At 34.5% G+C, this 72,089-nt stretch overlaps 1 protein-coding gene and 1 pseudogene across 1 annotated transcript; one reads left to right on the top strand and one right to left on the bottom strand.

Annotated features, from left to right (window-relative positions):
* The first annotated feature begins 52,684 nt into the window (after positions 1 to 52,684).
* Positions 52,685 to 55,716, top strand: LOC127074011 (BTB/POZ and TAZ domain-containing protein 2). The gene is made up of 4 exons (XM_051015265.1): positions 52,685 to 52,945; positions 53,048 to 53,181; positions 53,288 to 53,908; positions 55,247 to 55,716. The coding sequence occupies exons 1-4, from the start codon at positions 52,835 to 52,837 to the stop codon at positions 55,455 to 55,457; spliced, it is 1,077 nt and encodes a 358-aa protein (XP_050871222.1). The 5' UTR covers positions 52,685 to 52,834; the 3' UTR covers positions 55,458 to 55,716.
* Positions 55,717 to 58,240: 2,524 nt separating this feature from the next.
* On the bottom strand, positions 58,241 to 58,886 carry LOC127136349 (uncharacterized; annotated as a pseudogene).
* Positions 58,887 to 72,089: the final 13,203 nt, after the last annotated feature.

Genomic DNA, 72,089 nt, shown 5'->3' with positions numbered 1-72,089 from the left:
TGTGGTGTTGTAAATTATTAATAATTAATAATCTTGAGTGTGTTCTAAAATGACAAAAAAACATACAAGTGAAGGTTAATTTTTGAATTCATAAATAGGCAACACTTGTGAAGCATTGCAGTAGGTTTGAATTCAGAAATAGGCAACACTGAAGTGTTGCCGAATGAAAGTATAAAACTCTTGAAGAGTGTTGTTATGGGCGAAACATTGTAACTTTTGGTAAAAACGTGTAAATTTCAGTGTTGCCGAATGAAAGTATGAAACTCTTGAAGAGTGTTGTTATGGGCGAAACATTGTAACTTTTGATAAAAACATGTAAATTTTGGTAAAAAGTACGTAATTTTTAGTAAAAGCATGTAACTTTTGGTAAAGGGAAGTTGTTCCACCAAGGGCTGCAACCTTGTGAAACAACACCAATATGACCTATAAATACTTCATTCCAGATTCAGAAAAATATAACAAAAAACGTACATCTTCTTCATTAAAATTCCAGATACTCTTCCTTATATTCGAATTTTCATCACTCTTGTGCAAACTCGAGTATATGATGAATTATCATGGGGATTCCTGCATTCCAATTCTAAGAAATTTGAGAGTCCTTGAAATACTTTTAAAAGAAGTGATTGCGTTCACGATTCTAGCATTGATCCATTTGATTTAAATTAATTTTTTCAACAATCTTAAAAGTATTGAAAATAATGACAACCGTGACTTCTGTTTCAAGTATCAAAGTGACAAATCAAAAACACTAGAAGAAAGAGTACAAAAAAAAATCGTCATTATCGATCCGGGTACGTTTTATAATTTCTCATAGAAATCAAAACAATATGAAAATCATAATATAAAGAACCTTCATGAAATTTTCTAATAATTGGAATCAAAGTGTGATTACAAATATTATAACTCGGTAATTATTATTTGATTTAATAGTAATTTAAATCATATATAATCAATTATATATGTTAATATAACATATGAAATGTTGTGTTGTTACTGTATAAAGATCATTTACTTTTCTTACCATTTCAAAAAATTTGTTACATGCATATAATAAACGATTCAAATTATAACATTAACTTAAAGAAAGCAAAATTAATTGAGCGTATTTTCCCATATATTACTGTATTGCCGTATGTATACCATGGTATATTCAATAACATTTTCACAATGAAAAAGTATGTAAATCTTGCATACTCATATTAATATTCTTATTCCTATCTTGCATATATTTCAAGTTTTAAAGTGTAAATTTCTATGTTGCATTTTGGTTTTTTTATTATTGTGATATGCTTGTCCTTTGGACACTGTCATTTGTGTTGCACTGTATTTGTCTTCTATTTATTTAAGGTTTAGAGAGGCATACTGTTTGTTTAATTTAATAATGAGATTTTAGTTATCTATTTGCTTCAAATAATTAATTTGTGATTTTCTATAGCATATCTCCATTATTCTAGGTTCTTTTTAGGAGCATAGAGAAATTGAAATTTAAAATTTAAAATTTTAAAGAATGAATTGGTCGATGACTAAAGTAGTCAAATTTATTAAAGTTCATGATTTCAAATTATGCAATTGAGTTTTGATTTGTATTATATGTGAATAATATGTTTGTGTTCAATGAGACTTACTATTATAAAACATATAAGGATCATCCAATGATTGATCATGACTCATATAGACTTTTGAATTTGGAGTCTAATATAACTATTGAATCTTGAGATGAGAAATTTTGAGAACCTTATCACGAAGGATGTGGAATATGAGATTACCACAAATAAAGAACCTTATGAGGAAGGTTCACCATAGATTGTTGAAAAATAAATCGAACTTTTGTCACTGATTGTTGAAAAACAACCAGAACTTAGAATAAGTAAGAGAGTCTGAAAGGCTAAGAATCTAAGAACGAATAAAATTGATAGTCAATTTATTTCTTTTATCTAATGGAAGGAAATAGTAAGAATTTTGTTTGTAAGATTCCTATTATTCTTCAAGTGGAAAATGATCATAAGACTTATAAGGAAGCAATAGCTTCAAGGGACTCCTCTTGCTTAGAAAAAAGTGTCATAGTGTGATGGTACACTAAACACCTATAAGTCTAGATTAATGATCAATGGTGTTTTAAACAAAAAGAATGTGTTTATCATTAGACATATATGCACTAGTAGAAAACACAACGAAAATTATAGGATCGTTTGCATTAGCTTCTCTACATAACCTTATAGTTCTTGAAATGGATGTCAAAATAACATTCCTAAATAGAGATCTTGACGAGGAGATTTACATGGAACAGCTAGAAGGTTATGTGGAAATAAAGGAAAGGTGTGCAAGTTTGACAAATCATTGTATGGATTAAATCAAGCACCGAAACAATGACATCAACAGTTTGACTTTGTCATTGTAAGATTCGCCCATTAAGGGGAGACACATAATTTATGGGGAGACTTTTAAATCATTATCAAAACACGAATTGAAAGAGTTTGTCATCATCAAAAGGGGGAGATTATGAAGAATATATCTTATATCTAGTTCATTTTTAATGAAGACAAAGATTATCAAAGAGGTAACGACTCAAAAGTGTCATGCACATCAATGATGAAGTTGATCAAGAAGGTTTAACATATAAATTCAAGTTAAAATTTGAGACAGGTGAACATAAATAAGGTGCTCATTGCAATTTATACTATACTATTTTAAATTGCTCATAATTTCATCTCTTACTTCATCTAAAAACCTTCTTACATCGTCATGCATGATTATCTAAAAACCTTTTTTCATCTAATTATTGTTATAAGTGTTTGTTCACAAAGTTGTGTAGGAATATTGTGATATTAATTTACCTTCATGTTGATTATATGATTGATCATTAACAACGAGATGAATTGAATTTTAGAAACAAAGAGGTTTCTAACTTCAACATTCAAGATGAATGATCTTTGACTGGTTAACACACTTTTGGGGATCAAAAGTAAAGCGAAATAGTGGGGGTTATAAACTTAGTCAAACACATTATGTTGAGAAATTACTTGATAAGTTCAAATACTTAAATTTCAAGAAAGTGAGTACTCCATTTGATCCTAATGTCAAACTTTAAAATAATGATGGAAGAGTTGTTACTCAATTGGAATATGCAAGTGCAGTTGGTTGTATAATGTATTTGATGCAATGTATGTGACATAACATTTATAGTTATTAAAATGAGTAGATTTACTAGCAATCCAAGTGGTGAGCATTGGAAGTCAATCACAAAGAATTTTGGTTATCTTTTAAAATAACAACAATTTTGGCCTCCGTTACTATAGGTTTCCTGTCATACTATAAGGATATACTGATGCGGGTTGGATATTGAGTGTTGGAGATTATAAATCTATAACTGGGTGGATATTTACATTAGTTGGAGGTGCAATTTCTTGGAAGAGCAAGAAAGAAACATGCATTACTCTCTCGATCATAGAATCAAAGTTTGTGGCTTTTGCGTCCACTGGACAAGAAGCAAAATGGTCGAGGGACCTTCTATTGGAGATTTCATTAGCTAAGGACAATGTTTCGAAAGTGTTGATATATTGTGATAGTTAAGTCACCCTAGCTAGAGCATTCATTGAAGTATACAATGAAAAGTCTAGACACATAGGTCTTAGACATTCTTTCGTGAGAAAATTGATTAAGGATGAGATCATTTCGTTGACATATATACAAATAAGCTATAATTTAGTTGCTCCGTTTACTAAGACATTGGTCAAGACTTAGTAAAGACTACCTCGAGAGGTATGGGATTGAAACTCCTTGAATAAGGGTTCCGACAATTGTAGCAATCCAATCTGAATTGAACAAACCTTAACTTAAGATTCAATGAGTAATAATAAGTCGTTGATTTAGATGTTTATGCAACATTCTGTAACAATGTTGAATATTACATATTGAGGGGTGAGTTTTTTCAAACTCTTAATGAAGTTCTATATCGAGGATATGTATCTCAAGAAATAGATACAAAATGAACTTCACCAATATGAATTTCGAGATGGTGTCGTCTCAAAGTGAGAGTTGGAGTTTCTCTCATGAAAAATTCACGAAAATAGGAAAAGCACATGACCATAAATAGTGTTAGGCGAGAGATGTAGGCGAAGAACCATTAAAGAATGTGTGTATAGTAACGCCGGTATAATCATAATGGATAACAGTTCAAAGCGTAACTACTTAACATCTCGATTAAACTTTGTGTTATCCTTACTAAGGTTAAGTTCAAATCGAAAGATACTTAACTGTATTAATATTCTTTCTTTTTCTTTTTTTAGAATTAATCTTTTCATTATTAGAACAAGTGGGAGATTGTTGTAAATTATTAACAATTAATAATCTCGAATGTGTTCCAAAATAACAAGAAAATATGCAAGTAAAAGTTAATTTTTTAATTCAGAAATAGGCAACACTTATTAAGTGTTGTAGTAGGTTTGAATTCAAAAATATGCAACATTTTGTGAAGTGTTGTAACTTTTGATATAAAAAAATATGTAAATTTTATTAAAAAATACCTAACTTTTAGTAAAAACATATAACAAAAAACGTGCATTGTGTTCACTAAAATTTCAGATATTCTTCCCTACATTCAAGTATTCATCGTCTAGAACAAACTCGAGTATATGCTAAATTATCTTGAGTATTTCTGTATTATAACTCTAACAATTCTAATATTAATTCATTTGATATAAATTAATTTTTTAAAATATTTATTAGCTTCACAAAGTTCTGACATAAATCTTAAATGGGAATTTCTTAGACTTGGATCCCGCTCCAAGCAACAAGTACAAAGGGCATGTTTTGTATTCAACCGATAAGTAACTGAACGTAGGAATTGGACTCCACATGCCCCTTTTTTGAAATGAATTTCCCACTATGTCCCAGTCTGAAAAAAAAATTCAATCTGCCCCTTTTTCTTATTGGGCTCGTCCAATGGTTGGACGAGGTCCTGAAGGCCCAACGCGTGCTGTATGGGCTCGACCATTGAATGGCCGAGGGCATGAAGAAGCTATTTTTTTTTAATATTTTAAATACTTTATTAAATAGTAATAATAATTAATATAATTGATTTTTAATTATTAATTCTATATTTAATTAATATAATTGATTTCTTTTTAAAATAATAATAATTTTTTAATAAAAATATTTAAAATAAAATGTAAATAATAATAGTTTTTTATGATAATAAATTTTTTTTTATATTATTATTTTTAAAATATTAATAATAAAAATGATTATTTTTTAGAATATTAATAATAGAAATAATAATTTTTTTTAATTCCTAAAAAATATTCCAAATGGTCTTTTTATTATTTCATATCAGATATTTTTATTATTCGAATTCGAATGGTCTTTTCTTTTCTTTCTCTTGTATACTCATTTATGGAAAGTATTATTTTCAAATAATTTTAATAAATGACATTTTTTTGTCCCAAATAATTTAAAAAAATTGATAAATAATATTTTATCCATCTTAAATTATAAAATATTTTAAACTATATTTGGAATATTTTTTACGAATTAAAAAAAAATTATTATTTCTATTATTAATATTCTAAAAAATAATCATTTTTATTATTAATATTTTAAAAATAATAATATCAAAAAAAAATTATTATCATAAAAAACTATTATTATTTACATTTTATTTTAAATATTTTTATAAAAGAATTATTATTATTTTTAAAAAAATCAATTATATTAATTAAATATAAAATTAATAATTAAAAATCAATTATATTAATTATTATTACTATTTAATAAAGTATTTAAAATATTAAAAAAAAAACTTCTTCATGTCCTCGGCCATTCAATGGCCGAACCCATACAGCACGCGTTGGGCCTTCAGGCCCTCGTCCAACCATTGGACGAGCCCAATAAAAAAAAGGACAGATTAGGATTTTTTTTCCAAACGGGAGGATAGATTCATTTCAAAAAAGGAGCATGTGAGGAAAAAGTCTAGAAATTGTTCTACCCTAACGAGTTGGAATAGATTAGAATGAGTTTCTTATTTCTCACACTGATTACTAGATTTGTGTAACTCTTCCATGCTTATGAGCTGTCTTATCCTTTTCCACGTCGGAGTAGAATCCATGTATGTGGCAAGGTGTGCATTCATAATTCTCATTCTCATAAATAAAAGTGTACATTGTTAATTGATTTTTTTGGTTAAAAAGCTCTCCATGCGCCTGCCAAGGAAATTCACTTGGGCGTGTAATTCCAAACATAATTAACAAAATAATAAAACATGTCTTCTATGATGAGAACAATTGTCTTTTTGCCACTGCAAACCATCATTCACACATTTGGATCTAGTTTTCATGTGATGTAAACCGATTAAAGTATTTTCAATTGTCACTACTTTACATTATATAGTATTTATTTCACTTCAAATATCACATATGATATCTTTGTTCAAGGGGAGAGGTTAATAGACAGAGGCCCATTAAGCATAACTTGTCCGGCCACCTCACTCATATATATCACCCCTACAATATATAACTTTTTAGTTCCTATAAATATTTTAAATTTTGATTTTAATCTCTTTAAAAAATTTCTTAAAACAATTTTTTCTTTCATAAATTTGATCTCTTCCATTGATTTCCATTAATGGAGGCTTACGTGATACTGGTTTCATTTGCAAATGTGGATTAATTTTGTTTTTATTCGTCAACATGGATTCTAAAATAACATTGAATAAAACACGAAAGTTCATATCCTTAAACCATTCCATTATTTCACGTAACTCAAACCAAAACCCTAGAAGTTGCATTCTCTTCTTCCACCTTTGTGTGCGTGCTCGTGGTCCAATCTCGTGGTCCATTCCAGTTGAATTTTTGTTGGAACGATGGTCCCTTCCAGATGAAACCAATCTTTGTGGTCCCATTTTGTTGAATCTTCCAACGCGTGGTCCGTTCTAGATTTGTCACTTTGTCACTTTGTTTATTCAGTAATGTTAGGATTTTTTACCCATCATTTTACTTGTACTGTTACTGAATGTCGTATGTTTTGGGTTGTATTGCATTTGTATGTAGGTTCAAGTTTTACTACATACTATATTCATCTGTATGTAGGTTCAAGTTTTACTACATACTATATTCGTGCTATATTTTACCTTAAAGTTCAAAAAGTGCTTGGAACTTGGCCGCAATGCTAGGACTTGCAAGAAAAATAATCAAATTATGCCTTCGTCTGAAAATGTAACACATGAGCTGCCTACACAGGCCAGACAGACTGCCAAAGCCCAAGTGGCATAAAAAAAGGTAGTTGTCTAACTTTATCTTGTGTTTGTGTGCAAATAATTATGTGATTTAACACTGTATTTACTTATATCAGGGTAGACTTGAGGGGTCAGTGAATGGTAGCACAAGTCAGACAACAACAAAGACTAAAAAGGCTCAGAAAAAGAAGAAAAAAGTATATGCCAATGTGGAACAACCATATATAAATATGGAACAACCAAATGCATATATGCCAATGTGGAACATCCAGCATCCAGTGGGGAACGACCATTTATCAATATGGAACAACCAACTGCCAATATGGAACAACCATCTATCAATGTGGAACCAGCAACACAAGATTCAGGTTTGGACAAGTACTGTGATTGGGATACTGAGACATTGGAAGCATTTCTGAGTAATGAATAGTTTTGTACATTCAATATATAAGTATTGACACATCACCTATCAAGCCAAGTGCATCAAAGTCAGCTGGTCTGAAGACTTTATTTGGTAAAAAAAACATGTAACCTTGCCTACAAACCACCATGTGTTGTGAATTTTTTTGCATAAAAGCCAAGTAGCAGTGAGCCAGTAAGCATATAAACATTATGTGCACATTCCTTATGTGATTTAGTCATATGTCATTTACCACTTATGCATATTCCTTCTAGTGCTAGGTTATGAGACCGATACCAAAGAACAAGGTGAAGAAAAATGTTGATTTGGAAGGTGCAAAAAGAAAGAGTGTCCGACTAAGGACAATGAAAAGAAGAGACATAACTAGCTCTGGTAAAGAGCCTGATGATCCATTAGTGATTGCTAAAGAGTAAACCACAGTAGATGTCTTTGGTGGTGCTAAGATATCAAAAATATATGCAGACATTTGCAAGGGCCTCACACAATGAAGATTATGCTGGTAATATGAAAATATTTATGTTTATGCTTTGTATATGTAGTGTCATATGCTTATGTTTTGAAGATATTTGAATGGTGTTGTATCACCACCATGTCATATGTACAATTATTTAGTATATTTTATGTTTTGTTATGCAATGCAATGAAATGTATCTATTACCTTTATATGTAATGTAATAACTATTAGAAGTAATTCATATTTATTAATTACATTATTTTCTTAGCCCCTAAGTTTGTTAGAGGGTATTTTAGTATTTTATCCTATTCTAGTAACCCTAGTTTTAGCTTATAAATAGGGTGACAATCATTGTAACTTTTATTATGTTTTGTAGTCGTCATTCTCTTAATAGAATATTCATCTTTCATTCTACCTTTGCACCAACATTTGGTATCTAGAGCTCCGGTTCAGATTCATTGGGAAACACGGGAAACACGAGTGAACGTGAGGTCTTGTGTGTTTGATTTTGATTCTTAGATTCGTGTTGAATCTTGAACAAAATCTGATCAGAATTTTAATTCTGTGGGTTGGGAAACACTGTGTGAGAAATCTGAGTGTACTGTGCAAGGTAGAAAGATGAACGGAAACGGCAACATGAACACCAAACTTCCAGTATTTGACGGTAAAAACTGGAATCGTTGGATGATCCAAATGCGTGTACTGTTCGGTGCTCAAGATGTTCTAGATCTTGTCACTGATGGTTATGTTCCGGTAGCAGCAGATGCGACGGATGAACAGAAAAACGCGCAGAAGGAAGTAAGGAAGAAGGATCAGAAAGCATTGTTCTTCATTCATCAATGTGTTAATGTAAATGTGTTTGAGAAGATTGCAGATTCAACGACAGCAAAGGTTGCGTGGGACACACTGGTTAGATGTTATGGTGGTGACGCATCAGTGAAGAAGGTGAAGCTTCAGTCCTTGAGAAAGCAATATGAGAATCTCAACATGAAGAATAATGAGAAAGTTTCTGAATACATCTCCAGAGTGATTCTGATCACTAATGAGATGAAAGCGTGTGGAGAAACTCTTTCTGAAGAAACAATCATGGAGAAGGTATTGAGATCCCTTACCTGTCAATTTGATTACATTGTGGTAGCAATAGAACATTCCAAAGATCTGAGCACCATGAGAATTGAAGAGCTGCAGAGCAGTCTAGAAGCGCAAGAGTTGCGTTTAACTGAGAGAACTTCTGAAAGGGAAGTAGAGCAGCAGGCTCTGAAAGCAACTTCTGATAGGAGGTATCAGAAGCAGTCAGAAGCCAGGAGAAGATCTGATGGTGGTCAGAAGTCAGAAAGCTCAACCTCTGATAGACAAAAGAATGCTCAGAAGGGAAAAGAGAAGTATGACAAGAAGAAAATCCAATGTTACTGCTGTAAGAAGTTTGGTCATTTTGCTAGAGACTGTTGGTCAAACAAGGAGAGAAAATCAGAAGAAGCAAATATAGCCAGAAGTTCTGATGACGAATCTGTGCTATTGATGGCCTCTGAATCTGATGATATGGATCTGATAGACTGGTGGTATATGGACACTGACTGTTCAAATCATCTTACTGGAAACAAGAAATGGCTGGTTGACTTTGACTCTGAAAAGAGGACAAAGATCAGATGTGCTGATGACAAATATCTTAATGCAGAAGGTATGGGAAATGTCAGAGTGATTCTGAACAATGGGAAAACAGCATTGATTCAGAACGTGTGGTATGTACCTGGCATCAGAAGCAATCTGATGAGTGTGGGACAATTAATTGAGAAAGGTTTTTCAGTTACCATGAAGGACAATCTTCTGAAGCTGTATGACTGCAATCAGAAGTTGATTATGGAGTCAGAACAGGGAAGGAATAGAACATTCAAGGTGAATGTCAGAACTGCAGACTCAGAATGTCTTAGTGCAACAAGTGCTGAGAAGGAGAGTGAGCTGTGGCACAGAAGATTTGGTCATTTGAATTTCAGAAGCTTAAAACATTTGAATTCAAAGAAGTTGGTACATGGAATTCCTGCAATTAAGAAGCCTGAAAAGTCATGCAAAGTTTGCATGGAAGGAAAACAACCACGATTGCCATTTGCGTCAGAAACTGCTCCAAGAGCAAAACATGCCTTGGGAGTTATACATTCTGATGTGTGTGGTCCATTTCCAGTAGCATCGATTGGAGGGAATAAATACTTTGTGTTATTTGTTGATGAATTCACAAGAATGACATGGGTATCCCTTATTAAGTTTAAACACGAGGTGTTTGATGAATTCAAGAAGTTCAGAATGAAGGCTGAGAATCAGAGTGGTCAGAAGTTGAAGATTCTTAGAACTGACGGTGGAGGTGAGTATAACTCCAAAGAGTTCCAGAAGTTCTGTGAGGAGAATGGAATTGAGCATGAGGTTACTGCTCCTTATACCCCTCAACACAATGGTCTTGCTGAAAGAAGAAACCGCACTTTGCTTGATATGGTGAGAAGCATGCTAAAGGAGAAGAAGCTTCCTCAGAAGCTCTGGGGAGAAGCTGTTGCCACTGCAACGTATGTACTCAACCGATGTCCTACGAAGAAGTTGAAGGAAATAGTTCCAATACAGAAGTGGATTGGAGATAAGCAAAGTGTTAGTCATCTGAAGGTGTTTGGTTCTGTTTGCTATAAACATGTTCCAGAAGCCAGAAGACAAAAGCTGGATGATAGAAGCAAAGTGATGATTCTGATAGGGTACCACAGTACAGGTGCATACAAGCTCTATTGTCCAGAAACCAATAAAATTGAATTCAGCAGAGATGTGATTGTGAAGGAATCAGAAGTTTGGAATTGGGATAAGTCTCAATCTGATTCTGATGTTAGAACTTCTGAAGAAAGGTCAGAGTTAAGAATTTCTGAAGTTGAAGTAGACTCTGACATTGATTCTGATTCTGATAGTGATTCTGACTCTGGAGAAGACTCAGAAGATGAAGGTGACTCTGATGATTCAGACTCTGATGACCCAGACTCTGATGGTAATCCAGATTCTGGTGGCAATTCAGACTCTGGAAATATGCCAGCCCCTGAAGATGGTCAAAGCTCTGGAGGAAGTCAACCATCTGAAGCTAGAAACTCTGAAGCTCAAGACTCTGAACAAGTTCAGAGACCACAAAGAATCAGAAACATCCCCAAAAGATATGCAGAATTTGACATGCTGCAAGACACTGAAGTAGACTCTGAAGGAGAAGTTATTCAGTGTGCCATGTTAGTAGACTCTGAACCCATAAGTACAGAAGAGGCTCTTAAGCAGAAGCTCTGGCTGAAGGCCATGAAAGAAGAACTTGATGCTATAGAGAGAAACAAGACTTGGAAGCTGACAGAACTTCCAAAAGACAAGAAAGCCATCAGCGTCAGATGGGTTTTCAAGCAGAAGTTAAAGCCAGATGGTTCAATTGGCAAACATAAAGCAAGGTTGGTAGCCAGAGGATTTCTACAGAAACCTGGGTTGGATTACTCTGAAGTGTTTGCACCTGTAGCAAGACATGAAACAATCAGAATGGTGATTGCAATAGCTGCTAACAGGAATTGGCCTCTGATGCATTTAGATGTAAAATCTGCATTTCTGAACGGTCCATTAGAAGAAGAAGTTTACGTGTCACAACCTCCTGGATTTGTGAAAAAGAATCAGGAAGGGATGGTGTACAAATTATACAAAGCTCTATATGGATTGAAACAAGCGCCCAGAGCTTGGAATCAGAAGATTGATTCATTTTTCAAGAAGCAAGGCTTTCAGAAATGTGAGATGGAGTACGGTGTCTATGTTCAGCATACTTCTGAAGGAAATATGACTCTGGTATGTTTATATGTTGATGATATACTGCTGACTGGAAGTTCTGAACAGGAGATAGCTAAGTTCAAGAAAGTTCTGATGAATGAATTCGAAATGACTGATCTAGGCAAAATGACATACTTTCTAGGGATGGAATTCAGATACTCTGAGAAAGGTATTATTTTGCATCAGCTCAAGTATGAATTAGAACTTCTGAAAAGATTTGAACTGAAGAATTGTAAGATTGTTGTCACACCTTCTGATACAAATCAGAAACTGAATTCTGACTCTGATGAAAAGGATGTGGATGCTACAACCTTCAAACAGTTGGTTGGTTCTCTGAGGTATTTGTGCAATACCAGACCTGATATTTGCTATTCAGTTGGGATGGTTAGTAGGTTCATGAGTAAACCTAAGTGGTCCCATTACCAAGCTGCTGTCAGGATTCTGAGGTATATCAAGGGAACTCTGAAGTATGGAGTATTATTTCCTTCTGGAAGAAAGGATGAGTCAGAACTTCTGAGTTATTCAAATTCTGATTGGTGTGGAGACAGAGTTGACAGAAGAAGTACGTCTGGGTACTTATTCAAATTTCTGGGAGGTCCCATTTCTTGGTGTTCCAAGAAGCAACCTGTTGTGGCATTGTCAACTTGTGAAGCTGAATACATTGCAGGTGCTGTTACTGCATGCCAAGCTGTGTAGATTCTGAATCTATTACAGGATCTGAAGATTAAAGTAAACAAACCTCTGAAGCTGATGATTGACAACAAGTCTGCAATCAATCTTGCCAGAAACCCAGTGTTGCATGGGAGAAGCAAGCACATTGAGACCAAGTATCATTTTCTGAGACATCAAGTTCAGAGGGGAGTGTTAGAAGTTGTACACTGCAGCACTCAGAAACAGTTGGCAGATGTTCTGACGAAAGCTATCAAGACTGATCAATTCCTCAGATTAAGGGATGGAATTGGTGTTACAAGCTTTGATGGAATATGAATTAAGGGATGGTATTAGAAGTAATTCATATTTATTAATTACATTATTTTCTTAGCCCCTAAGTTTGTTAGAGGGTATTTTAGTATTTTATCCTATTCTAGTAACCCTAGTTTTAGCTTATAAATAGGGTGACAATCATTGTAACTTTTATTATGTTTTGTAGCCGTCATTCTCTTAATAGAATATTCATCTTTCATTCTACCTTTGCACCAACAATAACTGAAGCAAATACTCTTTTGAAATTTGTTGTAATGAATGAAATAACTATTTTTAAATTTTCCATCTGGTTTAAACTATCATAAGCCAAATTGTATCTGGTTTAATTTGAAATTTTCTATCTAGTTTATACTGTAATATTAAGGCATAAGGAAAGGTATGTTATGTAAATACTGCCAAATCGAACTCTAGATTATGGACACAATAGGTTTCAATTTAAGCCAAGCAAAGGCCAAGTATGCCAAATTGAAATTTGCTGTCAAAATTATAGGTCATATTCACTCAAAATTATAGTCTTTTTAACATTTTAACAACATTTCTGCAAATACTCTTTTGAAACAACATTATAACATCATTTGAACATATTTCATAAACAATTGAACAATATTACAGTACTGAATAATATTTGAACAACACTCTAATAACTTTTGAACAACATTACATTCATCACAGCAACATTGAAACAATATTTCAACAACATTACATTTCAATAGAATTACACTTCAATAACAAGTACATATTGAGCATAAACGAAAATATAAGACATATTGACTTCAATTTTCCAGAAAATGCCTTTGACTTCATCTTCATTTGTATTTTATTATTCTTCTTAATTGAATATTCATACAGGTCCTTCAACATTTCAACAACTTGCATCTCTTTCATGTTGCTTTCATCTTTATTCCAATCCTCATCAACAGTTTCATAAACCTCATTTTCTTGTGCTAGGTCTTCATCTCATACGAATAAATGGCAAGTTTACTCACTTTTCCAAAATGGGCATCTCCAGAAAAGTTTTCCTTTGTTAGGCTCATTCTTGAAATGGTATGATATCATTCGAGCATTATACGCACACCTTCTCCCAAGACGGTTACTCACAATTGTGTAATGAGAAGAACCTGTTTTGTTGCGCCTTGAGGAAAATGAAATTTGAGCAGGATTTTGAAACGAATTTCGATGAAGAAGAAGAATGGGACTATTTTAGGCGAAGAAGAAGAACGAACGGTTGCACACAGTTGTAATGAAAAAGGAGAAGAAACATAAATATGTAAAGAAGAAGAAGATGTGAAGAAGAAGTTGAAAAAATTAGGGTTTTCTATAAATGATATTAGGAAGAAAAAAACTATTTAAAAAAGAATCTGACGTCATTATGCAACGTGTCACAAAATATCCCATTTGACCATCCACGTAAGCAACTAAGTCATTTTAACAAGAATGACCAAATTTATAGACGCAAAAGTTTAGAAGGATGATTGTTTGAAGGAAAATTTTTTAGGGAATAAAATCTAAATTTGGAATATTTATGGGGACTTCAAACATATTTAACCCAAAAATAATTTTATATTTTTATTGTAACATTTCAATTTTTTTAAAAAGTTATGCGATTTATCAGAGATTTCGAGCCAACTACCAAATTTATGTTTTATAGCGGAATTTTCATTAAAAATATGCATTTTTACCTGCATTTTTGAAATGTCTACTAAAAATTCATATTTCTCATACATTTTTATCGAATATTTTGAAAAATCCTATTTAACCAAATGTATTTTTATCGATAATTTTGAAAATTCCGGTAAAAATGCATACAAGCATACGAAATATTTCAAAATATCCGGTAGAAGAAAATATTGACATGGTAATCATATTTTTTGAAAAATTCGGGAAAGCCATGTTGAATTTTGGATTTTTAAAAAGTCTGGTAGTTGATATTTCTTTGTTTTTCTTCGTAGTGAGTACTAGAAGAAAGACGACACAATTACTTCTAGATAGATTGATATAGTTGATAGAGCATCTGCAGAAAGCTCTCATGCGAGGGAAGATGAAATTGAGAATTTGAATATCCTGGCAGGTAGAGTAGTCCCGACCAATTCTCATAGAAGAAGGTTGACTAAGCAGTAATGTGCACCTCGTATTATCCGGTGTATATGAGGTATAGTTAATGGACAAACCCGAGATCTTACTGATGAGCCCAATATTGCAGTTGTTGACGATGTCGAGACAATAACTCACAATGTTGGGGGTCAGGATGATAGGCAAGTGGTGGCTATGACAGAGGTGACCAGTCATGCTGACACACGAGTTATAACTAATACGGTGGAGGCGAATGCTCCAACTAATACACATGTGACTGCTTCGGATGATACATAGGTGAATGCTTTGGTTGATATGGAGGTGGCCACTCTGACTGATACAGAGTCGTCTGTACACACTGATAAAGGGTTTCATGGAGGACTCAGTGACCGTACCGTGATCACTAGATATGTCAATCATGTAGCATTGAGATTATGGTGTATATATATATATATATATATATATATATATATATATATATATATATATTATATATATGTGTGGTGTGTGTGTGTGTGTGTGTGTGGTGTGTGTGTGGTGTAATTATAAAGTTGTTTTTATTTATTATTGATATGTTGAAAATAACTGGTGGTTCATAACTTTATTTGTTATAGGACCACCTATCGCTAAAATTTCCCGCCCACGAGGCGAACCTGAGGATGTTCTCAAATGTCCAGATGCCTCAGGAGGTTAGAAAGATTGACGAGTATTGTGGTCTCCTTTCGTTGGTGGACTGTTTATTGGCCATGCTTGATGTTCCACTGATGTTCGCTTTTGTTGAGAGGTGGTATAAGGATACACAGGGTCGGAGCTACATAGGCTATTGACCCCACAAACAATTCAAATGTGTACATATACTAATATATTGTAAGTGGTATTTTGCTTAAATTTTTTCTATTTTCTATTTCATGATGCATGACTTTTAACTAAGACATTGTTTTTTCTTAAATTAAACCAATATATATTCGGCAATTTTCACCTCAATATTAGGCAAAGTTATATATATTTTCTATAATATCTTATTAATTTATCTTTTTCATACTTCTATTTAATGAAGAAAAGTTTTGTAAAAAAAATTATAATTTTTTTATATAACAATGGTTGTATTTTATAATCTGCATGAAAAGTTCAGAAATGATTTATATTAAAAATGAAAGAATATATGTTATAATTAAAATATAATGGATTGTTTATAGTTGTAAGAGTATAATTAAGTTGTATGGCGTACAAATATTATACGTATATCGAAATACATCTTATTATATAGATTGCTCTGTGTAATCGATTGCAATTAGGGTGCAATCAATTGTCACGGAAAGATTTTCCAAAAAAATACAATGTGAAATTCCAACCCTTCAAACCTCATACTAGTCCCAAATTAATCAATAAAAAACTTTCAAAATCATATTCTAACCTCACCCATGGATCAAACATAATTAAATAGACAGAATTACAAATTTTCCTCATGATTTCATCACCCAAAATCATGCCCTAAAACACAATTTTCATAAAAACTCAAGAACACACCAATGTAACAACAAAACACCATTTAAATTCAATTTAGTAGTGTGAAAATAGAATTATTAGCATATAATACATCAAAAATCAGTCAATTATTCAACAACATCCATCAAAGTTAATCAAAATTCATCAAAACATTAATTTAAGAGAAAACCCTATTGGAGGTTAATGAAACCTCTCTACCCTTTCATGATTTAGCACCCATAGATGAATGTTCCTCCTACTTGAATTTTCCAGCAAAAGGTGAGCGATATTTGATTTTCCCCCTTAGGTCTCCTCTTCTCCCTTACCCTAGCCTTCTTTCTCTTTTTTCCAAATTTCTAAGAAGGATGCAAATATGACTCTTTCTCCCAATTCTCTCTTTTTCTAGTAAACATATTCCTCCCATTAGAATTTCCCTATACTACCCTCAACTTAACCTTGTAATTACCACATTTTCCTCAAAATCTCTACACACTCCCCTTTTTCTTATTATTTTATTATTCTAATATTATTAATTAATTAAATAAATTCCTATTATTTAATTACCAAGATAATCATAAATAATTCTAACTTATTCCAACTAACCTCTGCACCCCACATATTATAATAAAATAAAATACACCAATTCACAATTAATTCATGGATAAATATATTAAATGACTAAATTGAAAATGGGGTGTTGCAGATCCTTCCCGAGGGGACGCTAAGTCCCTCAAGCGAAAGCTTAGTTAGCCTAAGTTATTTAGGCATAAAAATGTATAACTCGGCTGATGAGACACTAAGTCCCTCAGGCGATGCACTTTAACTCTAAGGTGGGACTTCTATTGAGCCCTCAAGCAAGAATGGTGATTTAGTCTCCGGGGCCGGATATGGGTTGTGCCTCTTAGGAATGATTTATTGAAAATGATCCCGCCCAAGGGGATACTAAGTCCCTCATGAGAAAGCTTAGTTAGCCTAAGTTCTCTATGCATAATAATTTATAGCCCTAATGACGAGTCACTTGTTAGAACAAGTATTGGTTCTGCATCTGACCTTTAGTTTTGATGATAACAATATATTGTTTCTTAGAGAACAACTTTATATACTAATGGTTTTTATCTAGTGTGTAGCTTTTTCTAACAGGTTCAGACTCCGAAGAAATGACATGTGACATCATCAGATTCTTCAATCAATACACTCTAACTCTTAGGAGATTTAAATGATTTACAAGATGTTGTCAAGTTCTAGAAAGCTCTTAAACAACGGTTCTGATGAACATTCGTGTTAAAGATTCAGACAGTGACTCTGATTGAAGAGCCTCTGAAGGTTTTTCTGCCTTCAGGATTTTATGCTCAAGTTATAAAGATTCTAAAGAACAAGATCTGAAGACTCTGAAGACCAGGTCCTTAGGAATTTTGTCAAGACTCTGAAGACCAAAGGTTCTGAAGATTCTGTCAACTTGTCTCTTGATCCTTATAAGCATACTTCAACATTATTTTATCATAATCCTCTGAAGATTAGAAGATAAAATTAAAAGGTTATGCGTTAGAAAAAATAGTACACAGTACAAGATCACCATTTCCTTAACTACGTTGATTTTGAAGGCTATGGACAATACTATTGCACCATTTTTCCTCCCATATGCAAATTGTTATGAAAGAGATGGTTGCAATTTAATATTACAATTATACCCTCCAGCGGTTCTTTTATATGCCTATATAAAAGAGACTTAAAGATTGGAAGAAGTTGTTAATGCTTTGATAACACTCACGCTACTGAACATACACAAGCTCTTACTAAAGTAAATATTTTCTGTGTATATTTTTGTAAACACACGAGAGTTTTTGCTCTTTACTGTGTGAGAAATATTCATTGTATTAACTTCTGTTAATATGCTTTCTTAGAAGCATTCTTTGTAAACACAACTTGTAAATTTCAAATCTGTTTGAGTGGTTTCCTTGAGTGACTAGGTTTTAGGCAGATAGACTCACGATGACAATGACAGTTTATCTTTGTGGTGTTTGTAATCAGTTTTTAATTATAGTGGATTAAGTCCTTCTTGAGAAGGCAAAATCACATTAGTAGGGTGGACTGGAGGTAGCTTCGTTAACAGCGAGCCGGTATAAAAATAACTTTGTTATTTTTCTTGTTCATTTTTTTGCTTGATTGAGTTGGTTTTGAAAACGCTTTTGTTTTTAGAAACTCAATTCAAACCCCTCTTTCTTCTGTTTCTTGCGACCTTCAATTGGTATCAGAATCTTCTAGACAAATACAAGGATCTGAAGAAGATTCATGTATCTGAATCAAAAGCTTATTGTAAGCTTCAGAAATACTTTTCAAGTTTGAGTGAAGAAAACTTTATTTTGAAAAACAACAACTCTGTGCCTCAAAGCAAGAGTCTCAAACCTGAAAAGAAAATTATTTCTAAAGCCTCTACAGGTTCTGGAGATTTCCAGAAATTTCTTACTAGAAGCATGATGGCTTCCATGATTTATGGCATTAGCATAAACGAGACAAGGGGTATTGGTTATGATTCTGATTTCGAAAAAGATGACAAGCCAAATACTCCTCAGTCATATTTTGTTCCTTATGGGAAACAAAATGGTTTTTGGCCTAAAGGTAGAAATATTTCTAAACCTAGGGCTAAAACAAAGCCTCATGCCCGTTTAAATTATGCATAAATGTATAGTTATCCTGCACAAAAATTCAACTTTGTTAAGAACTCTAAGAAGACTAACTCAAAAGGACCCAGAAAGATATGGGTAGCTAAGGATAAAATAGTATATGTTGCAGATATCCTTAGCAACGGAGTTATGACACCAGACATGGTACCTGGAATCTGGATGCTCGTGGCACATGGCGGGAAGAAGGTATATGTTTCAAATCCTTGAACTTAAGCCTGGAGGCGTTGTCAATTTCAGAGTGATCAGAAAGGGAACAACATTGTCTCTGGAGTTGTAGGTAATGGCAAAGTTCCTTCCATTACTATTTTTCTTTTAGTTAAAGGATTAATGTATAATATGTTGTCTATAAGTCAATTAAGTGATAATGGTTATGAAATTATTTTCAATCAAAAGTCATGTAAGAGTATTAGTCAAAAGGATGGCTCAGTTATTTTCAATGGAAAGAGGAAGACCAACATTTACAAGATAAGACTTTCTGATTTAAAAAATCAAAATGTAAAATATCTTATGTCTGTGAGTGAAGAGAAATGGACGTGGCATAGATGACTGGGCCATGTTAGCATGAGGAGGATTTCTCAACTAAATAAGCTTAATTTAGTCATGGGCTTGTCAAATCCGAAGTTTGCTTCAGATGATCTTTGTGAAGCATGTCAGAAAGGCAAGTTTTCTAAGATGTCTTTCAAGGCTAAAAATTTGTTTTTGACCTCCAAACTGTTAGAGCTTATTCACATTGACTTGTTTAGTCCACTGAAAACTGCCTCTGTCAATGGTAAGAAGTACGGACTGGTCATTATTAATGACTACAACAAATGGACATGGGTGAAATCTCTCAGACACAAGGATGAGTCACATTCTGTGTTTTGTACCTTCTGCTCTCAAGTGCAAAATGAGAAAGATCTCAGAATTGTAAAAGTCAGAAGTGATCATGATGGCGAATTTGAAACAAAAATGAAAAACTCTTTGATGCTAATGGAATTTCCCATGATTTCTCCTACCATAGAACTCCACAACAAAATGGAGTTGTAGAGAGGAAGAATAGGACTCTGCAATATATGGCCAAAACCATGATCATTTTAGACTAATATGGCCAAGCACTTTTGGGAAGAGGCAGTCAACACAACGTGTTATATTCAGAACATGATCTCTATAATACCTATTCTGGGTAAGAGTCTCTATGAACCGTGGAAGAATATAAATCCCAACATTTCATATTTTCATCATTTTGGATGTTCTTGTTTTATCTTAAACACTAAAGAGAATCTGAGCAAGTTTGATTGTTAGGCACAGAAGTGCATCATGTTAGGATACTATGAATGCTCAAAAGGTTGCATGGTGTATAACACTAAGACACAGATTGTTGGAGAAACAATCAATGTCAGATTCGATGATAAGCTTGACTCTAAAAAGTTAAAACTAGTCGAGAAATTTGCAGATCTAGAGATCACTTACTCAGGTTCTGAAGGTAAGAATTTAGAATCCAAAGAAGCTAAAGCTAAAGACTCTGAAGCTCCTCAACCAGAAGTTGTTGAAGCTTAGACTTCTCTAAGAAGGCACAAACAAAGATCTTCACATTCTAAAGAATTAATTATGGGTGATAAGTTTGAACCTGTCAAAACCAGATCCTCTTTCAAGCCCTCTAAAGAAAGTTTTCTGGGTTTGGTGTCTTTGATAGAGCCTACATCAAGTGATGAAACACTTCATGATACATAATGGATTTTGGCTCTGCAAAAGGAACTCAATCAATTCTCCAGAAATGATGCATGGGATCTGATGCTAAGACCTAAAGGAACTCACGTTATTGGAACCATGTGGGTCTTCAGAAATAAGATGAATGGACAAGGAGAGGTAGTCAGAAATAATGCTCGACTGGTTGCACAAGGTTATAGTCAGCAAGAGGAGATTGACTATATAGAAACTTTTGCACTAGTTACCAAGTTAGAGTTTATTCGTCTCTTAATCTCTTTTACAGTTAATCATAATATCATCTTGTATCATATGGATGTTAAAAAATGTATTTCTGAATTATTACATTACTGAAGAAGTGTATGTACACCAACCCCTTGGTTTTTAAAATCCTAAAAATCCATATTTTGTTTTCAAACTGAAGAAATCACTGTATGGTCTGAAACAAGAACCCATAGCATGGTATGAAAGACTAAGAAATTTTCTTTTGGAAAATGATTTCACCAGAGAGAAAGTTGATACAAAATTATTATGCAAGTCATTCAAAAATGACATTCTTGTTGTTTAGATTTATGTTTATGACATCATATTTGGTACTTCTAATGCTACTTTATGCAAATAATTTTCTAAGTCTATGTAGGAAGAGTTTGAGATGAGTTTGATGGGAGAACTCAAGTTCTTTCTCGAGGCTCAGATTAATCAAAGTTCAGAAGGAACTTACATCCATCAAAGAAAGTACACCAAGGAACTTTTGAAGAAGTTTAACATGTTTGAATGCAAGGTGTCAAAGACTCATATGCATCCTTGAGAAGGATGAGGTAAGTTCTAAGGTAGAACAGAAGGTATACAGAGGTATGATTGATTCTCTCTTATACTTGACTAATTTTAGACCTGACATTTTGTGTAGTGTCTATTTGTGTGCTCGTTTTTAATCAGATCTTAGAGATTCCCACTTAATATATGTTATGAGGATCTTCAGATATTTGAAATGCACGATTAACCTTGGCTTGTGATATAAAAAAATCCAAAAACTATAAGCTATTGGGTTACTATGATGTTGATTATGATGTAGACAAACTTGAGAGGAAAAGCACTTCTAGAAGTTGTCAATTTCTGGGAGATAAGTTGATCTCATGGTCCAGCAAAAGGCAATCAACAATATCACTTCCAACTATTGAAGCTGAATACATAGCAACCTTTGGATGCAACACTTAGAGGCTCTGGATGAAAAGTCGGATAGAAGATTTCCAAATATATGAGAGTAACATTCCTATACTTTGTGATAATACTTCTGCTATTTGTTTATCTAAGAATCTCATTCTACATTCTAGAGAAAAACATATAGAGATAAAAACATCACTTTATATGTGACTATATTCAGAAGAGGATTTTAAATCTAAAATTTATTGATACAAACCATCAATGGGCTGATATCTTTAGAAAACCCCTTGTTGAAGATAGGTTTGTTTTCATTATGAAAATTTTAAAAATGGACTTATGTCCAGAATGAAAAAGATGTTTTTCTCAAAAGGTAAATCTCTCAGAATGGAAAAATGAGTGTCTGAGATTCGTTGGTAGTTCTGAACGTGTGAGACTTCTGAAGTGAGAAGGTTTCATAAGTTTAGATGTATCTAGTCAGAGTTTGTTTGGTTAAACAAATATGCTTTATAGATATTGAACAGTTTTTTTCATTAATAGATGTTAATCAGTCTTGATATATGGAACAGTTTTAAGACATATGTCTTAGAAAACTGAATCGTTTATAATCAGATGATGTGACACGTTGGGTGAATAAACCTTGGGATTAGCTAAAATCCTTCACGCTTTACCCCGTTGGTTTCTATTGTGATAATAATGGTGCTATCGCACAAGCTAAGGAGCTTAGATCTCACTAACAACCCAAAAACACATACTTAGGCATTATCACCTCATTCAAGAGATAATAGATAGAGGAGATGTGAAAATATGTAGAGTATCTACACTTGACAATATTGTTGACCCACTAGGGGGCGTTTCCCCCTTGACCCTTGTCCGTTGAACGGTCAGCGGAACCCCCGGCTAACTCTGCGCAGTGTGATCGGTCGCCAAAATTTAATTTGGTTTTAATTAATTAACATAATTTAAATTAATAATAATTATTGTCTTGTGGTGATCGGTTATGGCCTTAGTTTTCCTTTATTTTGTTTTGTGATTTTAAAATACGACTTACGTGTCGTGCCTCTCTTTTAATCTCTTAATGTAACTTCTTTTCTCATCTCACTACCTCGTATGTAAAACGAGTTTATTTTATGTAATATATTGTTATGAAGAAAGATAAAAATACAATATCAAAGGAGGACAACCTTGAAGATATTGCTTGGAGAAGCTTAGATCGTTATTAGGTTAGCTTAGGTTCTCTCATTGGCTTGGGAGAACAATTGCGCTAGGGGCCATAACTGTTTCATTATGTATGTTGATGCATGTGAGAGACGATTTATATGATAAATAAGTCGGTGAGATCAGAATAATTGCAAATTCCCTCAAATTAAATATTAAGTTTATGCTTTCCAAGTTTTAGCACTCATCAAGACTAGTATCGAATAATGTAGGTTTCGCCTACGCGAGGTGCATATTCTATATTAGTAAGGTGCGATGGGATAATTGTAATACCCAATTGCTAAAACAATGGGTCAAACTTAACTAAACAAATTATAATAAGATTATATATGTTTAGAAGTAAGAGTTGGAAATGATCCATGTGATGGAATGTAATAAGGAGTTATTCATCCAACTAAAATATTCGAGAGTTGTATTAGATACAATTGGAAGGAGTTCCTACCTAAATAACCTAGTTTTATGTAATCCGCCTACGCGGACTTAAAACAAAGTGAAATGTGGATCTCGACCCACTAGAAAATCTTCCAACGGGATTTTCCGAATCAAATGGTGAGGGTCATTTGTTTTGAGTAAAATAGTGGGAACATATTTAATTAAAGGCCTAATTAAATATGTTATTGATACTTATATTTTCATTATTTTCATGTATATTACCATGACAACAAACACCTTTAATAATATTTTGCGATCAATCCTTGATAAGAAAAAATTGTCTGGGATAAATTTTCTGGATTGGCACCGAAATTTGAGGATTGTCTTCAAACATGATAGAAAGTTGTATGTCTTGGAGAAACCTATTCCTGAAGAGGAACCTCCTAGTTCTGCACCTAAGGCAGAAAGAGATGCTTATAAGAAGCATGTCGATGATGCCAATGAAACTGCTTGCCTCATGCTAGCTACTATGAACTCAGAGTTTCAAAAGCAACATGAGAACATGGCAGCGTTCGATATGATCGAACACTTGAAGATGCTCTATCAAGAGAAAGCAAGGCATGAAATGTTTGAAGTTTCAAAAGCCCTTTTTCAAGGAAAGTTAGTCGAGGGAGCCCATGTAGGTACCCATGTGCTCAAGATGATTGGGTATATGGAGAACCTTGAGAGGTTAGGTTTTCCCCTCGGAAAGGAACTTGCGACTGATTTGATCTTGCAATTGTTGCCAGATAGATTCAGTCAATTTGTCCTTAATTTCAATATGAATTATATGGACAAATCTCTTCCTTAATTGCTAGCCATGTTAAGAACTGCTGAGCAGAATCTGAAGTCAAAAGGGAAGTCCATTCGGATGATTGGAAATGGAAAGAGACAGAACAAAAGACCCACCAAGCAGGGTAACAAAGGGAAAGGCAAGGAAGTTGTCAAACCCAAACCCACTGCTCCTGCTTTGAAGCCTAGTGGAGGCATAGCAAAGGAAGGCACCTATTTCCATTGCGGTAAGATCGGACACTGGAAGAGAAACTGCCCAAAGTACCTGGAAGATAAGAAGAATGGAGTAGAGACTTCAACTTCAGGTATTTTTGTTATTGAAATTAATTTATCTGCTTCTGCATCATGTGTATTAGATACTGGATGCGGTTCTCACATTTATACCAATGTGTAGGGGCTAAAAAGGAGTAGAGATTTGGCAAAAGGTGAAGTTAACCTACGAGTTGGCAATGGAGAAAAGGTTGTTGCTTTAGCCGTAGGAACTTATGTATTGACTTTACCTAGTGGTTTAATAATTCAGTTAGAGAATTGTTATTATGTACCTACAATTAGCAGGAATATTATTGCCGTTTCTTGTTTAGACAAGTTTGGTTGGTCATTTATAATAAAGAACAATTGTTGCTCCATTCATTTGAATGATATATTTTATGCTACTGCATAAATGAACAATGGACTATATGTCCTTGATCTTGAAATGCCTATTTATAACATTAATACTAAAAGGATGAAACCTAATGAGTTAAATCGAACTTACCTTTGACATTGTCGATTAGGACACATAAATGAGAAACACATTTCCAAACTCCATAAAGACGAACTCTTGGACTCTTTTGATTATGAATCATATGAGACATGCAGATCTTGTTTAATTGGAAAGATGACAAAATCTCCATTCACAGAAAAAGGTGAAAGAGCTAATGATCTTTTGGCCCTCATACATACTGATGTATGTGGACCACTGAACATACCAGCCAAAGGAGGTTTTCAGTACTTCATCATATTTATTGATGATTTCAGTAGATATGGTTATGTGTATTTAATGAAACACAAATCATAGTCCTTTGAAAAGTTCAAGGAATTCAAGAATGAAGTACGAAACCAACTAGGTAAGAATATTAAAACTCTTTGATTAGATCGAGGTGGTGAGTATTTAAGCCTAGAGTTTGATGACCATCTGAAAGAGTGTGGGATCCTATCCCAACTTACTCCTCCTGGAACACCCCAATGGAACGGTGTATTTGAGAGAAGAAATCGAACCTTGTTAGATATGGTCTGATCCATGATGAGTCATGTCGATCTTCCAAACTCCTTTTGGGAACATGCACTATTGACAGCAGCTTACACACTTAATCGTGTTCCATCCAAAAAGGTTGAGAAGACACCATATGAGATATAGAGTGGTAAGAAACCACATATGTCTTACATGAAGATTTGGGGTTGCGAAGTTTATGTGAAACGAAAAATTTCAACTAAGCTTGAGCCCAAATCTGACAAATGCTTATTTGTGGGGTATCCTAAAGAAACAAGAGGGTATTACTTCTACAATCCTTATAAGGGCAAAGTGTTTGTCGCTCGAACTGGAGTTTTCCTAGAAAAGTATTTTATTTCCAAAGGAATCAGTGGGAGGAAATTAGAGTTTGAAGAAATTCAAGAATCACAAAGCATTGATACACCTATGGAGGAATTAGAGCAGGAAACACAAGTAGTTGTGGAAGAGCAACCTGCTCAAGTAGAACAATACCAGCGTAGGTCAAGCAGGATACGTCACCTACCTGAGAGATATTGATATCTCATAACTCATCAAGGTGATGTATTACTCATGGATCAAGATGAGCCTGTGATCTACCAAGAGGCCATAACTGGTCCCAAGTCTGAGAAGTGTCTAGAAGCCATGAAATCTGAAATGGATTCCATGTACACAAACCAAGTTTGGACCTTGGTAGAGCCTCCTGTAAGATTTAACCCTATAGGATGCAAATGGGTATTCAAAAAGAAGACTGACATGGATGGTAAGGTACATACCTATAAGGCAAGACTAGTTGCAAAAGGATATAAACAAATTCATGGGGTTGACTATGATGAAACCTTTTCACCAGTTGCAATGCTTAAATCTATTCGGATTTTACTTGCTATCGATGTATATCATGATTATCAAATATGGCAGATGGATGTCAAAACTGCTTTCCTTAATGGGAATCTTCTTGAGGATGTGTACATGACGCAGCCTGAAGGATTTGACATACCAGAAGAAGCCCAAAAGATATGTAAGTTACAAAGATCAATTTATAGATTGAAGCAAGCTTCCAGAAGCTGGAATCTTCGTTTTGATGAAACAGTAAAGCAATATGGATTCATCAAGAGCGAAGATAAGTCTTGTGTCTACAAGAAGGTTAATGGGAGCATGATCATTTTCCTGGTATTATATGTAGATGACATATTACTCATTGGAAACGATGTCCCTACCCTCCAACAAGTAAAGTCTTGGTTGGGGAAATGCTTTTCTATAAAGGACCTAGGTGAAGCAACCTATATATTAGGAATCAGGATCTATAGAGATAGATCATAAAAACTGCTTGGCCTAAGTCATAATACATACATAGACAAAGTGCTGAGACGCTTTAATATGCATGATTCCAAGAAAGGGTTCATACCTATGCAACATAGCTTGTGTCAATCAAAAACACAATCTCGTTCAACTAAGGAAGAAAGGGATCACATGAATAAGATTCCATATGCATCTGCAATAGGATCTATCATGTATGTCATGTTATGTACTCGACCAAATGTCTTGTATGCTTTAAGTGCAACGAGTAGGTACCAATCTGATCCCGATGACGCTCATTGGGTAGCTGTCAAGAATATCCTTAAGTATTTGAGAAGGACTAAGGAATCATTCTTGATATATGGAGGTCAGGAAGAGCTTGTTATAATTGGAGACATCGATGCTAGCTTACAGATAGATAAGGATGACTTTAGATCGCAATCTGGTTATGTGTTTTGCTTAAACGGTGGCGCTGTGAGCTGGAAAAGTTCAAAGCAAGACACAGTTGTTGATTCTACAACTGAGGCCGAGTATATTGTTTCCTCAAGTGCAGCAAAGAAAGTTGTTTGGATCAAAAAGTTCATTAGTGAACTTGGCATAGTTCCTAGCATTGTGGATCCCATTGGTCTCTATTGTGATAACAATGGTGCTATCGCACAAGCTAAGGAGCCTAGATCTCACCAACGATCCAAACACATACTTAGGCGTTATCACCTCATTCGAGAGCTAATAGATAGAGGAGATGTGAAATTGTGCAGAGTACCCACACTTGATAATATTGTTGACCCACTCACAAAGCCTCTTGCGCAGCAGAAGCATGATGGCCATACTAGATCTATGGGCATTAGGGGTATGCCTGATTGGCTCTAGTGCTAGTGGGAGATTGTTGGTGTAAGCCCTAGAGGTCAATACTTTTGGTACTTGTATAGAACTATTTATTAATAATAAAAGGCTTTTTTCTTTATTATGTTTGTTTAATAAAGTCTCTGGAATATCTAGTCCGTTTAATGTATCAAGTGTGACTTAATCATGAGATCCCATTAAACAAAAGGACACTATTCTTGAAGTATCCGTAGTCGAGCTTTGTTGTGAAGTAGGATAACATTAAAGCATTAAGACTATTATGTATATAGACTGATGATCGCATCTCATGGATCATGGATAAGGAGTTATCAAGTCTTAAATATAAGTATGAATATTGAGAGTAATATTTATACTGGATTGACCCGCTATGAGAATACTATATAGAATGTTATGCTAAGTGTCATAAGTTATTCTCATGGTGATAATGGTGTATACCACCCTTTGACCTGAAACCACTATGTACCTTAGATGTAGAGTCGACTGCCTTATTGTTGATCAAACATTGTTCGTAACAGGATAAATGTCTACGGGCCCAATATTGAGGGACATGAGTGACCTAGATGGAATTTGCCCATCCTGCGTAACATGATAAATGTCTACGGGCCCAATATTGAACTGGACAAGGATGACACGGTTTATGCCTTGTGTTCAATATAGACATAAGGGCAAGAGGGTAATTGTACACATAAGTATTATCACAAAAGGATTGGTCAGATCACATGACATTTTCGTGTCTTGGGTAGCAGTGATGTGTTGCTAGATATCACTCACTATTTATTATGTTAAATACGTGATTTAATATAATTGCCAATGTCGTGAAAACCTACAGGGTCACACACAAAAGGACAGATTGATGAGAGATAAAGTAACTAAGGAACACCGTAAGGTACGATGCACTTAAGTGAATTGTAGAACATCGTAAGGTACGATGTACTTAAGTAGAATACGAAATATGGTAATGTACCACACGCTTAAGTGATTTTGGCATATTATAAGATACGGGCCACATACACTTAAGTGGGCTTTTTAGCTTGCAGCCCACACAAGTGGTTCTATAAATAGAACCCTTGTGCAGAAGCATTTGTGCAGTTGTAATTTTGTTTCTCTCTCTCTCTCTCTCTCTCTCACTCACTCAAAGTCTTCATTCGTAGCAGCTAGCACTGAGATTGAAGGAATCCGTTCGTGTGGACTAAGTAAAGGCGTTATCACCATTCAAAATTCGTGATCGCTCCATAGATCTGCATCAAAAGTTTCAATCGCCACAAGAGGTAAGGATTCTATCAATGATCATGCCCATTCGTAAGGATCACTAAAGGAGAAATTTTTTAATTCCGTTGCATTTTGGATCGCTCTTCTCCTTCACTTTAGGTATCTAAAATGCATGATTAACCTTGGCTTGTGATATACAAAATCCAAAAACTACAAGCTATTGGGTTATTGTGATGTCGACTATGATGTACACAAACTTGAGAGGAAAAGCACTTCTAGAAGTTGTCAGCTTCTGGGAGTTAATTTGATCTCATGGTCCAACAAAAGGAAATCAACAATATCACTTTCAACTGCTGAAGCTGAATACATAACAGCCTCTGGATGCAACACTCATATGCTCTGGATGAAAAGTCGGCTAGAAGATTTCCAAATATATGAGAGTAACATTCCTATACTCTGTGATAATACTTCTGTTATTTGTTTATCTAAGAATCTCATTCTACATTCTAGAGAAAAACATATACAGATAAAACATCACTTTATATGTGACTATATTCAGAAAGGTATTTTACATCTAAAATTTATTGATACAGACCATCAATGGGATGATATCTTTAGGAAACCCCTTGTCGAAGATAAGTTTGTTTTCATTCTGATAATTTTAAAAATGGACTTATGTCCAGAATGAAAAAGATGTTTTTCTCAAAAGGTTTATCTCTCGGAATGGAAAAACGAGACTCTGAGATTTGTTGGTAGTTCTGAACGTGTGAGACTTCTGAAGTGAGAAGGTTTCATAAGTTCAGATGTATCCAGTCAGAGTTTGTTTGGTCAAACAAATCTGCTTTATAGATATTGAACAGTTTTTTTCATTAATAGATGTTAATCAGTCTTGATAAATGGAACATTTTTAAGACACATGTCTTAGAAAACTGACATTTATGATTAGATGATGTGACACGTTGGGTGAATAAACCTTGGGATTAGGTAAAATCCTTTACGGTTTACCCCATTGTCAGAATTTTTGCTGTTTGTTTTATGTTTGTCTTGATTACAAAAACTTTTATTTAAACTCGTTTCACACACTTTCGCTACTCTCACATCCTACACTTTAACTCTTTGAGCCAATATTCTCTGTAAACCCTAAAACCCTTTTTGATCTTTAACAATGGCTTCTACTCAACAATCTTCTCAACAGACTCAATAACAACACCAAGAACAAGTTCTCGAAGGAATTTAAGAACTGACTATGTAGACTCCAATTTAAGATTCAAGAGTTCTATGCAAATTAATGGTGGATTCTACAACCTCAAATCCAATGGATGTTATCTTTTTGGAACTCTGAAATTTCAAGGATGGGAAGGTTTCTTTGAACGTCTCAAAGGACCAGTTAGTCAAGCTATTATGGGTTTTCCATGAAGCTTCAAATTTCCAAGTGACGTCATATGTGTTGGGTGACAAGATATACATTTCTGAAAAGTCAAATTGCTACTCTTCTGGGACATGATGGTTCTGGAAAGAGATGTTTTGGTATGATCACGAAGAAGGATAAGATTGCAGAGATTGCAAAAGTCATCTTTAAGAATGGAAATCCATCTTCTAATGCTAAGGAACTTCATGACGAGCTTAGAATAGGGTTCAAAATCATTCTTGGATGTATTTATCCCCAACCCTCTTCAAATTCTCAATATCACGTCAACACTGATCAGAAGTACATGTTGTAGTATATGGAAATTGGTGACAAGATGAATTTGCCCTTAATTCTTTTTAAGTATCTGAGGGAAATAATCAAGGAAACTAGAAATTGAGGTTCCAATATGGGAGATTGGATACCTATTGGTAGGTTAATTTCTTACATCTTATTCGAGAGTAAACTGGTAAAGAATCTTATTGATGTTGGAATGACGAAGGAAGTTGATTTTGTTATTGGGAAGCACTTTAGTGGACATACTCTGAAGAAAATGTGTCTAATTAAGCATGTTGTTAATCCCTCAACACTTCTAGACAGAACATTTGTTGGTTCTACAAGTATGTCAGTGGATAATTGTAATGTTGAATGTTTGGCAAAAGGTCATCCTCAGGAGGTGTTAGTTGTCGCACCTCAAAAAATGATGATAATGCGATCCCTCGCGATAGGACGCGGAAAAAATGTTGTTCGAAACAGAGTCGCCACCGAACTTTATTCATTCCAATGAAGGAATAGGAAAATATCGAGAAAACCTTTGAAAAACAGAATAATGGTCGTCGCAACCATATTCGGGTTCGGGAGTCGATTACGCAAGGGGAAGGTATTAGCACCCCTCACGTCCGTTGTACTCAACGGGAACCTTTTAGTCTGATTTTGCTATTTGACTGTTACTTGCCTTTTTATCTGCTTGCTTCGAGTGATTAGAATTGATGATAGATGTGGATGAAGACCTCAGGAGGGGGAAATGGGAGGTTTTTTATTAGTGTGCTCGCGAAGATACAGCAATCTCCTGCCAACGTATCCTTATGGTGCAATAAGGAAATCAGAGCATTCGTAGTTCAGGCCACTACGAATATTTGGGTGTGTTTTGTTTTGATGAACGACTGTGTAGGTCGGCGTTCTAACGGCTAAACGCTGGCTTGTCTACTCTCGGTGGAGGCTCTAGCATTGGTTTGTTGTGCGCATTAGAAAGGATTGACAGTGTTCTTTTTGAAAGGGTTTTGGTCACGCGGGGGTGACAAGTTGAATTAATGTGTTTGATGTTTGATTAGTTTCGATCGCTCGGGGGCGAGAAGTTCGATTTGATTTGTTTGAGATGTTTTTGGAGAACGACGAAAGGTTGGGCAATGTGGTGTTCACCAATCGTCCAATTCTTTCTAGGAGTAATAAGGCGTCCGCCTTTTAGTCCCTTTTCATTCGAATTATTTTGAAAGTTTGTTTGTGGATGTTGAATATGCACAGTAGTGAGGCGTACGCCCCCTACTTGCTTATCCAAAGAATAATGAGGCGTACGCCACTTATTCCCTTATCCAAGTTTATTTAGCGTATTTTAATCGGAAGTCGATAATTTGTGCAATATGGCATTCGCAAATTATTCAAATAATCGAAAGATGGCGAGGCGTACGCCTCTCATCTTTTATCATCCGAAGTTTAAATTGTAAAAAAATATGTCTTGAGATGTTTGCGTGTGGTTTGCGAAAATGGTTTGTATTTTGGATTGTGTTTTAATTTGATGACGAAGATTCGAGTAATGTGGCGTACGCCAATTATTCGAATAATCGAGAGATAATGAAGCGGATGCTCACTATTCTCCTTTTCATCTAAAATATGGAATTAAAAGGATTTGGAATTTGTAGAAATGATTTGAAATATTATGATTATTAGGGTTTTGTTTGAATGACGAAAATCCGAGCAATATGGCGTACGCCAATTATTCGAATAGTCGAGAGATAGTGAAGCGGATGCTCACTATTCTCCTTTTCATTCAAAGATTAATGTTAAAAGGTTTTGAGGAGTGTATTGATTGAAAGGGTTTGATTTGAATGACGAAAATCCGAGCAATATGGCGTACGCCAATTATTCGAATAGTCGAGAGATAGTGAAGCGGAAGCTTACTATTCTCCTTTTCATCCCAATGTTTATGTTAAAAGAGAAAATCCTTTTGAAATTGAATGGTTTGAAAAAATGGTTTGAATTTGTATTGATTGAATAAATGAATTTTATTTAGTGTATTATTTCATCTACTCGATTAATGAATAACCAAGTAGGTTTCATTGTAAGGAAGCCCAAGAGTAAGCTATGTGAGGTTGATGGCGATGCTAAGAGCAATCGACTTACAAGGGTGTTTTAAAAAAGGCTCGATATTGAATCGAGAATTATATGATTTGTGCTTTTTGGAAATTGGTTTGAATGATTTTGAAGTGGAATAGAAAGTGATTATGAAATAATGATGACATGAAATAGTTCTTTTTGTTTGAAATGTGAAGTTTGTGAGAGTGAGAAATTAAACAATTTCTTTTTAACAAAATTAATTTATTAAAATTTGTTTAAATTGATTAATTAAATTAATTAAAATTAATTATCAAAATTATTTAATTAAATTAAATAATTAAGTTAATTACAATTAATTAATAGAAATTAAACTAATTAAATATTTTAATCAATTAATTAAATCAAAAGAGAAAGAAAATGGATATTAACATTGATTTAATCAGTATGTGGCGATGAATATGTGCTCGGAACCGGTTTGAGCGTAATAACAATGATTGATATTATTCGCAAATTCGAAACTCGGTGAAATTGGTCCATCAATGTATCGGAAATTTGGCGGTAAATCGACATGAGATTATCGAATCCACAGTTTTTAATTCAATTATTTATCCTTAATGAAATCCAAACGAACATTGTCCATCTACCATGACTTTTATAAAAATAGAACAAAAAGAAATTATATTCAAAAGAAACTCAACGTTCCAACTAGAAAAAAAAATGCCATCAGATACAACCAATTTCATCTCTATTTACAACACCATAATCTAAACAGTAAATGAACTTTAACTCAACAAAAGGGCTCCTACAAAGCCATGTATATCTGACAGCAAAATGAAGACTATTTCTCATTCAAAACTCTCTCACGTCTTTTACCCACCTACATAATTTGATATCAAAACAAATCACAGTTTTAATTAAACCAGAACCCAAAATTTAATAGCAAATCACAACTCAATATGTACAGATGAATGTAGCGAAAGAAAGGGAAGCAAATCGAAGTTCAAGAAGTGAAATAAATCAGATTGAAATAGGAAATTTCAATACAACACAAATTAACTCCATAATCAGCACCCTATCCTCAAACATAAGTTCAGAATCGAAAAGAAAAAAAAAATTACCAAATCGTAATCGTTAACGCAGTTGCTGGGTTGTGACCTCAAAGACGAATCGCTCCTTCTTGCTTGATGTTTCCATCAGTTTCATCTAAAAAATGGCCAAATCGGGAATCGATTCTGGCACTGACTGTACTGCTCTCGTCGGGAACACGACCGCGAGTGGTTGACTCCTCACTTTGGTGGAGCGAAGCCGGCGGCGACTGAGGTAAGCCTCATTTGAGCAGATCGGTGATTACGGTGATTTGGGTGGCGGTTTGTACGTTGAAGAGATTGAAGGTGGGTCACGAGGTTTTTGAACAACGTCTCTGAAACCTTTTTGTTGATGTTGTAAACAGGTGGTTGATTTGGAGTTTTTGTTCGAAAGAAGAGGGTTCTTTGTTGTTTGGTGGTGGTGACCGCGGCTTGACGGTGGTTGGATGAGGGTTTCCGGTTGGTGAGTGGAAGATGGTGGTTTGAGGGTTGTTTAGGGTGTTTCGTGACTTTGACGGCGGCGACGGAAGAAGAAGGTTTACGGTGGGTTTCGTAGGGGTTTTGGGTGGTGGTGAGCGGATGTTGGCGGTAGACGGTAGTTTGAGGGTTGTGGATGAGTTGAGAGATGAGGAAGACGAAAGGATTGTGAGGATTGAAGGTTATTGAGTCCGGGTTTTGAGAGTGAGTGAAGGCTTGGATGAAGGTGAAGAGCGACGGCGTCGCGGTTGGGGTAGGACGACGGTGATGGTGGTGCGAAGCGGTTTGGGGCGAAAGATGAAGGATTTGTTGGGGATGAATGCAAGAAGGTTTGTGAGTGAGAGTGGAGGCGGAGTCAATAGTGAAAATGAGGGAGTAGTCAGAGTGAGAGAGGTATTTGTTGAGAGTTGAGAGAGAGGGTGAGGAGTGTGTGTGTCAAATATTGAGTGGAGAGTGAGGTGCCAGATGGAAGAGAGGATCTTTTTGAGATCTTTTTTGATTTCTTTCCTTGTAGTCGTTAGAGGAGAGAGATATTTGGAAAGGTGTATGCTGGCTGACATTTTCAAAAGAATCCAAGGCATAATCTTTATTTTTTCATAATTATTAAATAGCAAATCATAAAAACAAAGTTAGCTAATATTTAATTTAAACACATCCTATTACTTTAATTAAATATCTAACCAAAATATTACTAATAGAAAATGAGTATAAGTTTTATTCGAAAAATTAAACCGGTCATACTAAAATTGTCAGCACAAAACATACTTATTAAAAAATACAGTCTTTTCCTCAAATTCTGAAATAATTTTGTATCGATTAAAAAGACTCAGGCGGTTCAAGATAATAGTCGAAACAGTCACTGCTGACTTTGCCTGTCTTTGAGAAATGATTCGATTGATTGGTCTGTATTTTCAATAAATTCATTTTGACTGACATCTTAGGTATTATTCATGATGCAAATGTATGTCATGTTATGCATATGATGCTAAATTAAAAAATGAAATTAATTCTACGAAAAATTAAAAATGCCCGGACAAAATTTGGGTATGACATTAGTCTATAAGGAACTTCCAAAAACCCATGAGGATGTATACTCTCTAAAAAGTAAAAGAAAACCTATATCTTCTGGTGAAGGACCTTCTAAATCTGTCAAAACTACCACCAAAGTTGCTAGGACTTCTGAACTCAGCATTCTGAAGGACACAATGAGACCATAAGCAGAACCTGACAGTTTTGAGACTGTTAGGTTTTCTGAAGTGACTCCTTTTGGGAATCATGGAAAGACACTTATGACCGAGACTCCCTTTTCACTATGTAAGTTATGTTATATCTACTTCATCTATTCCTCCTTAACCTTCTCCATCGTCACACATTCCTTTTGGAACTATAACCACCCCTCCAAAATCCTCTAGTGCCTCTAAAACAATCAACACTTTCATGCCATCTATTTATGTTAGAATCCATATACCCACTCCAACCTTTGTTAATCAGCCACCATAACAACCATTGCACAACCAACCTTAAATTCATGTACCACCTCTATAACCACTCCCATTACCAAACCTTATGATATAGATAGCCATCCCTCTGATTCTGATTTCCCACACCTATTTCTTTCCCCTTAACCATGTCTGAAGCTCGTGCCTTTCCAGAAAACACATCCACACCACCAACTCCACCTCACCAATCCATTGGTGTACTTGTCTTTGATACATTCATAGAAAGACTTCGAAACAACAAACCTACTACCCCTAATTCTTCTGACCTAAACATTACCATTTTCTCTGACACCAAAATTCAATATGAACCTAATTCGAACCTTGAGGAACATGTTGATTTAGTCAGACAGAATGAGTCAGATGTTAAAGTCACCGCAGTTACTTATACGAACTCTTGTCTCTACTCTGATCTGACTTCAGATCAACCAACATTTGTCTTACTCCTTTAGATGATTTATTGACTCAGTTTAAATGTGAGGATGTTGGCAAACTCCACACTCTCTTTGAGGCTTGTTCTTCTAACACAAACCTTTCTGAGGTGTGTGCACTGACCAACAAATACAGAAGCTGGATTGAAGTTAGTTCTGAAGTGCTGGAGATTCCTAGCCTGAAGGAAGTAAAGAGGAACTTCCATGCCGTACTCTATGGTATTGTTGAACCCCTACTTTAGAAGGTTCCTCTAATGCTTCTACTTCCTGCTCCTGTTGTGACTCCACCTCCTTCTTTAGTTCAAACTCCTTTGGTTATTTTTTAGCCTACTCTAGAAGTTGGAAGTGTCTCCGGTGCACAGAAGACTTTGAATTCTGAGGAATTCATTTTGAAGGCTTTGGAGCGTCTATCTACTGAGAATTCTGAAGTGAAGAAAAGTACATCAAAGCTAGAAGGGATGTTTGGAGAGATCTTATCAAGACTGTCACCCCCTCTTAAACCCTAGTTTTAAAAACTTTGTGTTGTCTTCGCTTTATTTTTCATTTATGTACTTTGTATTATGTTATATTGAATAAAATGATATTTTTTGGAGTAAGAATGATTGTGTTTACTTTGTCTTTATATTCTTTTTGAATGATGATAAAAGGGGAGAAAGAGTTATTGATTTTGATATATCTAATTATAGTTATGAAACCTAAACATGTTTTATATGTTTATGACATTGGTAACCTTTATGAGAACTTTGAATAAGTTCATCATGTTAACCAAGTGTTTTAGGTTCTTATTGAACTAAGTGCTTAAGTTGAACCAAGCGTATACAAGCTCTGAACCAGACTAAATTTTGTATCAGGTGTATACAAGTTTTGAACCTGATGAGTACAACCAGGATATGAAACCTGACATCAGTCTCATGAACAACTCAACCAGGCTATGAAAGCTCTGACAAATCATGCTCTGTATAATGCTGATAACCAGACTTTATGACACTCAAGCAGTACTCTGAATGAATTACTTATGTACCCAAGCTGATGTATTTTTGGAAGCTACTTCATTTATTACAACCAGGCTTCTGCCTTATGGGAAGATAGCAATCAGATAGTAACCAGGTGTCTGCCTTTCTGAAAGAGAGTAACAACCAGGCTTTATCCTTATGGTAAGTTATTTCTTTTATGCTGGTTGAAATATTTAGATGTGTTAAGATTATTTTTAGTCTTGAATTCAGGGGGAGCTTGCAAACCTAACTCTGTCATTCTAAGTTGAAATATAATTTTTAACAATATAAAATTCAGTGGGAGCTTACAAACCTCACTCTGATATTTTTATGTGATTAAACCAAGTAAAAATTGTTCATCAAAATACATGGTTTTGTCATCATAAAAAAGGGAGAGATTGTTGGAACAAGATTTAATTATGCATCTGACCTTTAGTTTTGATGATAACGATGCATTGTTTCTTAGAGAACAATTTTGTACAAAAATGATTTTTATCTAATGTATAGCTTTTTCTAATAGGTTCTGACTCTAAAGCAGTGACATGTGACGTCATCAGATTTTGGAATCAACACACTATGACTCTGAGGAGATTCAAGTGCTTTATAAGATATTGTCAAGTTCTAGAAAGCTCTTAAACAACGTTTCTGATGAACGTTCGAGTTAAAGCTTCTGACTGTGACTCTAATTGAAGAGCCTCTAAAGGTTTGTCTACCTTCAAGATTCTGCGCTCAAGTTCTGAAGATTCTGAAAAACAAGATCTGAAGACTCTGAAGACCAGGTTCTGAGGAACTGTATCAAGACAAAATCACATTGGTAAGATGGACTGGAGGTAGCTTTGTTAACAACGAACCAATATAAAAATAACTTTGTTATTTTTCTTGTTCGTATTTTTGTTTGATTGAGTTGATTTTGAAAAAACTTTTGTTTTTAGAAATCCAATTCAAACCCAATTTCTTGTGTTTCTTGCCACCTTCAATACTAAGCTCCTCAAGCGAGGCACTTAACTTCTAAGACGGGACTTCCATCGAGTCCTCAAGCAAGACTGGTGATCCAATCTCTAGTGCTGGATATGGATCGCGTCTCTTAGATGTGATTTATTAAAAATGATCCCACCCTAGGCGGAGCCTTATTTAGCCTAAGTACTCTAGACATAATAATATATAACCCGACTGATGCGACACTAAGTTCCTCATACAAGGCGTTTACTTTTAAGGTTGAAGTCTTATCGAGCCCTCGAACAGACGTAATTTATCATATGACTTAACTTATTTGCAAATCCTCAAAGAATGACAAGGACAAGATTCAACGTCTCAATAGGCAACAGGTCTTTGTCAAGAATTCTTAAATGCAACTGTCCTGACCACTAAACAACAATTTACAAATAAACAAAGTAATATAATAAGCACAAAATATAACATTTGTGAACAATGGATAACTCATGAATAAGTGTCCTTGCCACTAAACAAGAGGCAATAAACTAAGTAACTCTAAAAGCAAAAAGTATATATATTTTGTGAATAACGGATAACTTAAAGAGTAAAGTATCCTTAGAATGTTGTACCCAAAAAAGAGAGTAAAGTGCTCTTTTTAATTTGGTGACATAAGAGTAAAGTGTCACTTTTTAAAACTTATTTTGGTGACATAAGAGTATATTGTCCTGGATTAGTGATTTCTTTTTTTATCATGATGAGTATCCACTCTTAAAAGTACTCACCAATTTACAATATAGGTTAATTTAATAAAAAAATATTTTGTTCAAATATGTAATGTGAAATTCTAATTATTATTTTACAAAAATATAAATTATATTTCTCTTTTTTAATATTAATAAATATATAAAATAAATAAGTAAAAATAACAATAAAAATAATTTATTTTTTAACAATTTTATCATTAAAACTATTTTTTTATTACTTGAGAATTATGTTAAAGGGTCTTATAATGAGTGATAATATAGTAATATTACTCATACTAACACAAACATATTATATTTAGCTTTGTATTTACGATGATAAAAAAAATAATAATAATGATTACAAATTAATAGTTATGCATTCAAACAATAAAACTATTTTGTACTAGTATATGTATCTAATTAAATACATTATATATATATATATATATATATATATATATATATATATATATATATATATATATTATATATATATATATATATATATATATATATATTAATTTATAAAATAATATTTTATGTAGTTTTATTTGAAATTCATGTTAAAAAATTTATATAACTAATTATAATTACTAATAAATTAATAAAGTTAACTGTTATGCGGTTAAAATAGAAAAAGTTTTATATTTTCAATTCCATCATAATTGTTTATAATCAATTAATCTCAATTATTTGTTTGTGTGTAGGGAAGTACACGAGTTTGATTTGAACCGGATTTAGTCCAATCCGTTATCCAACTCGTTTATATATAATTTTAAATTAATTTAATAAAAAAGTTAAAAAATTTAGCATTTATAATTATAACTTTTAAACAATATGCAAAAAAAAAAAAAAATTTTAAAATAGGGAAGAATGATGTAACTTTTTTCCTCTACAGCAACCAACATGTGGCAGGCAGAATGAGCGGCGCACCACCGTAGTACTTATTACGTTCACAAAGTTCCGACACAGATCTTATTTCCTAGAGGTGGATCCCGCTCCACGCAATAAGCACCAGTCAAAAAGGACATGTTTTGTATTAAACGAATAAGAAACTGCAACGTAGGAATTGTTCTACCTGATGAGTTGGAATGGATTAGAATGAGTTTCTTATTTCTCACACTGATAACTAGATTTGTGTAACTCTTCCATGCTTCAAGGGCCGTATTGAAGGGGTGACTCATTGCCTAAGTGGCTTCAACCCTTAAGCATTGCTTATGAGCTGTCTTATCCTTTTCCACGTCGGAGTAGAATCCATGTATGTGGCAAGTGTGCATTCATAATTCTCGTTCTCATAAAAAAAGTGTACATTGTTAATTGATTAGCACTCCACGCGCCTGCCAGGAAATTCACTTGGGCGTGTAACTCCAAACATAATCAATAAAAGAATAAAACATGTCTTCTATATCGACAACAATTGTGTTCTTTTGTGCCACTGTAAGACATCATTCACGAATTTAGATCTAGTTTTCATGTGGTGTTAACGGATTAAAGTATTTTCAATTCTCACTAATTTGCATTATATTTATTTCACTTCAAATATCACATATAATATCTCTGTTCAATGGGAGATGTTAATAGACACAGGCCCACTCATCAATGGATGAAAGAATGGGCTCAATCAATTAACAAGCCTAATGAGTGAGGTGTCACTCTTAATTAAATTTGACATACTTATATATTTTTATAAAATTTGAGTAAAAAATATGAATGAATTTTTTTTATAGTGGATTCAAAATTTCCGGTAACAAATTAAATTTTCGATAGTTTATTTTTAAATTATTGATAATAATTTTTTTATCGAATTTTTTATAAAAAGAAATTAGCATAACAATTTTTTTAATAAATTTAGTATCTGTCTTATTTTTCCGTTTTTTTTTTATTTTGGTAATGCATATTCAATAAGTAAAAAAATAGAAAATTTAATACTATCGAAAATTTCAAAAAGTGCGGTAGTTTATCGAAAATTTCAAAAAATGTGATAGTTTATCGAAATTTTTGAAAATCTAGAACTAAGACGTCCTAATTAGGGATGAGAATATATCAGATCAATTAATAAAGGCTTACGATCTAGCTTACACACGATTAAGTTAGGTCAATTTTTTTAAATAGAAAATGATTAAGCATTTCTTAAGTCTATTTAGCTAAAAAAGTTTGGTCACAGAAAAGAAAAAAAGTCTTTTAAATATATCAGATCAATCTATTTAAATCAACATGAATAACTTTATTATTATGATATTATACTTTATACATTGAATTAAAATACGTAAGTAAATCCTAGTTATCTTGAAGAATTTATGAAAAGAAGGTGAAAAAACCTTATGAACAATGTCATTAGTTGTTGTTATAAGTTATTTCAATAACTTCTTTCAAACAAATAGCATCACAAAACTTATGCAAATAGGTAAACTCGACTGAGTCAATGAAAATAAACATTTATCTCATTGATCTTTTAATCTGTTAGTCTATTTAACATTAGTTGAATTGTTTATTTATAAATATTCAAATGAAGTAGGCTTTTAAGTAGGCTAGTAGGTAAATCAAGCATTTGAAATGGCTAGGAGCAGGTCTAAAAATAAGTCTATGATAGACTACATGCCAAACTTAGGCTTTGAATTTTTTAGAATGTCAGACTCAAGTTTGGCAAAGCCTAACTCGGTTCAGTCTATTCCCACCTTTAATCGCAACAATCTTACGTAAACACATGAAAGCTCGATTGGCCGTGTCCGTTTGAGTGACTAGTGTCTTGTAAAGACACACAAGCATTTCTTATGACTAAATACACACATACACATGCGCGCACGCACGCAAACGTACACACACACACACACATGCACACACACGCACACACACACACACAGAACATTGAGAAGCATCTCAATATTTAATTAAAATCACCCAAAAAAATGTTTTTAGGACCTAGCTTGTTGATTAGGGGACTGTTTTGTTAATTATGAATACATTTTTAAATTCCCTAATAAATTAGATTATATGCCTAATCGATTAGATGATGCCATCTCGAGTTTTTAATTGATTATGACAGTTTCTTAATGATCGGTAACAACTCTATATCAAAACCTTCCATTTTGAGCCACGACAACCAATTATTTTAAGCGCCTAATCAATTAGCCTAATTGATTAGAGTATTCATTTAACCCGTGGATTGTGAAAAAATTTATACCATTCCTTAGCCTTTAAATATAGAGCTTCTCTGCCATTTTTTCACATCTATAAAACGTGGAAAACCTCACTTTTCATTTCTTTCATCACCTCTATAAATTTTTTATACTTTTCTCACATATTTTATCCATAGTGATTTGAGAAGGCTCTTGAGTCTAGTGAGGAATATTGTTCCGGGTAAGGGAAAATTATAAATTTACCAAGAGTATATTACTCAACTGAGTAAATAATTCTTCCTTAGGGAGTTGTTATTTTTATTGGGAGCTTAACCATTGAAAAATATCTTGTTTATATTTGGGGGATTTATCTAAGTCTCTCTTTGGTTCGTGAGCTCCACCATGGAAAAAGGTTCTCTTTTGGTTGATGAAGGTCGACGAATAAAAATTTCAATAACAACTCTTGAGCTTATCCTGATTAAAAACTTTATTGGTTCAAGATCAACCTGGTGTAAAATCTCTCTTGGTTTCTAAGTTCAACCTAGTGTGAAATTTCAGTAAGTTCAAGATCATCTCAGTATAAATCTCGGTTTGGTTTGTGGTTAGCTTGTATAAAATTACAATTTGGTTTGAAGGATAGCCAACTCATAACTCCATCTTGGTTCTAGATTAGATGACCAAAATCTTTGTTTGGTGTGAAGATCAACCGCTTCATCCCTTAATGTACGTAAGTGTGAATCTGCCAAGGTAATGTGGGACACTCTTCAAATGAGCTATGGAGTATACCCAAGTATTGAAGAAGAGGGAACGAACACACAAGGTGAAGAATATGAATGTGAATGTTTCTTTCACAAATGTTTTTTAACACTTAGAAACTTTGAAAGTCGTGTTATAAATTTCGTTGCTAACAAATATCTATGAATTAAGAATTGGAATCAGAATCCTTATCTAATGCTTAAATTGAGAGATGAGAATGTTTATAAGTTTCAGGAAAAATCCAAGAATGAAGAAGTCAATGAGAAATTAAATAAGTTGACTCAATTGTTAAAAGATGAAAGGATGAGCTCAAATCTAGAAGAATCTCTAGCAACTTCATAAAATAAATCATTTGAAGAAGAATAAGAAGAAAAATTAACTCCACTAGTCTCCTTTGAAAAAATAATCTCGGTGATTGAACAATCCTTGGGAGATTCAACAGCCAATGAAGAAAATTCATCAAGAAGAAGATATGAAGGAAAGTTCATCTAGTGGAATCTTCAAAAGAAGAAATAAGGAAGAAGTCTCAACGAGCAATACATCCAGAGATTCAACATCAATGAGAAATATCGAAGAATCAACCTCTGGTAAAATCTTTGAAGACTCTTTTTCCAACAAAGAATATGAACAAGTTTTCTTGAAATCTTCTCACAAAGAAGATGACTGTGATGTAACAAATTTTTCATACAAGCAATTGTTTGAATTAAATGCTAATTTAATTGAAGAACATGATAAGATTGAAAAGTGTAACGTGAATCTTAAAGAATTCATTGAGTTTCTAGAAAATAGTAATTAAACGATTAGATACGAAATGACTAATATTAGAAATCAAGCTAGTAAATGTGAGATTTGTGTCTCGATGAAAAATAAAGTGAAAGATTTGTATGAAACCATAATTAAATTTACTAAGGGAAAAGAAAATCTAGATTTAATTCTATCAAATCAAATGCCTTCCTTGAATAGAATTGGATTAGGATTTAAATTTGGTAGATCACAAGTAAATGGTTTAATAAGGAGAAATTGAACCACCTTATTTATAAATGTTGATTTTGTAATAAGTTTGACCACCTTAAGCCATTTTATTTTGATAAATTAAGAATGTCTAAAGGTAATAACCCTAGACCACTGATGTTTATTTAAAATAATCTAACAATACAACATGAGGCTCAATTCAGAGAAATGCATGTTCGAGGTGAGAGTCATAAATTTTTTAGGATTCTACCTTACGAAGAAGAAAATTGAGGCACACCATCGAAGAAAGAAGTCTGAAAGCTAAATGAGATGCTCACCACCTTAACAAAATTCATTTCAAAATCCACTCAACATGTGTTGTCTTTCTATGGGCTATTGAGAAATGAAGCAAATTTTGAATAGACACCATAATGGAAAATAGCATTAGAGTCACTAAAAAGACACTGGCCATACCACCGATGCTTACTCGACTGCTCCCTCGGGAAGTCCCCTACCTATACCTGGTCGTTTCTGAGGAACTCGTAAGCGTTGTTCTTATCATGGAGCTAGATTCTAACTAGAGCCCATTGTACTTCATATTGAAGGCTCTAGCTGGACCGAAAACGCGCTACCAAAAGATAGAGAAAGCGACTCTACCGTTGGTAACCACATTTAGAGAGCTCCGAAGTTATTTCCTCGCACACTCCATAGTAGTTCGGAACTACTTACCCTTGAAACATGTTCTTCACTGACTAGATTTGGTCAGACAATTAACGAAATGGTACATTGAATTGTCAAAATTCGAATAATATTTCGAAGCAAGGAAGGCGTTGAAAGCATATCTCTTCACCGACTTCTTGGCATAAATAACTCCCAACCCAACGGAGTCGGCACACACTTGAACAATATTCATGGATGGGTCATCCAACAGCCTGGGAAGTGGTGTCAACTTGATTATAGAAATGGAATCGGCCTCGCAATTGAAGTTTCTTTGCGGTTTGAGTTTTTTTGCCACCAACAACCAAGACAAGTATGAGGCAGTGATTGTCGGGGTAACTTTGGCCAGTGAGATGGAGGCGGAAAAAATCAAGCTAAGGACAGATTCCCAATTGGTCGTCTCTCAAATTTGAGGGGAAACACAAGCTAAAGACTATTACTATAAAGATACCTGAAGTTATTTAGAGAAAAGTTGGCAAGATTTAATACGTCTGAGGTTGCACGTGTTCCACAAGAAGAAAATACTCGAGAAAATATACTCTTTAGACTAACAAGTACAATACTATTTATTCCAAGAAACTATGAAGGCTCCAAGTATCAAAACCCCAGGAGACATAGTGATTACCATAGACAACGACAGACAACCCTCCTAGATATCTCCAATATTGGTGTATAGAACAATGGGTTCTCCTATCTGATCCATCCTAAGATTCTACGGTAAAAATAAGAGTGAATTTGTATACCGTGATCGAGGGAAACTTGTACAAAAGTGGCATATCTCCCCCTTTTCTAAGGCGCTTAGAGAAGAAAGAAACTACCTACACAATCTTGGAAGTACACAAAAGGATCATCGGGCAACACCTAGGTGCCCAAGCATTAGCCAAAAAGGTTTTGAGAGCAGGGTATTAGTGGTTGTCCATGGTTCAAGACTCAAAGTACTAAATTAATAAATGCGACCAATGTCAGCGACAGGAAGACATCCTTAATTCCGCATCCACTGAGCTACACGTTTTAATATCACCACAACCCTTCTTGCAGTGTGGTTTAGACATTCTTGATTTGTTAGCACCCGTTCTAGGCCAACTCAAATATCTGGTCATAGTGGGGGACTACTTCACCTTGTAACACCCTAAGCCCACGATAAAAAAAATCTTTCTTTATAAAATATATTGCAAAATATAAGAATATAAGACAAAGGTGTCACACCAACATAATACTCAACTTTTTACTTCGAAATAGAAATAGAAATTCAAAACATAATAAGTTATGATTATTCAGTTTAAGATAAAGTAGAGAACATAGCAAAACAGTCCCAACCCAACGTTACAATATCATAACTATTATTCCAAAATAAACTAATAGCCAACTTAATGTTGGACGAAATATAAAATCAAAGCAAGCAGTCGAAGTGCCCATATGCACCATCTTCCATAAACAACGACAATAATCACTCATAAATCTCATTTTGAGAACCATCTGCACAGAGGTTCATATAGAGGAATGTTGAGAATATTTATATATAAAATAGTCTCACATCGACTATAGCATGTAATTATTGTAATCTTTCTATATTTAATACAGTACTCGTAGTGTCTTTTACACACAATTTATTTAAATGTCTTTCACTCTCATAAACTTCAAGATGGTAACAGAGCCTCGTTTAAGATTCATTGGGCCACCCATCATTTAGTTCCACGCCCATACGCAAATCCTGGCTGTGAGAGGGGGGTGTTAAGAGTCCCACACCGGAAAATCTATGGTATGAACATGTGTTTATAGAAGGAACATAGAAACAAAAGAGGTGAGAATACATTATATAAAATTGTGTGGTATAACAACAACGATGATAACATTTAACATACAAGAACATCAATCACAATCATACAATACCACGAGATATATACAAGAATAAATATGCAATATTCATCTCCTCTAATCTCATACATGTGGTACCATTACCAGATTCAGAGTTATTTTAATGAAATCCTAAAACACCAACCAAATTCCTAAAACAACGGACCATAGTCCCATCACTGAACCGAAATCCCAACCTAACTCCGAAATATATGATGCATGATGCTTAATACAAACACAATCTTCCATCCGAACCTCTAAAACCAAAATTTAACACCGTCGGTTAAGGCTAACATCGATTCTTGCGAACCTAATAACACCGCCAATTAGGCTAAAACACCAACTCTTTTGAACCTAAATATAATCAAACATTGGTTCTTGTCAAACCTATAAAATAATAGAACGCTGGTTCTTATTGAATCTTTAACATAATCAAACACTAGTTCTTATCGAACCTTCAACATAATCAACACTGGTTCTTATTGAATCTAAGGGTATTCACCCGGTCATTCATAGTTCATAAATTGTATCTCATCAACATTGGACTTGTGTCCTAAAATATTGACAAATTGATTCACATATACATTTCATCAAGACATTGGACTCGTCTCCTAAAACATTTACAATTTTGTTCATAACCTCATTCACGCATATAAACATCACTAAACCATTACCATATTCACAAATATAAACATAATGAATTCCATAGAAATACCACGCCAAAATCATGTAATCTCACTAACAAGACATTATATGGATAGAATCAGTCATGCATCATGAATTCAAGATTAACAAAAAATTTAGATAACATACATTTGGTCTTTCATCTTGTGCATTAACATTCTTATCAAAACAACCCCAAAATCATGTTTTCTACTAGTCATACCTCAAATTTGAATAATTATTTAAAACATCAAACAAAGTCGGAATCAAGTGAATGAACATGTTTTGGGAAACTTAGAATTTTTATTTTAAGACTATGATTTTTATTTTAGGACTTAAGGTTCCAATTGGTATAGTTTAATTAAACAATATGAACGGGTGCAGACACCGAACATAATGTTTTGTCCGACTTGTAACTAGTATTTCTCCTATTTTTCTTAATGAAATGGGATACTTATTAAGTATAATACGTAGTAAATTTTATCTATTTTCTTATGATATAAGGTTTACTATTAAAGTACTTGTGTAGAGTGAGTTGCACCAAAAACACTAACAATATGTCAAATGATTGTGATGCAGAATTTCAAAATAATAGATGAACATCCGTTCAATTTTCTCGGATTTGCCACAACTAAAATGATCCAAATAGAAGTTTATATCGTTATAAATATTTTCTAGTTTATTACAATTTTAGTTTCACTCCTAAAAGATCTATGTAACTAAAGTTATAGTCAAATGACTATTAGGGTATACTAATCGCAAGTTGCCGAATTTTATTCTTAACTATTTTGTCACTAATTCCATATAATTACTATTTTACAAAATATTCATTATTTGAAACATTTTCAGACCTATAATTATCATGAAATTCTTACCATAAGACATGTCTTTTCATTAGCTTTCTAATGCATCTGACCGCCTCTCAATCTGAGTTTCTAAATTCAAGTTATACTATTCTCAATTCTGCCATAAAATTTTCAACACTGGTATTTAAATACCAAATTGTGGTATTCGATTATTACTCACACCATAACAAAAAAGGATTTTTTTTATAAATAATTTTGTATCCAAATGTCACATATAGTTCCCTCAAACTCAAGTATGAAAACAAACACTACAAACATGAAAATTCTAGATTGTAACATATAAAAGTATCAATTGGATACAGTTGATCCATCATAACACATCATCATCAAATGATATTTACATACATACACATGGTTTAGAGAAACACCTCAATTTATCCACATAATCTAACCATTGATGGTATGAGAGAGATTCATAACCTAAGGTTTATGATTTGTCATCTCGTAGGAAAATTAACATATAATCATTATGAATTCGGGGTTCAAGGAAAATCCCACTACCCTAAACGCCAAAATACCAATATTATAGAATGGGTAAGCAGAAGCAACTAATCAGGTGTTACTAAAGGGATTAAAGCAGAGACTCGAAGAAGCCAAAGGAAATTGAGTCGATGAACTACCACACGTTATGGGCGTACATGACGATCCCCAATCAACAATCGATTAAACTCCTTTCTATCTCACCTACAATACTAAAGCTGTTACTCCGATAGAGGTTGAAGATGTGAGTTGGAGAATGGCTCATCCTTTGCTAGAAGAAGAAAACAATCATGCAATTAGGTAAGAAAATGATATATTGTAAGAAAAAAGAACATATGTTGCCTTCACTAGTGCCATCATGGAGTAGACCACGACCTCCAGATACAACAAGCATGTGCAACCGAGAGAATTCCAAACAAGAGATTTGGTGCTACAAATGGCCGATATCAGGGAGGGGGGATGCCCGATACAAAAAGTTAGCAGTAAAATGGGAAGGTCCATATATAGTCCACATCATCACGAGAAAAGAGGATTATGTCCTAGAAACCCTAGTAGAGGAGCGGATACCAAGAAGCTAGAACCACCAAGCTAAAGCAACACTTCAGCTGAAAAGGGGGGAGGATCGAACTGTTACCTTTATTTAATGTAATCCATTGGTACATAAATACATAATGATTTTTTCTCCATTATCATGTCAATCACACTCATTATGACGCAGCTGGTGCAAACACCCCCGCCCCACCCCCCTTTTAGAAGCTAGCCACTGTAATAGATTATGAGGTGGAGCCCAGGAGACGTCCACCTCTATCCGGGCCAAAAACCCGGGGACAAGGAAGAGGGCCTAACCCTTGCTTCAACCGGTGAAACTCCACCCTCTTTTATAGGCACACTGGCATCTCCATTGGTGCATCAACCGAAGAAGGAATACGTTCAGACGGAAACTGGGAACCTTCCTCTCCATCGTTCTTGATATCATATGAAAATAAAACAAAGAGATTAAGGAAGTAAGTGTAACATAATTTAACATCGATCAAACATAATAGAGTCAAATAAGGTACCAAAACGTTTCTTCTTATCCTTAATGAAACTCTCATCCGTAAAAGTCCGGACAACTTGCCAAATCGTTAAAAAAATAAAGTAAAGTAACCTTCATAGCCTTTTCATTGGTAGTAATAGATTTGTATGAGTTTGAGTAAGAACTATATTTCTCCTTAAAATGGTCTGGTGAATAGAACCTCCAGACTGTATATGTGAATGCATTAGGCCCCGAAGTAGAAGTTGAGAAGTTACAGAATTCTGAGTCAGTTATATGAGAAATGGGAGTCTCCAAGAGTAATGAGACTTGAATTTATTACATCTCTCAGTATAAACAAGAAAAACCTTGTCATCACCATTATGATTGAGGGAAACTAGCCTATGGCCATGCCCTTTCTTCGTTGAATGAGGGTTGACTGAAAAGAGATGAAAAAAGAGATTTTTCAAGGCAAAACCCATTTGCCCCTTATATTAATACCAATTTTGGTACACTCTTATGAAAGCCCAAGCAAATGAGTGGAGTTGATAGGGGGCAATATGAAGATGATCCAACACCACTTTTTTTGAAAGCGGTCACAGGCAGTCGGAAACCTAACTTCTGAAAGATGCAATAATAAAAAGAAATAGAACACCCGTCAAACTTGCTACAAATCCTTTTATTAGGGATGGTGGATATAGACCAATTAGAAATGATCCCACCTCAAAGGTAACCTTCATTACGAAGACCTCCTAGATATATGAGGAAAAGATTCCCAGGTACGTAGGATCCATTCAAGGATATTGATACGCATAAGTCAGATTCATCAAGTCCTTAGGTTGAACCATACATGTCTCTAGGGGTGGAAAAACGGGTTGGCCCCGCTCGTTTAACCCATCATTTTTGGCGGCCCGGGGAGAGGTTTTCCAGCTCAGTGTCTTAAGTTGACTCGCCCCACCTAACCCACTTTTAAAATGGGCCGAAGGCGGGGGTTTCCCCACGGGCTTTTTGTTAAACAAATTATTTTTTACTTAGAGTTAAAACAATATTAATGTGGTCTGTAGCATAACTACTTTTAAAACAACCATCATTTCTTCAAACCCTAATACACATTTTTCACATAACTACAAACACCTCATTTTGAAGACATTAACTGGTCTCGACTTCATTCTTCAACTTTACTCATAGTAGGAAAAATCTTTATTGCAAAACATAGAGAATACATCGATAAAGCTATTGATGTTGATGGTGTTGATCTTGATAATTATTAAATAATGGATGATGAGGAGGAGAGAGATGGTGGAAGGTTTCATCCAATGGCTACAATATCAAATGAAGCTTCATATGTTCACGACATAGACGATGATTGATGAAGTGTTTGTCATGGAGTCTTTAAGATTGTTTTTTTGTTATTGGTTCTTAGTTGTCTTTATTTAACTTGTGCTAGTTTGTTTTATTGATTTATGTCCCTAGATGTCCTTAACTAGGTTGTGCTTGTTAATTTTTTGAACCAAATGGATTATTTGGGGGGGTTTGGTGTGTTTGTTTTTAATTTTTGGTATTATAGTTACATTGTTTTGTTTATGTTGAAGAATGTGACAATTTTTACATTAAGACTTGTTAAATTTTTATTATGTGCTGCTAAAATTTCCCGGCCTCTTTGGTAATGGATTACAATTTTGTAAATTATATAGTAAATCAAATTGTAAAAAAAAAAAGGGTGGGCTGGTCCGCCAAATTGTTAGTAAACGGGGACGAGATTGACTTTTTAGCTCAAACGTCTAAGTTGGTCCACCCCGCTTTTGGACGGGCCTAAACGTGGCAGACCACCCACTTTCCCACCCCTACCTGTCTCTGCATCATAAAATGAACCATTATGATAAGCAATAATAGAACAATTCTGAAAGGAAGTACAAACCCTTGAATACCTTTGAGGAGGATTTTTCTCGAGAGACTGGATAAAGGAGCTAGTCTCACGCTCTACCATCTTAGATAAAGTAATACCCAAATTAAAATTGGCACGGGCGAGAGAGGCAACCCAGACGACAACTTCCTTCATCGATGAATCATGCTCATCACCCGAAGAGTCCAACCCTGGCCCAGAGCTACCAGTAGCCGCATTTTTGGCATAAATGAGAAAATCCACTCCGTATAAAATGTCCACGAGTTCTGGGTTCTTAACTCTAGCAGATGATGAAGACTCATCACTATCAAGTCCAAGGGTCACATCTATAGGTACATTATACAGGTTGACCATAATGGTACCCAGAAGGAAGATGAAGACGTACCTTGAGAATATAAGACACGATGAAAATAATGACCTACCGTGAAGAGACGTCGAATGACTAAAGTTACCAAAAGGTAAATGAAGCAAAAAGAGACATTTGGAAATAAGGCCAACCTTTTATAATGAAATAAACATCAAACCAACGATCGAGATCAGAAATATAGAGAAAATATAAGGATAATAGATCAACCGCTCATTGGGAATATAAATAATTCATATGCACTTGAGTGCTATAGGTCGGGAAACCACGCCCGAACCTGCAGGTTTAGAGCCACACGTATAAGGGAGTGGTGAAACATCTCAATTATGAGAAACCATTTAATGTACTTGTTCCCCACTTCTTTTGTAACTGCCCAATGACCTTCCACTTCTTACTATGGTCGAACACGATAGCCAGATGTCAGGCAAGACTTTGAAAGACTTTTCAGCTAGTAAACACTCGACAAGCTTTGAGACAACTATTATGGACCGACCAAAGAACTGATACGAAAGTCCAACCATACATAACCCAATTGAAATTATCCAATGTATATAATTTGTGCATGTGAGATTCAAGTTACACTCTCTAATCTTCATTCTTTTACTACACTCATGTTAGATTCTATAACTGATGTTAACCTTACGGATCTATCCCGCACCACCATATAAGAGATCATCATCGTATATAGGATTGAACATTAAATTATAATACATATTTCTTTAAATTTAAATTAAAAATAAAAATTACCTATTAGATTCTAAAAATAAATATATTGAATTTGATTTATCCATACTTTTAAATTGATAAATTTAATAATCAATTAACTTCTTTTTCATATGGAATTATCTAATTTTCATATTTATACAACATTGGATGGAAGATAGCTTAATCAAAACATAAAGTATGTTTTCTCGTGCTTCAATATTTTTAGTGAGGTAAATAAAAAGTCAGTTTAATCAAATTAAATAGGTTTTTCTCGTGCCACATTACTTTTAGTGAGGTAAAAAGTCTTTTGTCTTTGTTGACTAAAGTGGATATGTATGACACATTGACAGCGCGTGTTAATAAAGAACGCAAATGCTTCATTCATGAACATGAACTTTCCGCGTCTAGTCCAAACCTCCCTCCTATCTTTCCTTTAAATACTAACATCACCGCTTACATCTCAGAATCCTATCTTTTCTTCTTTTCTCACCCAAAACCATCTTAAACTCTCTCCCAATTCTCTTCTTTCAATCAACAAAAAAAAATGCAACAAATCACACCAATTCACTTCCAAACCACTAGAGTCTTACCCGAATACGATATCTTTATTCATACATCCGATGGCACTCGCATTCCCGCACACACTTGCATTCTGGTTTGTCTCCAATTTCAATTCAATTCTTATAGTTTTTTTCTCCATTATTACATATTATTAATATTATTAAATTCTCTCTGCTGTGAAATCAATAATGAATAGGCATCCGTGTCGCCGGTTCTCGAGAACATTATAGATCAGCCGCGTCAACACCGAAGCTCCGAAAGAATAATCCAAATCCACGGCGTTCCTTCCACCGCCGCAACCGCTTTCGTCGGCTTCCTCTACTCCTCCAGGTTTGTACTTTTACAATACTAATATACTATCACTTCATCTTCAACCAACGCCATAACCACGCTGTGAATAATACTAAATGACAAGAATGCCCCTGGTTTGTTACAGATGTACTGAGGATGAGATGGACAAATACGGAATCCACCTACTAGCACTATCTCATGTCTACAACGTGCCGCAACTGAAGCAGATGTGCATCAAAGGCCTATCTCAACGGTTAACCGTAGAGAACGTAGTGGATGTACTCCAGCTCGCGAGGCTCTGCGACGCACCGGATCTGCGTCTCCGCTGTATGAAGGTTCTCACTAATCACTTCAACACCGTTCAAAAAACCGAAGGGTGGAAGTTTCTGATAAAACACGATCCGTGGCTTGAACTCGATATCCTTCAGTTTATGGACGAGAGCGAAACGAGGAAAGAGAAATTGAGGAGGCATAGGGAGGAGTTTGGGTTATATGCGGAACTGAGTGAGGCGATGGAGTGTTTGGAGCATATATGTACGGAGGGGTGTATTGATGTTGGGCCTTATCATGTGGAGGTTGACAGAGAGAAGAAACCGTGCAAGAGATTCTCGACGTGTCAGGGTCTTCAGCTTCTGATTCGTCATTTTGCTACGTGCAAAAGGAGGGTGAAAGGAGGGTGCTGGAGATGCAAGCGGATGTGGCAGCTGTTCAGATTGCACTCATATGTTTGTCAACAAAACGATTCCTGCAATGTTCCTCTTTGCAGGTCAGTTTTTTACGTTTTTCTATTAAATAATATAGTAAAATTAGAATTAATTTATCGTTTTAAGTTTTGATAAAATAAGACAATCTTGTGTTAAAATAGAGTTATTATTGGAATATTAGAGGGTGTTTGTAGTGAGGTGGTAAGAAGATTCTCGTGATCTCTTAGGATGTGATGTGTTATAAAACGTGGGAAAAATAGAGCCAATGGCGGTGGTTAATTTGAGGTGGTCGGTGAGAGGTTTTGTTTTTCAAAAGCAAAAGTTATGTGGGTGATCACGATGGTTAGATGTTATTGTTAAGATTTTATATACTTTTAAAGACAAAATTAAAATATTTAAGACTTTCACTTTTGCTAAAATAAATAATATTGTTAAGATTTTGTACCGATTTTTAGTGTTAATGTAGATATTAGATGGATTTACTGAGTCAACTTTTTTCGATAAAGTGAATGGTTCAATTTTGAATTCAGAAGTTGAATTTCATCAAAGAAAAGAAGTTCAATTGCATTTTTACTTTTAGATAGAAAAATGGTCAGACAAAGTCACAAACACACTCACGGCACCCTTTTTCCAATTTTGAAGGGTCAAAAGATTTTCAATGCTAGCAATAGTTATTTGTTTAATAAACAAAAAGAAAATATGAACCTGCGACTGAGATTGAAAGTGGCCAGGGACAAAACATTTATTTTTGTTTAATAAAAATGGTTTTATATTATGAGCTGTGCTCGTTTCATCGCATAAATTCCCACCGTTGATTAGGTATGAGTATGGTGTCCAATCATATATTTTTTGTGGTTTGCAAATTGCATTGCTTGTTTCGTTGCCTATCTCATATAGTTCTATGATATTTTTATGATATTTTTATTGGTTTGGCCAGCTTGCATCTTTATGCAGTTGGTTCATCGGTCGTAGTCATGACTATGCTCACAACCATCCATTAGATTTTAATTAGAAATTTTGATTAGAAATTTTGGGTTCAATCTTAGTCTTTTCAGTGTTAAATGTTTTGGACGAGAGTTTTCTTGTCTATTGGTTTTATGTATATAAAACTATTCATTAGACCAATATTAGTGGTAAAAATTAAAATACAACAATAAAATAAATAATTATAAAAAAAATATACAATATTCATTTAATAAAGATGATTCAAAACTTAGTTATAATTAAAAAACCTAAACATAGTGTTAGTAGTCCTCCAAGTTGTTATGGTTGCCTAAATATCTATGTATTTATTTTTGGTTATAATCGAATGATAAGGATGTTCTTGTCCTATTTTCTTGCTATTAATATACTTGGAAATTTTGTCACTAACAATTAAGCTGATTTTGGGAATGTGACAGGCAATTTCAATTGAGAATGGAGCAAGAAAAGAGGAAAGATGATCCCAAGTGGAAACTACTTGCAAAAAAGGTGGTCTCAGCCAAAGTCATGTTTTCTTTGTCTCTACCTAAGAGGAAAAGAGATGAAGAAGTGAGAGTAACCATTGACAATAGAGGAATCAGACATTTTGGTTACAATGAATATTGTAACAATAGATGTGTTTCTTGTTGATGGTGCCCTCTCTTTATTGGGAGAGATTCCTTTATTTTGAAAAGGGGTTTCTAGATAGTTTAAGCTTATTTTTAGTGGCTCTTTAAGTAAGGAATTGGTAAATTGAGGGTTTGCTTGAAATTGTAAATTTTGGTTGTTCTAGTTGTGTGAGTAAATTGAACCTCATTTTGCTCTGAAGTGAGATTTTAAGGAGGTTCTAAGCTAGTGTTATATTTGATTGATTAAATAAGAAAAAAAATCGTATGATCATTCATATTCATATATGTTTTTGTTAAACATTAATTGGAGAAATTCCGCTGAAGCCGATCAGGTGGGATTATAATCGTCCTATTTGATAAAGGTAAGTTATGATGGATTAATGACCTTCATTGTTGGTGGTCCAAGGTTTCTCGTATGTTTTCTTCTTTTTTGTGTTATTCATCAGTTGCCCCCTTTTTGTGTTGGTTGTGAGGTCTTTTATATTGTCAGCCTTCTCCCCTTTGTTCCATATGAATAACCATGATTTAATAATAAGTTTTATGGTCATAATAAATGTAACCGGCCATTTAACCATTTGTAACGATTTTGGTAATTATCTGTAACGGTTTCATGACTATTTGACCGATCCTTTGTAACAGACACGTATTTATCCAGCTTTTCCTAATCCAAGAAATAATTCGGAGTATACACAAGCTATGACCGTTCATAGGCTGCCGATGTGCAAGATCGGCCTTATCTAGGTTTTAATAAAATTTGAGATGTACATAAGCCCACAAAACATGTGTCTGTAAGGGAGCGAGGTCTTTAAGGACGAAGTGTTTTGAATTTATCCCAGATCATGCAAACTTTTCTTAAATTTGTGGTTTCAATGATGGACCAATTTCTGAGGGATTTTCTCTGACATATAATGGGAATTTTTACGTTTTTAATGAAGTTAGGAAGACGACTATAATTTTAACAAAGAAATCAAAGAGTCTGAGTGTATTCTCGACCTCTGATCATCGTAGAACTCGGTAAATTCTAGATTTTTCAACCTCTGATCGTCGCAGAACTCGGTAAATTCTAGATTTAGAGAAGTCGGAGGGCCCTAGTGAGATCCCGATCCATTGGCATCGTAAAACTTAATAGGTTTTAAGCATAGAGAAGTCGGAGGACCCTGGGAAGGTCTCGACCCTTTATCGTCGTAGAACTCGATAGGTTTTAGGGATGGAGAAGTCGGAGAGCCCCAGTGGCGTCTCAACCCTTTAAAGCTCTCTTTTAACCACTCCAATGCTTGGTTTTTTTCTTAGATTTCTAATATCCAATGTAGGTTCTGAGTATTATGGTAATCTGGATTCTATTGTCGGGATCCTTCACAGTACTTTGATTAAATAAGATCTGACCGGTCACATACTATTGAAGTCGGGTTCATACACCTTGCCCGAAATATATGTAGGATAATAATTTTTAACAGATCATCGATTTGTTCTAATCGAACCGTGATGACTTTGATTGAACGTATGTATCATAAGGCATCCTTGAAGATCCTATGTATGTGGATTTTGTATTTTTAAAAGGTCAAGAGTTTTATTAACATATCTGTCGTTCAAAGTGTCAATAGACGTCAACATGGTACTTATCAGAGGCTCTAGGACATGACCGATGTTCAGAGCTCCATGGGAGTTGACGTCAAATGGAGGTCAGAGGCTTTTATTTGCATGATCGACGTTCAGAGCCCCATGGAAGTTAACGTCAAATGGGGGTCAGAGGCTTTCATTTGCATGACCGGCGTTCAGAGTCCTATGGGGGGTTGACGTCAAATAGGGGCCAAAGACTTTCATTTGCACGACCGACGTTCAGAGCCCCATGGGGGTTGGCGTCAAATAGGGTTCAGGGGCTTTCATTTGCACGACCGACGTCCAGAGCCCCATGGGGGTTGACGTCCAATGAAGGTTAGATCTTTTATGTTTACATAGCCAATTTCATTAGGTCAGAGGTTTTATTAAACATAACTCAGCTAGAGGTTTATCGTTTACATAATCAATTTCATAGGCTAGAAGTTTTATTGAACTTGACCCGACCATAGGTTTACTGTTTACATAGTCGATTTCATAAGTCACATGTTTTATTGAACTTGATTCGGACAAAGGTTTATTGTTTACATAGTCAATTTCATTAGGTCAGAGGTTTTATTAAACCCAACTCAGCCAGAGATTTACTATTTACATAGTCGATTTCATAGGTCAGAGGTTTTTATTGAACTTGACCCGACTAGAGATTTATTGTTTATATAGCCGATTTCATAAGTCAGAGATTTTATTGAACATAACCTGACCAGAGGTTTACTGTTTACATAGTCTATTTGCCCATTGTGGAGGTCTTCGTCGTTCTCGGTCCCCTAATTTTATTGGAGGGTAAGTCTTTGTCCGGTCTTTGTTTCGACAACTATTCTGTATAATTCTAAAAGAAGGTGCCTTCTGCCCTTGCAGGGGAAATGAACGACACCCGTTTGCCTAATGTAAGTTCTAAATGATTTATTAGTTACAAAACGACATACAAATTAGCTCGTTTTATCCAACAATAAAAATATTTATTTAGCATAATCTTTAACCTATTCTACTTCTTGGTATTATCAGTGCTCTCGATTGAGGAAGTACATGCTTTCAAATCTTGTCAGCTTGCATGTTGTTACTCTTGATATAGTTTTGCCATACCTCGCCTATTCGTAGGCGATTTGTTATCCTTCGGTCTTTGTCATGAATTATAAATGTGGTTATCCCTTCATCATATTTTGTATATTTGAACACTCACCAAAGCTCCTATTCTCACATACGGCGCCATGACATCAAACTAGCGTGGACCAAGATCTTGTGACCAGAAAGATCACTTATTGTACTAACATGTTCTACCGATTCAAGCACTTGAGATGCACCAAGGGAGGTTCCCCCAAGCATAACAACCTTCGATGTAAGGCCTTCAAGGGTGGTCCCAATTCCTAGTGTTATCACTAGTGTGATGCAGTTTTGCAGTGGAAACACTTCCTTCCAAAATCTAACACATTGAAAGAACAAAACCACACCAAGCTACATGTACACAAAAGACGTGAACTGGAAGAAAATTTTCATTGGTGCCATTCTCCCAGGAAGATAACCAGACGGATTCTTCCCTACATTTTTACCTTCCATAACCAAATCCTTAAGCTTTAGATCACAATGGAGAAATACAAATTGTACATCCCGAATTTGTGATCTGTATAGATTTCAATGGCAGCTCTGTCACTTCATTGTCTATCTCGAACAAAACACCATAAACTTAAGGCTAGTCTGAATTCACAGTAGAAGAACGGTGAATGACTTGTCCTTCATCGCACACACCGAGTTTAGACGGACCACCGGTGCGGCAAACGGCCCGTTGACCCCCATAGGCTGAACCACCAATCATCTCCCTATCTTCAACTTCAAAAACAAGCATGTGACATCAACACACAAAAACTTGACATTTTTATAGTGTCCATTGATGCTTTAACTATGTTAGAATACTGTAAGTGTTCCAGGTTACTTTACAGTGAGTGTCTTATGTGGTGTCTATAAAACTGGACAATCTATACTGTTTATTTTCTAATCACATCACAATATAGTATAGATGTTAATAGGATTTGACGATAAGCATTAAGCACAAGCATGCTGAAACCTCCCAGACCAGTACTATAGTTTAGAACTTGCTTACCATAAAGAAATCCTTGTTCTATCATAGCATGAAAGGACATATTCAACAACAATGGAATTAATCAAACTCATGAAGTGTCACATTTGAGCACACAAATCATCATGCAGACACATGATTATTTTTAATACCAAGAGAAATGTCAGCAACATCAGGTGCATAAATTATATTTAGCATTAAAATATATGTAAAAATACTCTAGATATCATATTTAGGGTGGCAAAATTGATGTATTTGATTTATAATGGATGGACCACCACAATCTATTTTCCATTAACAATCAATTAAAAGTTTCTTAAAAATATCAAATCTAATCCATATATTAAGGAAAAAATCCATTAAATTCATCAATAATCATATTTTCAGTGGATGATCCATCCAACCAATTTTTTTTTTTTGAATTTTTTTTTTATTTTAAAAAATCTATTTGTTTTTCAAAAAAATGATTTTTTAAATTTCAGAAAAAATTGATTTCTTATATTTTCATTTTTTTCCCAAAAAAATACTCTCTTTTTTTTTCTTCGAAAAACATCAATTTTTTTTTTATATTTATAGAAAAAAAATCAAATTTTGTATTTTTTTAGAAAAAAAATCATTTTTTGTATTTTCGGAAATATATATATATAATATATATATATATATATATATATATATATATATATTATATATATATATATATATATATATATATATAATATATATATTATATATATATATATATCAGTTTTTTTTGTGTATTTTTGATTTTTTTATTTGCGTAATTAATTGACTTTTTAGAAAATAAGATCGATTTTTTGTATTTTCCAAAAAAGTGATTTTTTAATTTTTGAGAAAAATCGATTTTCTTTGTATTTTTCGAAAAAATTCTACTTTTGGTATTTTCCAAAAAAGTGATTTTTTAATTTTCGAAAATAATTGGTTTTTCTATTAAAAAAATCAATGATTTTTTTTTTTGAAAAAAACATTCTTTATTAATTATTTTAAAATAGATCTAATATAGATAAAAAAAACAATTCATTTAATCATTAAAATATGTTGGATGAATTGGATCAATCCATGTATATAAATGGATGGATTTAATTCAATTTATTAACTTAATTTTTATGTGATCGATGAATTTGATGGATTTTATTATGGATGGATTGAATATATTTTATTTTAATAGATCCAATTGTCATCCCTAATCATATGCGATCTAAGAACCAATTTTCGACATTACGTTTTTAAAGTAATAAAAAGTATTATAACCAAATAGAATGAAATTAAGAAGCTTATATGATAGAAACTACTGTCACTCACTGACAGTTTTATCGGGTAAAACTTCGAGTTCTAATGAATTGGACTACTTCATTTAGTGTCATGACACGTTTCGCCTTTTTGTGGATGGTTTGTTATCTTTCCACCTTTAAGCTTGTCCAAAAGGTTGAATAAATATTGTATCACTTCAATGGAATGGTTCAAGTTGTCACTAGTCCATAATCAACATTAGGAGTGCAGAAAAGTATCACCAGTATTGTAATCAACCAGATGATGACAATTAGAAACTTCAATCGGTTTCTCTGAGAGAGCCTTTACGATGGTGATCGTGTGTGACTTCCATCCTCTAGCAACACATTGCATTTGAGATCTTGTAGGACATACTCAATTACCTCATCCCTAAGCTTCTTATACCATGGATCAACGTTATCGAAAGTGAGGATCTCACCAGAAATGAGCTTAACACCTTCAAACTCACACACGTCAAAGCAACTATCGAAAATATTTCCCGTTGTGTCAGCGAGCTTTTCAGGATGAAACAAAATTATAAAGGAAGCTTCTTCCAACAATAAAATCTGGATAAACAAGATTAATAATTTGAATCAGTTGAAGCCTAACTGTTAAACTTAAAACACTTATTTCTTTCTTGAAATCGAAACAGTTTAAAATGCCTAATAATTTGAAGTTTTAAACACACGTCAACGAATATCATAGATCCACATCTAACACATACTTAGTAAATAATCACAAAAAGTTAGGACCAACTATATTGAAAATACGAAACTTATTTGGGTAAAAATCAATGTTTTCAACGGTTTTGTCAGAGAGAACTTTCACAACATAATGCTGTTGAGTTACACCAAAAGAATCGGTATATGGCCGACATCAAAATAATTGACGGCTGAATCATCTACTTCTCTGTCATTGCCGGAAAAGCTCCGTCATTTCCGCTTTTTCTGCCGTGAGGTGAATTTAATTGCGACGACATTCAGTGCATCTCAAGAAATCCTTTCCCCTCTAAATTTCCTCTTCAAACATAAATACTTTGTTACTGGTATCAAGACACATATCTATGAACTAAACATTTTTCAAGGTTAGGGATATACCATATGTTATACCCCAAAATTTACCTTACCCTTCACAATGTTCATCTAGTCCATAATACTAATTCATACGCATACATTCATATTCAATCATTTCACTTGCATTGGCATTGTTCAAGACAATATTGGATTCAAGGTATAGTTGTGTGTACCTAGAGAAAGCCAGGGTTTCCAAGCATCTTGTATCTCCATGGCCAAGGTAAACCCTAGTGTGTTTGCATCTTTGATTCTTTATGTGTGCATCTTGCTTTGAATATTCACTTGCATCTTCATGGCCAAGCTAAACCCTAATTGTGGCTATCATTCATTGTGTGTGCATCTAACCCTAATTCCATCTGATTCACTATCATCCATTGTGCATGTTCATTTGTTTGGTCAAGCTCCATTCAAGGCCCACTTGTTCTTGGTCCATTATTAGGTTTCATTGGTTGGATTGAGTTTCATTTCAATGTTCTACATGTTCATCTTTGGTTTGTTTGCTTTCATTGGTCCAAGCCTATTAGTATGGCATCACAACTTCCATTTGTTCCATTCATGGTCATTTCACCTGGTCATTTCTTTACTCATGGTTTATTCTTGGTGTGTCCATTGGCTCATACAAGTCTCATTTTCCATTGGTTCATGCTACGGTCCTTGATTCATTGGTCATTTGTGTCATAGTGGATTGGTCATTCAAGTCCATTTCCATTCATTTCATTTCAATGCCATGGTGGATTATCCATTTCAAGATCTATTCATTAGGTCATTCACTTCGTCATCCATTCAAGTTGTTGATTTCAAAGGGTTTTAGTTTTGAGTACATGTATCATTGGAATTCCAATAGTTCATTCCCATTTCCAATCATTTCAATATTAATACCATCAATTTCATTTTAAACCAAGTATAATTCCATTTCATTTTAAACCAAGTATCATTCCATTTATACAATCACATTCAAGTGTCCATACATAGAAAAAATTATAAATTTGACCATTTTTACAACAATTGACTTTTGGTCAACAATTGATTTTTTGGTCAACCAGTTGACTAAAGTCAACGGACCCTCCCTTGACTATCCTAAAGTCTAAACTAATTCCACTTGCCCATTTTTCACCAAGGTCCATGATCACTTGCTTTCATCCTTTTTCTCCAAGCCTTGGCCAAGTCATGTCCATCATGCCATGTTGATCCTACAAAAAACTAAACACATTCATGGCCCATTACAATACACATAACAAGACCAAACAATCATGACCATAAAACAAACCATGGAATATGCAAACATGATCAATGCCTTACCATCATCCATCAACCTAACATGACCATGAACAAAAACAATATAACAAAGCAACATAACAATCTTACCTCCATAACTATACAAACTCAGGCTAGCAATGTAACAAACTTTGCTCAACAACCATTACAAACCGGCCATCAAAAGGAACTCACCCTGCAAAACATCTGCACCAACTCACCAAAACAACCATTATACATCCAACAGACCTAACAATATCATCAAACTGACAACATGTAGCTACCATGCACAAACCTGAAACATCATCAACAAAACAGTCACCAAATAGGGCCATCACATAGAAGTTAAACATTCATGGCAACAAGGCAATGCATCAGCTCATGCAGTCAGCAACAAGCAATGTCATAGCAGTCAATCCAACACACCAGTCATAACAAATCTAATACAATAACATACAAGCACAACAAAGTGAACATAACAACAACCTACAACCACTTCCTACATCATTCAAGCATCATACAAGCCATTTCATATAACTAACCAATGCAACAATGAACATCCAAGAAAATCGAGTAAAACAATTCAAAGCAAACTCCTGCAGACCAAATAGAACTCAAGAAAAATAATTCATAGTAATTTGCATCACTAACCACATCAATGAACCTAACTAATCAGTCAGTTAAAACACCTCAAATCAGTTACAACAGAAATCATAACCAACTTTTTTCCTCGAAAACACAAATTCAGTTACACATTCTCTAACTGACTTTGCCAATCCCAATTCACCCTAACAACCTGTATAATAGCTCTCAATCATTTCATCAAACTCTTTAAATTGTTTCCACCTAAAAGCCTCTGATTCATCTTCAACCTCTGAACCAATTTCAGCACCTCAAAATCATACATCAGAACCTTAACAACTGAACCTTCATCACAACCTCCGAATCTCTCAATTTTCATCATTCACTACTCAATTTCATCACCAAGAAAAATCATTTCCTGAACCTTCATCACCTTGAACCAATCATTCATCACCTCCAAATCATCTTCAACCTCGAAACTCAGAACCTCTAAGCTCACTGACATCACCACTTATTCACACGAACTCAGAAGAATTTCAAGAAGAAGAGAAGAAGAGGAATTCGAGGACAACAAAGTAGAGAGAGTCAGAAATCTTAAATGAGATTGTTGATATCGTCTTCTCCGACAAGGTAATTTTTCCAATATTTGTTTTTTCCATGCTTTCTTGATATTGGGATGTAGAGGGAGATGAGAGGAATCAAATCCCCAACCTCTTGGGCATTGATTCCTCGTGGTTATTATTTAATTTATCTTGAGATAATTAGGGTTCTTGAGCTTCATCCTTTGGTTTGAGCATTTGGTTGAGAATCTTGTGAAATTGATGACATATTTGGACTCAGTTTGGCAACAAGATTCTTGTGATGGTCTTCCTTTTCATTTTGGTGCACCACCGCTACCGGAGGCAACCTTCGGCGCAACAGGTGACTATGGCTAGCTGATCTAAGGTGTTTGAATTTTTTTTTGCTTGCGCGCGCTTATTTGAACTTTTATCCCAATTCCATTTGAATTTTCATCATCTGATTCACCTTGCCCTCATGTCACGCATTGGGCCTCCATTCAGTGGGCCCTTGGTATTTTTGTTGAATGACACAACACCTTGCCATGCACCCCCTGTTCGTAACAGGCAATTGTAATGAGCCTCTTCACCCTTGGGCCCTACGCAGATTGGCTAAGTGCACCCTGTCTTCCATGTGACCCCCCTGTTTTAAAGTCATTTTCGCTATGTTTTTGGTATTTCCTTTTTTTAGCATTTTTTCCATTTACTTTCTTGCATATTATTTGTAAAATTTTTTTTATAAAAAAATGATTAATATTGACCATGTTTAGTTGATTAATTCTTTAATTTTAAATGATTTTTAATCCACTTTTACATGATGACTTTAATCCATTTTAATCACTTTTACATGTTGATCTTTAATTGTCATTTTGATCCATTTTAACTACCATGATTAATATGTTTAGCCTAGGTCATATTAGGTTAGAATATGATGATCTTGATATTGATCCATGGACCTTGATAGTTTAATTCATGTTAGTATACCATGTGTAGATGTCAAACTTTCATTGTGATCATTTGGTTAAATTTCCATTAAAATGTTCATTAGATTGTTAATTCTCTTAATTGAAAATGCCATTTTAATTTACCATGATGTATGCCATGTGTATGTAATTTCTCATATTATTCATATGGTTAATCTTCATTAATGGTCCATTTTGGATCCATTTCCTTTTTATTGAATAATGATATTGGATGTGTTTAATTTTGATGCATGTTTCTATTCTCTTTGATATATTTTAATTCCATTTGTCTTGTGTGTTCACTTTGATCATGTGACTTTTAAATTGATTCCTAATGTGTTTCCATTATCATCATTGGTTGCATTTTTCATTTCCCTTGTATTGTGTATTTTTACTTAAGGTATACCATGACCACTTGAATGTTTTAGGCATGATATTGGCTTGTAACTTGTATAATTCCATTTCCCATTTCTTGTATTATTTGGTATCATTTCCCCATTGTGGGTAATATGTCTCCCATTCCCATAAACATGTAATAGTTTAGGTTTATCGTTTTCTTTAAAAACTATATTTTTCAACTTGAAAATCATTTTGGGATGGAGTTTACAGTTAGGTAGCTGAAACAGAGGGATATATCTTTGTTTCCGGGGTAAAATATTTTTGGTGATAATTTCATGGCCGTTTTTGGAGTCGGAGAAGATGAAAATCGTGCTGGAAATTTCAAAAAACAACAACTTTTTGATAACGCCTTCGTGCACAGTTTTGATGATAACTTTCAACTCGTGAATCATTTTGGGATGGGGTTCAAAGCATTGGGTAGATGAAATAGAGGGCTATAACTTTGTTTCAGGGATAAAATATTTTTAATGATTTTATAAGAGGTTGGTAGTGGGTGAGAAAGAAGTGTATGATGTGACGAATATGGACGACATCCGTATTGACAAATTAATTGATGTGTTATAAATGATTGAGATGATGTGTTTGATTATATTGGTGGTAGTCCAGAAGTGTGAATTACATTACGCATGGTTGCAATTGTGTGATAGATTGTGGATCATAAAATATTATTATAATTGTTATGTTAATTTCATTATTACCATACCATACATTCATTGTTGATATGTTGAAGGAGATAAGTCATAAGTCCGGAGGGGGGAGAGGACGAAAGACTTATCCGAAACTCATAAGGGGGAGTTCGGGATTTCGAAGGGGGAATCAGGTTCGTAAGAAGAACCAAATGTTGAATTATTACCACATGCATATGAGTCGTTATCCTTGTCATGAGTCGCATAACATTAGTGAATTATATGCGTGAAATATGACTATGTGTGATGATGGTGTTGTTGTATATGATGCTGATAAAAATTTGGGTGTGAGAGTGTGATATGTTATTATGCATGATTGTGTATATGTTGTACTCTATTTTATATTCTATGTTATTATTATTGAAATGAATTCTCACCTCTTCTGTTTGAATGTTGTCTTTACATGGGCATCATGCAGATACTCAAGAGTAGAGACACTGATGTAAGTGGAAGTTAGATCCTGTAGCTATTTCTTTTAGTTTATTCATGTTAGCTTTGGGTATACTCTGATATGTAACACCAGGGAACAAATTATTTATGTTATGTTGAAATTTTCTGAGAGACAATGCATGCCCTCGTATTTGTTTTATGTTTTGGTGTGATAGCACTTGGATAAGACTCACGAGTCGGTGCTTTTAATTTTGTTATGAAAACTATTATGAGATTTTAAATTGGTATATTTATTTATTATGATTCTGCTGCGAAGATATTCATATGAGTTGAATGTCGTGTAAACATCCTAAGTGCAAATGTATGCAGTAAAATGCTTTGTTGTAACCCGTGTTACGGAGCAGGCTATGATTGTTGTGAGTGACACCCTAAGTGATTGTATTTAGTTAGTTAAATTCTTTGGTAATTACATGCAAGTATTTACGGTGTTACATAGTGATATTATAGTAGGTCGGTCGGTCCAACTAGGTTGTTTAATTATGTTTGTTCCCTTGTACGCGACATATGTGTAAAAATACTGTCGATGCTTGTTTTGTTTTCCATTTTCATGTTGGTAATGAAACAAGTGGGGGATAAGCATATGCTTCTCCCAAATTTTCCAATTGTAGAGAGCTTAGACATCATGTTGTTGCATTTGAGAGTGTTGTGTTGGCTAGTTCAACTGTTTTGATAATGTTGTGATTTCCTTGAACCTGAAGAGAGGTCGGATTCGAGGATGGTGCCAGTTAGAAAAAATGGTGCGATCCTTGAGGGAAGACGACTAGGTGTTCTCATTGTTCGCTTCCTTGTGAGGGGGAAGGCGATGTTTTGGATAGAAGTGAGCTAGTGGTGTCTTGAATATCTTGACGTATTTCCTAAGGATTTATATAGTTTTTATTTTGTTGGAGCAAGTTGATGTTATTCTTGGAATGAATTGGTTGGACTTAAAACAAATGTTTATCAATTGTTTTGATAAGTTGGTGCAGTTTCTTGAATCCAAAAAGGATGTAGATTCGAGATTCCTTTCCGCTTGTACAGTTGGAATGTCTTTGAGGGAGAACAATCAGGTATTGTTGAGATTTGCTTCTCGGAGAGTGAGGAGAAATGTGACGACTAGTGATATGCAAGTGGTGTATGATTCCTAATGTTTTCTTGAAGATATTTGTTACTTGCCTTTAGAGCATGAATATGAGTTCGATAGAGTGAAGAGTTGATGTTTGTATCATCCAAGTAAGTGGGAGAGACGGTGAAGGATGAGGCACAATTGTTTGTGATGTTAGTTTCGTTAGAAGCCAAAGGCAATGAAGTAGTTCATGATCTTCCTGTAGTGTGTGAATTTCCTAGAGTGTTTCCTGAAGACATCATAAATTTTCCACCAGAGCGAGATATTGAGTTTACTATTGACTTAGTACCCAATACTAGTCCTGTTTCTATGGCTCTGTATGAAATGTTTGCTTCTGAGTTGAGCGACCTGAAGAAATAATTGGAAGAGTTACTTGAGAAGAGATTTGTTCGACCAAGTGTTTCTCTTTGGAGTGTGACAATATTGTTAGTAAAGAAGAAAGATGGTAGCATGAGGTTGAGTGTTGACTATCGACAACTTAACAAGATGACGATTAAGAATAAATATCCCCTTCCGAGAATCGATGATTTGATGGATCAATTATTCGGTGCTCGTGTTTTCAGTAAAATTGATTTGCGGTCGGGTTACCATCAGATTCGAGTGAAACCAAAAGATATTCCGAAGACTGCGTTCAGAATGAGATATGGTCACTACAAGTATTCTGTGATGTCGTTTGGTGTGACCAATGTGCCATGTGTGTTTATAGAGTATATGAATAAGACTTTTCATCAGTATTTAGATAAGTTCGTGGTGGTATTCGTTGATGACATTCTAATTTATTCGAAGACTGATGAAGAGCATGCTGAGCATCTGAGAATTATGTTGGAGTTGTTGAAAGAGAAGAAGTTATATGCTAAGTTATCTAAGTGTGAGTTTTGGTTAAGAGAAGTGAGTTTTCTTGGCCATGTAATTTTTAGTGGTGGTATTGCGGTTGATCCTTCGAAGGTTAATGATGTGTCGCATTAGGAGACTCTGAAGTCTATTACGGAGATTATAAGTTTCCTTGGGTTAGTTGGTTATTATCGCAGATTCATAGAAGGTTTTTTGAAGTGGGTAGTTTCTTTAACTCAGTTGACTCGAAAGGGTCGAGCGTATGTGTGGGATGTTGCATGGGAAGGGAGTTTTGTAGAACTCAAGAAAAAGTTGACAACTGCTCCAGTTTTGATTCTTTCGAGTACAAAGCTTGAAGTACCTATTCGATAAGAATGAGTTAAATATGAGGTAGAAGAGGTGACTTGAATTGTTAAAGGATTATGATTATGGTTTGAATTATCATCTTGGTAAAGCCAATGTAATGGTTGACGCACTAAGTCGGAAGCCGTTGCATATGTCGATATTGATGGCTAAAGAGTTAGAGCTAATCGAAGAATTTAGAGATTTGAGTTTTGTTTGTGAAGTCACGTTGTAGAGTGTGAAACTATGTATATTAAAGCTTACCAATGGTGTTTTAGAAGGGGTTAGAGAAACTCAAAGGTTTGGATTGGAATTGGTAGATCGTTTGGCTTTAATCAATCAAGGCTGAGGTGGTGATTTCAAGATTGATGATAATGGTGTTATAAACTTCTATAATAAAATATGTGTTCCTGATGTGCCTAAACTCAAGAAGAGTATTCTTGAAGAACGACGCCAAAGTGGTATGAATATTCATCTGGGTGTGTAGCGGTGTATTCGTCGCTATATGATTTATTGATTAAACCATAAGCAAAGCATACAATGAATCGAGTCGCCACCGCACTTTTATTTATCCTAAGGACTGGTTAAAAAGCGAACAAAAACCTAAGAAGTTTTACACGTAGAAAACTAATGAAAAAGATCAGAGAGTCTGGGTAAGGGGTAAATTACGCAATGGGAAGGTGTTAGGCACCCATCACGTCCTAGGTACTCCTAGGGAGCCCTTTTCACACTTGTTGTATAAGAAATGTTTATTTGTTTTGACATATTGTGCAAACATGAAGGGGAAGATGAGAAAAGAATGTACAAGTTAGTTATTTTTGTGTTCGAACGGATGAACCCGTTGCCTACGTACCTTCCATCAAAGGTAAGGATCAAAACGCCGTAGTTCGGCTAAAAGATTTCCAAAAATTAGTGAGTTCAATTTTAAAACACAAGCACTAAGGCTTTTCATTACCAATGGGAGAAAACTCAACCTGAATCAACAATCCACCATGCGAGGACGGCTTCAACATACTAGTGAGGGGTTAACCCTATAATAAGTATGGAAGAGTTACAATCAACTCACTAAGGATAAGGTAAGATTTACATCAACCACTATGGTAATTAAAACCTAAGGCTAATGTCTGAAGACATATTAACAATGGACAAAGCCAAAACAATTGAATGGGTGAAGTTAATTGATTATGATTATTCACAAAATATGGTCAAGGTATGATTAAGATTGATTCAAAGAAGTGTTATGAAATGGAGTTTGAAAAATCAAGGACTTAGGGTCCAAGTTTCTAATTTGAAAGGAGGATGAGAATGTTTGTACAACAAGTCAAAGTTTTTTGAAATCAAAGTGTGAACAAGTTTAGGACAAAGATAGTATGGATGATGGAATGTAAAACTTCTTATAAAGGTTCACTTCTTGAAATCATATAGAAGATGATTCAAGTGTGTCCTTAGGAATGGGCAACAAAGCAAGTAAAAATAAAGCAAGGTGATACCGGATGCCATCAATGGTCTTATACCAATCTCACAAACAAAGGCGGATGTCGGATACCAATAAATGGGTTTACACCAACCTCCTAAAACAAAACAATGATACCGGATGCCATCAATGGTCTTACTCCAATCTCACAAAGCAAAAGCAGATATCGGATACCACTAAATGGGTTTACACCAATCTCCTAAAGTAAAACAAAACTTGGATGTCGGATGCCAATCTATCTGGACTTATACCAACCTCCAAAGTATGGTCATAGGAGTACAAATGCCACATCACAGGGACTTACAATTGCATCCTCTCATACAACAAACAAGAGCAAAGAAGATATGAGTGACCAATGAGGTCTTACACTCTATCCTTCCATGTCACAGGAACAATGGCCAAAGAACATGGTCTTACAATTGTCCTCAATGGGCAAGCAAACATAGATCACAAGGATATGCAATGATGATCATGCAATAATGAACAAATTAATGATGAATGCACAATGGCAAGTAAGCAATCATGTTCAAATGAATCAAATAATCAATCAAACAAGTTCAAGTAGCACACATTATAACCACACAATTGGCTCAATCAAAGGTTGGACTTTAAAAGTCAACTGGAATAGGGTAGATGGCGCTCTTAACCTTGACATTGAGAGCCAAGGTGAAGCAGATGAAAGGATATGAGGGGTGTGCCTCATCACTCTTATCCCTGGTCAGGGAGAGTATTGAATATCAGAAGGTGGGGGAGTTCAGAAAGATGGAACTCTCTCCCCAAAGTATAGACTCGATAGATCTTGGGTTTTACTCAACATGCATCAAACACAAGTAGTGTGAGCAATGTGAGTGACTCACAGAATAGTAGGAGATAGGCTACATATCTCTTTTGTCTACCAATTGCCTCATATGAGGTCTTTACCTGCTTAGGGACAAAAATAAACAATCACAAACATCGCCTCTTAAGGAGGACTTCAGACAGTTGCCTGGCTAAATAACAAGCCAGGTCTTCCAGACTACATGGAGACAAGAGAGTCTACCTTAATGCAAATGCTTACAAGCAAAGCAATGCAAGTTCTCAAAAGAACTGAGCAACTAAGGGTACCTGAAATCAATCAAATATAATCAGCATCCCAATCATTAACTCAAAACAAACAACATAAGAATCAACAAACAATGCACAATCAAATAATGCAATGTGCATAACACAAAGCTCAAGTGAACCAAGCACTCTACAAAACAAGACAAGTTAGTTTATAACATCAAATGAAACGACTCTAAACAACTTGAATTTATCTCCTTAAAGCAAATGCTTCCACAACCTGAAAAGCAAGCTCAAACATAAGTAACAAGACCACTAGGACAAGCCTAGGGTCAAAAGGAGGGAAAAAATTCAAAACAGCAAGTAAAACATGATCACAATCAAGGTTTATCAATTAAGAAGAAGGATCCAATTGGTCTCACATTAAAACTATGCACCCAATTTATTTCATGCACAATTTAAGTCAAAGTAGGCAAGTGTGAACCATAAATGAGCAAACAGAATGATTTCAATCAAAAAAATATCAAAACAGCTCAATAAATTCCACAAAAATTCCAGCTCAAACAGGGCACATTCAATGAGCTACATATCAAATTTCATAGCATTTGGACAAGTGGAAGTAGGGGAATTAAATCAGGAAGTCATGGCATGCAAAAATCAACCTAAACAAGGTCACAAAGTGTACACCAACTTCAATCAATTGTAAAACAGTGACAACAAATTATAAATGAATGGGACCAAAGCCAAAGTGAAGCTAAACATGTTAAGAAACACTCCACCAAATTTCACATTCATGTGGTAAGAAATGAGCACTTCACAAGATATGTAAGTTTGTCACTCAATCAAAACCCTAAAAATGCTAAACAGCAATCAAAAATGTCAATCAAATAGAAAATGGATCAATTAAATCCACAAAAAATCAGGGTGAAACT

This window comes from Lathyrus oleraceus, chromosome 4 (genome assembly GCF_024323335.1).
Source record: "Lathyrus oleraceus cultivar Zhongwan6 chromosome 4, CAAS_Psat_ZW6_1.0, whole genome shotgun sequence".
Classification (NCBI taxonomy): Eukaryota; Viridiplantae; Streptophyta; class Magnoliopsida; order Fabales; family Fabaceae; genus Lathyrus; species Lathyrus oleraceus.
The sequence above is the reverse complement of the archived record's forward strand: the minus strand, read 5'-3'. Positions and strand labels throughout refer to the sequence as shown.

What these genes read in the sequence shown, in the direction of transcription:
- LOC127074011 (XM_051015265.1), top strand. Translation starts at nt 52,835, where the DNA reads ATGCAACAAATCACACCAATTCACTTCCAAACCACTAGAGTCTTACCC. An exon ending in CCGCACACACTTGCATTCTG is followed by an intron (nt 52,946 to 53,047) that starts GTTTGTCTCCAA and finishes AATAATGAATAG; the next exon opens with GCATCCGTGTCGCCGGTTCT. An exon ending in GGCTTCCTCTACTCCTCCAG is followed by an intron (nt 53,182 to 53,287) that starts GTTTGTACTTTT and finishes GGTTTGTTACAG; the next exon opens with ATGTACTGAGGATGAGATGG.